Source organism: Nothobranchius furzeri, chromosome 12 (assembly GCF_043380555.1).
Source record: "Nothobranchius furzeri strain GRZ-AD chromosome 12, NfurGRZ-RIMD1, whole genome shotgun sequence".
NCBI lineage: Eukaryota > Metazoa > Chordata > Actinopteri > Cyprinodontiformes > Nothobranchiidae > Nothobranchius > Nothobranchius furzeri.
The window spans coordinates 52,449,184-52,510,131 of record NC_091752.1 but is presented as its reverse complement, the minus strand read 5'-3'; the positions used below and the strand labels follow the sequence as shown (position 1 = coordinate 52,510,131).

At 44.4% G+C, this 60,948-nt stretch overlaps 2 protein-coding genes across 3 annotated transcripts; one reads left to right on the top strand and one right to left on the bottom strand.

Moving 5' to 3' along the window:
• Positions 1–5,032: 5,032 nt before the first annotated feature.
• On the top strand, positions 5,033–14,003 carry gtpbp1 (GTP binding protein 1). 2 transcript variants are annotated; one of them, XM_015975376.3, is made up of 14 exons: positions 5,033–5,405; positions 6,272–6,383; positions 6,472–6,652; positions 6,733–6,916; positions 7,006–7,170; positions 11,048–11,171; positions 11,252–11,366; positions 11,439–11,583; positions 11,694–11,876; positions 11,962–12,097; positions 12,177–12,355; positions 13,156–13,314; positions 13,510–13,560; positions 13,691–14,003. In XM_015975376.3, the coding sequence occupies exons 1-14, from the start codon at positions 5,211–5,213 to the stop codon at positions 13,805–13,807; spliced, it is 2,046 nt and encodes a 681-aa protein (XP_015830862.3). In that variant the 5' UTR covers positions 5,033–5,210; the 3' UTR covers positions 13,808–14,003. The 2 variants fall into 2 exon arrangements, with proteins under 2 accessions (XP_015830862.3, XP_015830863.3); XM_015975377.3 differs by lacking the exon at positions 13,510–13,560.
• A 2,629-nt stretch (positions 14,004–16,632) lies between these two features.
• Positions 16,633–30,152, bottom strand: sgsm3 (small G protein signaling modulator 3). Its single transcript, XM_015975380.3, has 21 exons — positions 29,965–30,152; positions 24,041–24,106; positions 23,869–23,954; positions 23,120–23,183; positions 22,770–22,981; positions 22,142–22,249; positions 21,903–22,046; positions 21,601–21,796; positions 21,156–21,301; positions 20,792–21,025; positions 20,392–20,574; positions 20,153–20,308; positions 20,021–20,075; positions 19,887–19,936; positions 19,642–19,794; positions 19,482–19,552; positions 18,994–19,042; positions 18,760–18,845; positions 18,552–18,674; positions 17,224–17,284; positions 16,633–16,759 (listed from the first exon to the last, which is right to left on the bottom strand). The coding sequence occupies exons 2-21, from the start codon at positions 24,099–24,101 to the stop codon at positions 16,676–16,678; spliced, it is 2,322 nt and encodes a 773-aa protein (XP_015830866.1). The 5' UTR covers positions 24,102–24,106; positions 29,965–30,152; the 3' UTR covers positions 16,633–16,675.
• Between the last annotated feature and the right edge of the window lie 30,796 nt (positions 30,153–60,948).

Here is a 60,948-nt window from a genome sequence, read left to right as displayed (position 1 = left end):
GGTGGGCTACACTGCTGAGAGCCTATGAGTACAAGATCATACATGAACCAGGCCAAGTTCATGCAAATGCGGATGCCCTCAGTCGGCTGCCACTGCCACAGACTGAGGTAGGGGAGGATGACGTGGGTCAGGTGCTCATGCTGGACTTGATGGATGACCCACCGATCACAACAGCCCAGTTAAAGCAGTGGACAGCAAAAGATGAAACACTGTCACATGTACTGTTGTGGTGCTTGCAGGGCTGGCCCAAAGAAGTGGACTCTCAGTTCAAGCCCTACAGTCAGAGAAGATTGGAGCTGAGCGTGAGAGATGGGTGTGTGTTGTGGGGAGCCAGAGTGGTTGTTCCTAGGAGGGGAAGAGCCAACCATTTAAAACAACTGCACCGCACACACCCGGGAATTTCTAAGATGAAAGGTTTGGCACGAAAATACAGGTGCTGGCCAGTAAATTAGAATATCATCAAAAGGTTGAAAATATTTCAGTAATTCCATTCAAAACGTGAAACTTGTACATTATATTCATGCAATGCACACAGACCAATGTATTTCCAATGTTCATTACATTTAAATTTGATATTCATAAGTGACAACTAATGAAAACTCCAAATTTGGTATCTCAAAAAATTAGAATATTCTGAAAAGGCTGAATATAGAAGACACCTGCTGCCACTCTAATCAGCTGATTTACTCAAAACACCTGCAAAGGCCTTTAAAAGGTCCCTCAGTCTTGTTTTGAAGGCACCACAATCATGGGGAAGACTTCTGACTTAACAGCTGTCCAAAAGACAATCATTGACACCTTGCACAAGGAGGGCAAGACACAAAAGGTGATTGCTAAAGAAGCTGGCTGTTCGCAGAGCTCTGTGTCCAAGCACATTAACAGACAGGCGAAGGGACGGAAAAAATGTGGTAGAAAAAAGTGTACAAGCTCTAGGGATAACCGCACCCTGCAGAGAATTGTGACGACAAACCCATTCAAAAATGTGGGGGAGATCCACAAAGAGTGGACTGCAGCTGGAGTCAGCGCTGCAAGAACCACCACGAGGAGACTCATGAAAGACATGGGATTCAGGTGTCGCATTCCGTGTGTCAAGCCACTCTTGAACATGAAACAGCGCAAGAAGCGTCTCGCCTGGGCCAAGGACAAAAAGGACTGGACTGATGCTGAGTGGTCCAAAGTTATGTTTTCTGATGAAAGCAAGTTCTGCATTTCCTTTGGAAATCAAGGACCCAGAGTCTGGAGGAAGAGCGGAGAAGCACAGAATCCACGTTGCATGAGGTCCAGTGTAAAGTTTCCACCGTCAGTGATGGTGTGGGGTGCCATGTCATCTGCCGGTGTTGGCCCACTCTGTTTCCTGAGGTCCAGGGTCAATGCAGCCGTCTACCAGGAAGTTTTAGAGCACTTCATGCTTCCTGCTGCTGACCAACTTTATGGGGATGCAGACTTCACCTTTCAACAGGACTTGGCACCTGCACACAGTGCCAAAACCACCAGCACCTGGTTCAAGGACCATGGTATCCCTGTCCTTGATTGGCCAGCAAACTCGCCTGACCTTAACCCCATAGAAAATCTATGGGGTATTGTGAAGCGGAGGATGCAATACGCTAGACCCAACAATGCAGAGGAGCTGAAGACGACTATCAGAGCAACCTGGGCTCTCATAACACCTGAGCAGTGCCACAGACTGATCGAGTCCATGCCACGCCGCATTACTGCAGTTATTGAGGCAAAAGGAGCCCCGACTAAGTATTGAGTGCTATACATGCACATTCTTTTCATGTTCATTCTTTTCAGTTGGCCAACATTAGAGAAACAAACATTTTTTCATTGGCCTTTAGAATATTCTAATTTTCTGAGATACCAGATTTGATGTTTTCATTGGTTGTCACCTATAAATATCAAAATTAAACGTAATAAACATCGGAAATACATTGGTCTGTGTGCATTGCATGAATATAATGTACAAGTTTCACGTTTTGAATGGAATTACTGAAATATTTTCAACCTTTTGATGATATTCTAATTTACTGGCCAGCACCTGTACATGTGGTAGCCAGGAATGGATTTGGACATAGAGACTGAAGTACAATCCTGCCACACATGTCAGGAAACCAGGAAAACTCCAGCGGCAGCACCTCTCCATCCTTGGGAGTGGCCTGAGAAACCCTGGAGTAGACTGCATGTGGATTATGCCGGCCCGCACTTGGGGAAAATGTTTCTCGTGGTGGTGGACGCTCATTCAAAGTGGATTGAGGTGTATCCCTCCAACAGCTCCACCAGCCAAGTTACAATAGAGAAGCTTAGACAATGTTTCAGCACACACGGTGATAGGTAATTTTTCATTTATCCCATATTACCTTAAAAGACGACACAGACAGAGAGAGTAGATTGATTTGTAATGTCCATGAATCGTCATGCAAGAGCTGGGCGCAGAAACCCAGCCCCCACTCTGCTCCAGCCTCAGCTCCTTCAGCTCACCAGCTCTGCCTACCCGCATTCTCCACCAAAATGTTGGGTAATATTTAATCACCATAACCCTGGAACCTGAAATAAACACTCATGACAACAAGGAAGACATTTTACCCTGAGTCCCCAAAATAATGGAGAGTTAACGCAAAGGAAAATCTCCTCCGAGGCTAACCCCACGTAACTCCCATTATTTCTCAGTTTGCCAGGGGTTTTATTTAGCAAAGGATGGAGAAGGCGGGGCCTTCTCAGGTTACAGAGGTACAGAGGTTTCCTTGGAAATCTACAATCAACAACCTTGACTGCAAACGAGCTTCTCTGCTCCACCTTTCATGAACAGCCACAGTTGGCAAACACAAAGATTCATGAAGTGTTAATAACACAAATTGGGCATATTTTAGGCCTCAAAAAGATACAAATATAAAATACCCAACACACGGCTTGCGTCAGATGGTGGTTTCAGACATTGGCACATGCTTTACAAGCCAGGAGTTTAAAAGGTTCTTGGAACAAAATGGCATTCAACATGTTACTTCGGCACCTTTCCATCCTTCCTCTAATGACCTGGCAGAAAGAGCTGTGCAAATGTTTAAACAGGGCCTAGCAAAAGTACAGGGGGATACTTTGGAAACAAGACTGACCCGATTTCTGTTCAACTAAAGAATCACACTACAGAGTACCACTGGCTTGTCACCTGTGGAGATGCTAATGTCCAGGAAATTACGTTATACCTTGGACCTTTTACTGCCAGATGTTAAAGCAAAAGTATTAAAGAGACAAAGTAAACAGAAAGAACATCATGACATACGCTGTAAGTGGAGGAGCTTTTCTCCTGAGGACAAGGTGTACATCCGGAACTACAGCCATGGTCCGAAGTGGGTGCCTTCTGTCATTCTGCAGAACACGGGTCCTGTATCATATATTGCACAAACGGGTGATGGGCACATCATGAGACGCCACTTTCATCAGATCATACAAAGGCAAGCAGGGCAGATGGGGACCTCCAGGATGGACTTGGATGGGAACGCCTGCAGCCTTCAGGTTCCGGACCAGGTGGCACTACTGCCACCCCCAGGCTTGGGGTTTCCTTCTTCGGGAGGAGATGAGTTCCTGAAACCAGCTGATTCAGCTCCAGGCTATGCCCCTGCAGAGGCCAGTAGACAGAAGGGAGATCCACTGTCGGAGCTGCGCCGCTGGGAACGCAAGAAACAGACTCCTACTTATTTGAAAGACTTTGTGTGTGAGTAGGTCTTGTGAGTTCCCTCAAAAAGAGCAAGAATACGCTCTGGGTCTCACTGGAAGGCTTGTAGACCACCCACCTTCCATGGTAAAAAAAAAAACCTGTGTAGATAAGCTGAAGAATTGTTCATGATTTATGTGATATTTTGGTTATCAGCTAAGGTTAATAATAATAATAAAAATAAAATAAATAACATTGTATTGTGTTAACATGGTGGGATCTTAAGGGGGAGGGAGTGTAGTATATTGAGAGCATACCCCGTTCCGACGGGGGGGGGGGGGGGGGGGGGGGGGGGGGGTCTGTCACCCGGATGTGTTAGTTGGTTGCCGGGGTTCTCCAGAGCAACGGTGGTTTAGACATGTGAATGCTGATGAACGATGCATCAAAAAGTTCGAGAGTTCTCTTCAATCTTGTGTGGAGCTGCTTATTTGGAAGTCAAGTTATCACAGTGATGGAAGGGAAAAGATGTTCCATTAAAAAAACAGGAACAGCTCCCTTGTTTGACAGCCGTTGACCTGTTTCTGATGTTGCTCCATGGATGTCATCAGATGTCAAGTGCCAGCTAGCTACAAACAGGCGTGTGGCACTACCGTACATCTGTCCCTGCGAATAGCAGCAACCCACCTACCCTTCATCACTGCATCCATGGATGTAGTTTTAACTTTAGAAGTGTGTGTGTGTGGTGGTGGTGGTGGTGGGGGGGGGGGGGGGCACAACTGGCATGAGGACAGGTGGTGGGGGGGTTGGTGTATTTTCAGTAAATGTGCAAAAAATACCTAAAATGAATTTTTGGATGGTAAAAATTGCAGAGGACACGAATTGACTGTGGAAAAAGTGGAGGGGACATGACCCCGTACCCCTCAAAACTACTTCCGTGTCTGGATCAGCAGGGAAAGTTCAAAGACTGAATACAGAAGTGTACCTGTTGATGTGTGGCACTGTGGTACACAGCATATTACATTTTGTTATTTGTTTTATTTTTTTACCTAATGTTTTCATATTTAATAAATATGTTTTACTGACATTAGCCTATAAATTGATTAATCTTTAGGGTGAAAATTTATCTGACTGTATCCAGGCATCAGGCATGTAAAGGGTTAAGCAGTGTTACCATCTGATTACAACATGCTAACCTTAGCTTCGTTTTAATAATATGGACGTCCCACTCACTGCTATTGGTCCACTGCTAGCTCTATAAGCAAGACTATTTGTGCACAAGATGTTTAAAAACACACGCCCTCTCACACCTCTTTTGTTAATATTTATTAGGTTGTCGAAATTCTCTTATTGAAAAGCTTGAAACCAACACTTGACCGCCATGTTTTTGAGTGTTTTTAGATGAAATTGCACAGCTAACTAGGTTGTTCGTTGCTAGGCTAATGCCAGTTAACAGTAGTAAAGAGTGAGTTAGCGGTCAGAGTGTGTGTGCGTGCGTGTTTGGTTGTCAGCCGTCGTCGGAATAATTTGCACAGCCTGTAATTTAGTGCTACAAAGTTGTCATAGAATGGCATCTGCGTCGGCGGCGCATGAGCCAAACATAACCCCGGGCTCCCTAGCGTTGGCTGACGCTTTACTCCCCGCGAGCATCTTCGCTCCAGACCGGGGCGGATGCGGGGAAGAGGCCGGGGACGAGTGCCTCGAGGACGCGGACGTTATCAACGGCGAGCCCGAGGCTCGTGGGATTGACTGTAGCAGCAAGGTACGCAAGGCCCTGGATATTCGAGCACGTAATAAATGAATGAAAATATAAATGTGGCTCATGCATATTACGTCATTATTATCAAGCGTTGCACGGTGGGCTATAATGTAGCTATTAAGATGAATTTGAATACTTAATTTAAAAACGCAGCTAACTTATTTGGGGTTGACTTTAAATGAGCTAGCTTTAGCTCCAGCTGATGCATGCTGACATTCGTAACAACACCATATGTTACACTAGCGCTTTTATAGCATCTGACTAAAGTATAACTTAGTCACAGAACATGTAAACCTCTCAACAAAAGACACATGTAATTAAATATAGTAAAAGCTGAAATAAAAGCATTTGTCATGATGTAATAAGTGTCTGACTGCAAGAAGGAAATCAGTTATTTCCTGCAGTTGTCACATTACTCTTGACAAAGGTGGGCATTATATGTCCCACAAGATTGCACAGTGTTACATTAGGATACAGGGGTATGTTGACTTCTAACTAGTAATCATTAGGACTTATTTGGATGTAGTAATAATCATATAAATAAAACTGTCTCAGCAAACCCAGTTGTTTAATTTTAGCATTCATAATAATACTGACACTATAATTACTGATGGAGCATTGCTGTGATATATGATGACGTTTTTTTACTGTGTTCATTTGTAAGTTTTAGAGTGTTTCATGGGAAGATGGACAGGTGTTTTCGCGTGTGAAAAGCCTCTGAACTCACCATCCTCTCACGTTTTCCCTCGTCAGACACTTGTTATTACATCATGACAAATGCTTTTATTTCAGCTTTTACTATATTTAATGTCCTGAAAATACAACTTTCCTTTTCATATTTGGGATTTCTCTTTATCTGAACCCAACAGTTGGCACTTGTTAGCCCAAATGGGGAGCAGTATGACTCTTTACTGCGGCAGCTTCGTGACAGGATGGAAGAGGGCTGCGGAGAGACCATCTATGTGGTTGGGATGGGCTCTGGTGAGAAACTTAAATAACGAACACGTACGTGAAATCTCACACCACTTTGTGTGGTTCCTAAATAAGCAGTTTATCTCTTCCTGAGTAGATGGTGGTGACTGGGGTCTGGATGAGAAAGATATGGAGGCCTCAGTAGCAACAGTGCACTCTATGTGTGAGCAGCTGGACTCGGACCTCATTTCCTTGAGAGAACGCAGCGAGGCTGCCGGGACGGTGCGTGACTATCTGATTCGGAGGAGAGTGGGCGAGCTGGACTTCCTGGAGGTCAGGTATGTTATCAGGTGGTTGTAGACGGTAGTAAAGTAACTTAGTTATCATCTGGAACACTAAAGGTGTTTCTGTCCCTCAGGGTTGCTGTGGTGGGGAACGTGGATGCCGGGAAGAGTACCCTGCTGGGGGTGTTGACGCACGGTGAGCTGGACAACGGCAGGGGCTTCGCCCGTCAGAAACTCTTCAGACACAAGCATGAGATGGAAAGCGGCCGGACCAGCAGCGTGGGCAACGACATCCTGGGGTTCGATCAGGAGGGGCAGGTGAGGGCTAAAATATGGGGCCCATCAGCGAGATGATCGTGAGTTCATGTGGGCTCATGGCTACTGGTGCAATCTCTGTTTACGCCCAGGTTGTCAACAAACCTGACAGCCATGGAGGAAGTCTGGACTGGACCAAAATCTGTGAGAAGTCTTCCAAAGTCATTACCTTCATCGACTTGGCCGGCCACGAAAAATACCTGAAAACCACTGTGTTTGGCATGACGGGACACCTTCCAGACTTCTGCATGCTCATGGTCAGAAACTACAAGAGCCAAGGATGTGTGTCGGCGTGCTTATGTTGGGAATGTAAAACAGTACTTCACTTTAAATAAGTTTACACAGATTTATTTACTGCATCAGACTGGTGACTGTGTCTGAGCAGCTTCAGACCTGCAGCCTGACAGGCGACTAAAGAGCTGATAGGATGGGGGATGTCAGGCCAGAGCAGATCATAACCAAATGGTGTGTTTATGTGGTCATGCACTAAGACCACTGCAGTCTTAGTGCATGACCGCTAAGACATCCTACCACTAGAGTCCCTATAGACGTTGTAATAACTGCACCAGTCTTGGTCAGAGGAGCATTTTAGGACAGAAAACAAGCAGACAAGGCTTTAGCATCAACACAGGAGGTGATGAGGACTCATCTTGAAGTCTAATTTTACTTCTCAGCATTCTTTTTTCAGCTAATGTACATTTTAGATTTCCTATCTGCAAAATTATTTTTACACGGTTTCTAGCTTGGAAGTCTGCAACCTGCTAGCCTAGTGAACTAGACCAAATCCTTGCTCTGCAAAGTTTGGTCTAGGAACGCTCCATAGGAACCTCCTTAGCCCCTAGCAGCATTCTGGCTGGCCAATCCCAGCTCTCTATAGGGGGTTTCAAACCGACTGAGCTCTTATCAGCTTTGTGGGCCAATCAGGGCCCTCTTTTTGTCTGGGGCAGGATTATGCAACGGAGTGGAACAAGATGGCGACAGCTCGTTTGAAGCAGCTTTTACATCAATTTTGGACTATTAGGACATGGGTTTTATTAGAATCAGGAGAAGATAGATGTATTTAAGTCCTTTATTTAGAAAAAGGATGTATTTCCAAATTCAAGTTGTTCGTTGTCCAGTAGCATGCGGAGATCCTGCAGCTCTGGAGCTACAAGTGGGCATTTGGACATTCTACAATGGCTCCCAATAATTCTGCCTAAAAATTATTTAAACAAAAACAAAATAAGTTTTTATATGTAGATACAATATAATATGCAGGTTTAAGCAGCTTTGGAGATTTTTCAGAAAATAATTTTATTGAATTTGAACAGAATGGCACCAAAAGTTACCAGTGATATTTCATTCATTTCAAAAAGTCGCAAAATTCCATAGAAAAAAATTCATACTTTATTTTCTTAAATTTTTTTCTTCAAAAATTAAATAACTCACTATTTATAGAAGAGAAAAAATTGGACTTCGTCAGAATTTTCATGTCATTCTCAGGAATATGAGGGAAAATTTGATCTTTTTCAGTGTTCCCAATCCTCTTCTATAGTGTTTGTTTTATAATTGTGAGTTGTCTTTTATTCAAAAACTCCTGTAATGGTTTAAAAAAGTTGATTTAACTGCTTTTTGGATTGTAACTCTGTCAGGCCCCTGAATAAGCTGGACTAACTTATATCCACGGAAGATCGCTGCGTTCAGCTGGATCTTGGAGAGGGAATTGACTATTTCAAATTTTAACTGCTCTTCCTTGAACCGTCACCTTATCATGGTGGAGGAGTTTGAGTGCCCTAATGATCCTAGGAGCTATGTTGTCTGGGGCACTTTGTGCCCCTGGTAGGGTCTCCCATGACAAATTGATCTTAGGTGAAGGGAATCGTTTCAGAGGATCTTTCATGGATGTAAAAACAAAGAGTCGGAGTACCCGGCCCGGAGGGTTACCGGGGTCCCACCCTAGAGCCAGGCCTGGGGTTGGGGCCCGTGAGCGAGCGCCTGATGGCCGGGCTTTCACCCATGGGGCCCGACCGGGCCAAGCCCGAATCGGATACATGGGCTCATCCAACTGTGGACCCACCACCCGCAGGAGGAACATGAAGGGTCCAGTGCATTGTGGATCGGGTGGCAGACCGAGGCGGGAGCCTTGGCGGTCCGATCCCCGGACAAGGAAACTGGTTTTTGGGACATGGAACGTCACCTCGCTGGCGGGGAAGGAGCAGGAGCTTGTGACAGAGGTTGAGCGGTACCGGCTAGTTATAGTCGGACTCACCTCGACACATAGCGTTGGCTCTGGAACCCAAGTCCTTGAGAGGGGTTGGACACTCTCCTTTGCTGGAGTTGCTCTGGGTGAGAGGCGGAGGGCTGGGGTTGGCTTTTTGTTAGCCCCAAGACTCTCTGCCTGTGTGTTGGGGTTTACCCCGGGGGACGAGAGGGTAGCTTCCCTGCACCTTCGGGTCGGGGAACGGGTCCTGACTGTTGTTTGTGCTTATGGGCCAAATATCAGGTCAGAGTACCCACCCTTTTTGGAGTCCCTGGGACGAGTGACAGATAGTGATCCTGGACGCCTCCCTGGGGAGGTGTTTCAGGCATGTCCTGCCGGCAGGAGGCCCCCGGGTCGACCCAGGACACGTTGGAGAGTTTACATCTCCAATTTGGTCCGGGAACGCCTTGGGGTCCTGCCGGAGGAGCTGGTGGAGAAGGCCGGGGAGAGGACGGTCTGGAGCTCCCTAGTTGGGATGCTGCCCCTGCGACCCGGACCCGGATAAGCGGAGGAAGACGACGACGAAATTTTAACTGTTGTTACCAAAAAGGTAAAACAAGCTCTAGTAAAAGAAGGATCCCTGCAAAGATTCTTCTGAACAATCAGATGTTTAGCTCAGATTGTTGGGGAGCAAAACGAAAGCCCGGCTTTCCACTGGATGTGTAAGGACATTTAACATAATGGATTCAGTCTACCCGCGAGCGCCCTTCCCACCGGGAACATTTCAGATGTGAAACAGCGGGGGAAGCGTTCCACACCGCTGGTGCCGCGAGTTTGCTAAATCACTTTCGAATTGTAAATTCACGCGGAAGTTCTGCAAACGAGGAAAAAGACATCACCACGCATCCAAAAAGGTCTATGGTTTAATTCCTGTTCTGTTTACGTCAGCTACAGAGGTTTCACAGGGAATTATGTACTTTTTTTAATAGTTTAGTAACTGGAAATCTCCACGACTTTTACTTTGAAAGTTTCCAGATGTTTGGCACTGCTTTCGTATTTGACTTCCTGTCGGACTTGATCTGAACTGATGAGCTTGACATATTTTTGAAGAGCAGTGGAAAAACTAGACTCCCACTCCTTCTTTCCACTTCACGTGAAAACGTCGCAAAACGTTCTATGCAGCAATTAGCCGCCAAAATAGTGGACGCGTTCCTTTCCACCGGCAGCAAAGTTTAACGGCGTCCCAGAAGCGAGGGGACGCCATCATTACATGTCATGTCTGGTTTTTATGCCCTACGTTTCCAAAACACGTCAAACGCCATAGCTTAGATTGTGCCAGACAGGAAGTCGAGCACAAAAGCAGTGTAAAACACCCGTAAACTTTCAAAATAAAAGTCAGATGCGGGTAAGCGTACATCATTTCCTGTTAAAATCCCCGTAGTCGATGTAAACACAACAGAACAAGCAGTTGTCTTTCTCCTTGCTTATTAGTGTGTGTGGACATCTGAAATCCACGTGGTGTTGCAGTTCTCCTGTGATTTTGTGACATCACGGAATCGGCTGTGAGCTTTCGCTGCCGTTTTGTGTCAGCAGTGCTCCCGACTGGGAATGAGCTCGCAATGAAAACGCCGCTTTCATGGCTGGTGGAAAGAAGGAGTAAAGCATAAGCGACGGGTCCCTACGCTTCTGGGACGCTTCCCAGCCAGTAAAAATTATCCCATCCACTCTCTATATAATGGTGTTATAACGGCGGCTAATTGCTCCGTGCTACACCATGCGGATGCTAGGTGATGCTCACGCGTCTGGCGCAAAGGCCAGGATAGACATGCTTCTTTATAACTGAGAGACAGTTGGTCCTCTTGGTGGGTTTTATTACGTTTACAAGTGCAAAAGAAGCCCCAGACGCATCTAACAAGTCCAGTTATAATATGGTTACAAGTGTTTTCTTTTTGCAGGTTGGCAGTAATGCTGGGATTGTGGGGATGACCAAAGAGCATCTGGGCTTGGCTCTAGCTCTTAATGTGCCTGTTTTTGTTGTGGTAACCAAGATAGACATGTGTCCAGCCAATATTTTACAAGGTTTGTGGTCTGGAGCTTGCCTCCTGTATTATAGGTGACGATTCGTTTGCCGTTTTTGACGCTTGCCTTTCTTCTGACAGAGACTTTAAAGTTGCTCCAGAGGTTACTGAAGTCGCCAGGATGTAGAAAGATTCCCGTCCTGGTGCAGAGCAAAGATGATGTCATTGTGGCAGCATCAAACTTCAGCTCAGAGAGGTACTGGATCCTTCCAGAACACATGTGGAGTTAGAACCACCGTGTCTAAACCTGCGTATGGTTTTCCTCCAGGATGTGTCCCATCTTTCAGATCTCTAATGTGACGGGGGAAAACATGGACCTGCTGAAAATGTTTCTCAACCTGCTGTCCTCCAGGACGTCCTACAGGGATGATCAGCCCGCCGAGTTCCAGATAGACGATACCTACTCCGTTCCGGTACTCAAACCTCGCACAAGATCTGTTTGCATGCCGATTTAAATGAGTTTATTTTATTATGTTTTACCTTTAAAGTTACCAAACTGCTGCTGTGGTTCTGTTGGTCTCAGGGGGTGGGGACCGTAGTTTCAGGAACTACTTTACGAGGACTCATTCGTCTGAATGATACCATGCTCCTGGGTCCAGATCCTCTTGGTAGCTTCATCTCCATTGCTGTTAAATCCATCCACCGCAAAAGAATGCCTGTGAAGGAGGTTAGAGGAGGCCAGACTGCCTCGTTTGCTCTCAAAAAGGTAGGAGGAGGTTGTTTCACAGCTCCGTCTAGTGGAGAGAGTTGGGATGGCAACAAGGTCTTCATCTCCTGTGTTTATCCTAAAGATAAAGCGCTCATCTATAAGGAAAGGCATGGTCATGGTGTCGCCCAAGCTAAACCCTCAGGCCACTTGGGAGTTTGAGGCTGAAATCCTGGTCCTGCATCATCCCACTACGATATCGCCCAGATATCAGGCCATGGGTGGGTAACAGTGGCCAACACGACCATCCCATAATTAGACACCAGATTAATCCATTCACTCCTGTGTTTTCTATCTCAGTCCACTGTGGCAGTATAAGGCAGACGGCGACCATCCTGTCCATGAACAGAGACTGCTTACGGACAGGGGACAAGGCTACGGTCCACTTCCGCTTCATCAAAACCCCCGAGTATCTGCACTGTGACCAGAGGCTGGTGTTCAGGGAGGGCCGCACCAAAGCAGTAGGGACCATCACTAAGGTACCAGAGCTGATGACACGTTAAGACTGAAGATCATGTCACGTCCTTCTGCTCTGATTTAAGATGGGCGACACTTTAGTTTAGGCCCGTTTCCACTATCGGAACTTCGTGGTATGTGCGTGCCTCCATTTCTCTGGGCCGACCCAAAAGGACCATTTTGGTCATTTCCGGAACCAACGGAGTACCTGAGCTGGGGTAGGTACTTGGAATGGTCTTGCAGAGTTGCAAGGCAGGACTTGTGGGTAACTCACGCCAGCTCACCACACAACCAGCAGTTGTTCTATTGGAAGAGCTGCTTTTGAAGCAGAATGGAAGGAAAATAAAATAAGCAGCATTGATGCTGGTTTAAAATCATTGTTTCTAAACTACCAACTACTAAAAATGTGGTGAAATTCCCCCACAACGTCATAATTTTGGACACTGCGGTCTCACAGAGCACCGCAAAAAATGAAGCTTCTTCCGGTCGTCGAACGCAGCTTTTTACATCACGCAGCCAGTCGCCCGAATAGATAGTTAGGGCATACTTTGACAGAACAAAACTTTTAATGTAATTAATGTCCGTGGACGCCTTTTGGCGATGATCTGTGACGTCATCACGCATCACTGAAGCAGCCACGATATACTGATGTCCTAAAGTCCTGAAAGGGACGATTTTGGATGGCTGAGAATACCCAGCCATAGTTTTCCCCCATCCCAGAACGATCCCAGACCTCCTATAGTGGAAACACGGCTACTAAAATCAGGCTAACTTTTCTAACTCACACTGGTTCCTTGTGTTTTACGTCTCAACTTCTTTGCAGCTGCTACACTCCACCAACAACATGCCCTCAAACTCCAAACCTCCACAAATCAAAATGCAGTCCACAAAAAAGACGCCACTCCGAAAAGAGGACGGTACCACGGCAACCAGTGAGGACGCAACGATAGCACAGCCAGCCGGCCCAAACACGTCACAACCGGTGAGTGGGTGATGCTGGACGTGTCCGTGTGTTTCCTACCCAACAACATGGGTCAGATCTAACTCTTTAACCTCTTCCCCTTTTCTCTCCTCTTTAATTTCTTAACCATCAACTAACACCTTCTGGTTTGTTCAATCCCAACTCACACGTGTCGCTTCGCTCTTTGCACTCTTTGCTTGCGTTCGGCTTCCAAAGGGAGAGGGAGACGATGACCCTCAGATAAAGGAGGGCAACAAAGAGAACAAGGTAAAGTGTGGAGCCCAAAAGCGTCTTAATGGGATCCCTGCGTGTCACGTGAAAGTGGGAGGAGCTTGTGTTACAGCTCTGAAGTGACGTTTCAAGGTGCCTAACAGTTAATGTGGTCTGGTTTTTGCAGCCAAAGTCTGGAGGAGGTGGAAGGAGACGAGGGGGCCAGAGACACAAAGGAAAAGGTCAAAACAGCACAACCAACTCAATACCAGCTCCCTCCTCGGCAGGAACAGGAAACGGTTGAACCTCTCGTTCCATAAACCATGAAAAAGAAGATGTGATGGGAGCAGCAGTCTCTTTCCTCGCCTGTTAACCGTTTTTATTATAAACAGACACCGTTTCTGCATTCTCCTGTTAGCTGCATTTACTAGTTGGAGTAGTTTGGAAGTAGTGATGTTCTTGATGAGCCACTGAAGGATGGATACAAGCAGCTATGGTTTAAGTTTCCTCGTGCATTCCTTGCGTTTTTGCAGTGAGTGACAAGTTGTTCTATTTATCTTGCAGATGTAAATTAGCTGTTGTGTTAATTGGAAAGATGTACAAAATGTATGCAAATCAGAGATGAATGTTGCAGAGGGCATGCGATGACTCAAAATACAAAAACACGAGCATTATTTTACCCGTGGGTTATTTATTTGGTAGAATATTTACTCTTGGTTGGTTGTAACCATCCTAATCTCACCGAGGTCTTAGATTCAGTCACGCTTCCACCATCAGTCCAGCAGCGTTCAAACAAAAATGTCAAGCCGATAACAAATATGATGCATTATTTGTGACTCTAGTACCCCATTTGTTGCTGTTTAAGTCACATTTTAACACCGCTGCAGAAAGGACCGTTAATAAACACACTTCAACAGTTTGTGCTTTTTGCATTTGTGTTTAGGGACAGCAGTAGCTCAGGAGGTAGAGTGGGTTGTCCAGTAATCATACGGTTGCAGGTCCAATCCCGGCTCCGACCAGAGAATGTTGCTGTTGTGTTCTTGGGTAAGACATGTAACCCCCCTTGCCTGCTGGTGGTGGTCGGATGGACCGGTAGCTCCAATGTTCTGCAGCCTCGCCTGTCAGTGCACCCCAGGTCAGCTGTAGCCACATCGTAGCTCATCCCCACCAGCGTGTGAATGGGTCAATGACTGATTGTGTTGTAAAGCGCCTTGGGGGGTTGTAGAACTCTTTCTGCTATACAAATACAGGCCATGTTTTAAATTTAGAATTGATTTGTGCTCATCACATCAGATTACAGCTTTGTGTATTTTTCACTGATCTATGTCAGCCAATCACTGATGGCTTCTCAGGTAAAACTCAAAATTAGAATATGGGGCAAAAGTTAAATCGTGTCAATAATTCTACTTAAAAGGTGAAACAAAAATACAAGAGACTCATTACATGCAAAGTCATATATTTAAAGTATTCATTATAATTGTGATGATTATGGCTTACATCTTATAATAACCTCACATTCAAAATATCATAATGTGAAAAGGTTCAATTTTCTAGACTCAAAGTGTCACACTGATCAGCCAATGGATCCAAAACACCTGCAAACGATTCCTGAGCCTAGATCAAGGGTGTCAAACTCCGGTCCTCATGGCTGGTATCCTGCCTTTTTCCTGTTTCCCTGTTCCAACAGAGTTGAGTCACCTGTGCAGCAGCTCATCAAGCCCTCCAGAAGCCTGTTAATCACCAGCTGGTTGAAATCAGGCGTGTTGAAGCAGGGATAATGTGGGATAGCTCCCGAAGACCGGAATTTGGGGCAGCAGTAGCTCAACAGGTTGAGCGGGTTGTCTAGTAATCGGAAGGTTGCAGGTTCGATCCCGGCTCCGGACAGAGAATTCTGCTGTTGTGTCCTTGGGCAAGACACTTAACCCACCTTCCCTGCTGGTGGTGGTCGGAGGGACCAGCGGCGCCTGCGCTCGGCAGCCTCGCCTCTGTCAGTGCTATGCTGTAGCTACAGCTGCCCTGTAGCTCATCACTATCAGTGTGTGAATGGATGAATGATGCACTGTAGTGTAAAGCACTTTGGAGTCCTTACAAGTGTGGGTCATTTATCATCATTTGACACCTTTGCTTTAGATGGTCTCCCAGTCTAAATTAGATTATTGAAATAAATGGTCTTTTGCACCATAGTATCACTTTGTCAGTTTGACATCACATAGCCAGGTGACGCTGAGGCTCAAAGATAAGACCCCCGTCTCCCTACACTGTGATCCTCCACAGAATCACATGAACTGATCTCAGTAACTTGGTATCAAGTACAATATACATCATTATTGGGATCTCTAGTATGAAGTGATTTGTTCTTCAGTACCGAGTCCCGTCAACATCTTAAACCATGTTCAGATTTGCTCTACATTAGATTCCCTTGAGCTGAGGTGGATTATTTATGATTAGATGCTAAACTTTAGTGCAAAGGAAAACATTCAGTATTGAAGCTTGTTTTGAAAGGTTAGGAAATGCGTGTAGTAATAAATATTTAAATTCCTGTTTAACTTGTCAAATTAGAATCAAAAGAAGAAGACCATTCCATGTATGGATAGTTTTTTATGTAACATGTACTGGTCTAACACAAAAGCAACTCCTTTGTGTACATTTCATCTTACAGGTGTGTTTTCACTAGCACTAGTGCCGGTAGCAGGCATGCAGTTCTTCATCACGGTGAGTCAAGGCTTTAACCAGCGTGTGCAACATTAAATTAGATCTGACATAAAAGGTTTGATGGATTTCTGAGCGATGAGTAACGTTCTCAAAAATAGTTTCTCTTTACAGCATCAGGGTTAGAAATGTTCCATTAGAGTCATGAGCAGGTCGGGACAATATTAAAATCTCTGGTTTTTAGGGAGACGACCTCTGACTGCGCACAAGGCAGAAATACGTGGAAGTAGACGTACAGCCTGTTCTGTACAGCAGGAATGTTTCAGATGAGCACATCTGTAGTAGTGACATCTCATTTACAGGATAATATAAAATAAAGTATGCACCACACTGGACCCACTTTCTGTACCAACAGTCAGGATGGTTCCAGTCACAGCTTGGGTCAGTAGTGGCTGACGGAGGGGGGGATTAGTGTCCACGATGGGAGCTGTAAACAACAGCTAGAGACCATAAGAAACAAAGATCAGCCGTCGATGTCCCAGCTGAAGAGGTGGTGCTTCACCAACATGTCCTGCACGCCTTCCTTCAGGGGCTTCTGCTCCTTCTCCTGCAAAAGGTCACAACACATAAGAATACTGAAGAGATCAGGGAAAGCAATGAGAAGTGATAAAAAAAAACTACGAGAACAACAAAAGGAGCCAGGTCAGAGGTCATCTGGCACAAGCAACGCAGCGGAGTCGGAGTCATCACTGATGGCGTTACCATGACGATTTGAAGGGCCCACATCCACATCATGTTAAATAAGTATAAATAATGCATAAAGCTAACTACGATCTGACAGAGGTGTCGTACTCAGACCGACTGGTTCTCTAAACCAGCAGAAATGATGAGCTGGTTCTAAATAAAACAGACATGACATCATTCTAAAGGGTGATGCTGAACCAGCTCACACACAACTGCTGCTTTCAGAACAGCAGACGTCTAAAACAAATATTCCTCCCCTGATCTCCAACATCCTGTCTTCACTAAAACATAGAACTTGTTATTTGGGTCGAGGTTCTCCGTTCTTACCGCTTTCTTTTCAGGCAGCTCACAATCTTGAGACAGACTGAAGGCAAACTTTGACAGAACCCTGAGAACACAGGAGTCAAGTCTTTGTTCTTTACACACATTTTATACACATGGCAACATTATAAAATGAGAAGCTAGAAAACAGCATGGACTTATTGTCTAAGGTCAATTATATATTGGAAAGTAATTAATCAGTTCTTGATTTAATCATTTTAAATAACTGATTTCCAATTTGCAGAATAGAATTTAAAAAGTTTTCCTAGATTAAACAACTTTAGTTACTAAATCATAACGTTTAGCACCAGAATGTATTCACCTGAGCTCATTTAAAGGTGCATGCAGTACGGATGACATCTTGTGGTCAGATTTGGGTACTGCACCCCAGGTATCAAAACAAGAGAGTCTGGCCTCAGCCACTGCTGCTCTTTGTCATCCGGTGGCCCAATCTCAATAATAGCACTTCCACACTTGCGCCCTTCAAATGCACAATCCCGGCCAGGGGTGCGTATGCGTAGCGTAGGGAGTCCCGATTCTCAAGTGCTGAAGTTGACCACGCCCCTTTTGCACCCTTGATCTGCACTTTGCCCAAGTCTGCAACGATATACTTAAGCGAAGTGCATTACCCACAATCCATTGCTGTATATGTATTTTCTAATGAAAGTACTTTATTTTAGGATGATTAATTGATGCTCTGAATGTTTTAGACAGCAGCAATGAATGTAAATTTAGTTAAAATGGTTGTTTGAAAGTTGATGTTTTTTAAAGTAGCACAGCGACCAGCATCCCAGCATGGGTTGCGGTCGATGATGCAGTGCTCCCTGTCCCAATTCGGCTATTATTTGCACACTTGTGAACCACACACTCTAAGCCAACTGTGCACTTCCTCCAAGTGCACTTCACTGAAGACGGTAGGGCGCAGTGTGGGTATTGGGATTAGGATGGTGTAGAATAACAAACGTTGATGCAGTGTTTGCGTTTAAGACTTGGCAATCCCACGGGCTCAAATTTGATCCCTCTGGAACCAGGAAGTATGGAGACGGGACAGACTGACCACGCCCATGTTTGGCTTTATTTTTTTAAATGGATAAAACCTGGCCTTCACCCAGCCAGCTGAGAAGGAAATCTGTTCCCATGTAACCCTCCTTAAAACATTGAGACAGACTGTTGTGGGATTATTTCACTGTAGAATTTGTACTAATTGCACCTTTAATGTTATACAAGACACAACATGAAGGTGTATATTAGATGGTATCGACTATAGTCCCAACTATGCAGTCCAGACCAAGTATACTGGCATGTCTGACTATCTGTAAGGATTGGTCTCCTACCTGAGCTCACACTTGATCTGCACCCATCCAGGACTACGGAGGAAGGACCACGGGTGATACCATTTTTCTACAGCAGCCATGCTGGAGCACAGCACCTCCAACCACAGGTGCAGCACCTGCTCACTGACAAACAGACGTTACAAACCATTTTATTTAATGCTACAGAAATTATTATAACTATGTATATGTGTGTGTGTGTGTAACTCACTTCAGGCCAATGCACACAAGAGATCTGAACTTAACATCCATCTGAGCGTGTGCTGCATCATGACTCATGTTGACCGACTGCACTGCCTGGGTAGAACAGACAGAGGGCGCCAGTTCATCGTTTTGGTGCTACAGTTGATGTTTGTATACACCTTAGGCCTCGGTCATAACCCAGCGCAGGTCACATGCATTCTCACTGAAATGTTGAGCTTAACCTACTTCCAGGCTCACTCACTCTGTAAAGCAGCTCCTCTGGCGTCAGTACTTTTCCATCCTCGTCTAACCTGATTAAAAACACAGAGCGACACGTTCATTTCATTACTTTGAGAGTGAGAACAGACTTTTTGATCTTTGTTCAGACAAGAGTAACGGACAACCATTAAGCATTGGTCAGACACCCTTAGGGCTCTAGAATGAGTGTGTGGCTGATGGTTTTAGGCTTTATTAACAAGAGGGAGTTTAAATTCAGTCCCGGATCTTCCAGGAGGTCAGTGGAGACAGACGGGGTGATCTGAGAGTGAAGTTTGTGTTTAAGACGTCTACCTGGATGGTCTCCATTCAGAGAAATCAGGACTGATGAGCTAACAGCTAGTTTTGAACAGCCATGAACAATGGGTTTTGCTGCACCTTAAAAATGTCACAGCAAACCTTCACACCATCATCGATTTCACACAACACGGTAAATAGTTGTTTTGGTACCGGGGCTGTGGAAGTGGGATTTACCTGTAGGTTTTACACAGCACCAGTCTGGAGTAGACTGAGTTGAAGTCCCTCTCCACCTCCCTACTGGCTGCCTGAAAGGAAAACCAGGTGACGCAATTACACATTTCCATTTCTAGTTCAATAACAAACAATTAAAGGTCATAATTACAACTGAACCTACCTCTTCCACAAACAGCCACGGGTGACAAGGTCCTCCCAGTATAGACGGCTTCTTCAGTCCGTGCTGGAAGATAGCTTTCAGAGCCGGACATAAAGTCCCCCTGACCAGGTCAGTCACTGCCTCCGTCACAGAGTCATCACCTGCTAATGAGTACTGCAGACACACAAGAGTTCTTCATAAAACACACACACACACACACACAGATGTCTGAGAAGTAACCGTTTCTATGACGCATCTGCTCGTACCTCCTTGCTCCTTTCATCTAGAATCTCCACAAACTTTGCTGGGAACCAACCTAACGACAAAAGAGAAACAGATGTAGTTGAAGAGTCCAACGAAACCTGCAACAGATAATGTGAACACACACACAAAGACACACCTCTAAGGCCATTGAGCTCCCCAACCCAACAGTGTTCATCCTTTTGTGAGACAATCTGAAAGATTCAGAAGTTTAGGAGTCAGACATGCTCAGCTACCCATGAAAACAGTGTTGGAGTAAATAATAACTCACAGTGATGATGTCATTCTTTCTGAAACCCAATTCGTCATCGTCGTGACGCTCAAAGTCCAACAGAGCCTTGGCTCGTCTCCGTCGGTTACGAGAAACCACGAGGAAGTTTTCATGATCCCGCTGGTGGCTCTCCATGGAATAATCTGGCGTCAAGTCCTGAAAGACCAAGAGTGTCTGTAAACTCGAGAATGAAAATTAAACCAAACGAGGACTTAAAGGTGGTTTGTGTTTGGACCCACGGTGTTGGAATGATGAGCATCCAGACAGTGGAAGTGCTCGGCGGTACGAGCTATAGCCTCTCGCAGGGCCGCCACCAACTCCGTCTGCTTAATGTTTTTAGATTTCAGAGCCTCTGCTTCATCCTCCCCAAACAGCAGAGAAGTCAGAGTAGACTTCCTGCGCAGAGCCTGCCTCCTCACCACCTATACACACGCGGGCGCGCGCGCGCGCACACACACACACACACACACACACACACACACACACACACACACACACACACACACACACACACACACACACACACACACACACACACACACACACACACACACACACACACACACACAGGTTAGGCTTCTTTTACTCTAAAAAGAGCCCTTTTCCACATCAAAACAGCTGGGTGTTGTCTTGGTTCACCTTGTTGAGGTTGGTGCTGAGTGTAGCGTTGCTTCCATTGTTGAGCTGCGCCTGTTCATTAAGAATGTAAGCTAGGTGTTTGTGTCTGTGAGCTTCCAGGGTTTCCTGGGAAAGGCTTCCTGCCAGCCTCATGGCCTCGCCCAGAACTGCCGGCCCGTCCCTCAGCTGGCTTGGCAAGTCCGACAGAGTGTTAAAGATGGATGCAGAGTTCTCTGAAGATACAAGCTCCTCCTCCTGGAGTCAGAAACAAACAGCTTTTTGTCAATTACTCTAAATCACTTGCATTCTGATTTTAGCAAAACCAGAATGCATTTCCTTCCTGTGACTGCATCGGACCCACTGGATGGTGCTGAAGTGAGACTACCTTAATCTTGAACATGCCCAGTGTGATCTGAAAGAGCATCACCGAGCCTTGATAAAAGAGCAGATCCCAGATCCGCAGGAGCAGCCGGATGTCCACCACACTGGCAAAGGACGTCAGGAACCAGTGCAGCGTTATCAGAGACAGCTCTGCGTGTGAAAAGAGAAGCGTCTGTTATTGGACAGAAACAAGACCTGCTCAATTCACCAATCTGAGTAAACGTCTAGATGAGAACAGGAGAGAACAGTGGTCTCCAGCCCTGGTCACTGAAGGACCCATACACCATGTTTTAGGTGTTTCCCTGCTTCGACACACCTGATTTGTTGGCTGAATCACCTGCTTAGCAGCCCATCAGGCTCTGCAGAAGCCTGGAGCAGGGAAACATCTAAAACATGCTGGACAGGAGCCCTCAAGGACCAGGCCTCCCCACCCTTTCCCTAGCGTTTACCGATGTCGTGATCCTGGAGAAGGCGGTCCAGGGCTGGCAGGTACTGAACAATAAGCTGCCGAAGAACCCTCTGGTCTGTTTGGACCCCCAGCAGCGTGGAGGAGAAGTAGGATGGAGGAAGGAGGTCTTCGATCAGAGCACACATCATCCACAGAGCATCCTCCTCTTCCAGAAAGAGCAGCAGGCAGGAAATAACCTACATGACACAATTAAGGAGTGCAGATGAAATAATTAAGTAGAATTATTAAAGAAGCAGATCGTGCAGACGTTATTCTGACATGAGACGGTCTGTGTGTGCTCACCATGCCGGTGCCCTGGCAGTACCCGATATCTGGGTAGAGCCAGGCCAGGCCTCTCAGTACCCGTCTCAGCCTCGGCACCCCGACGCTGGTCAGACTACAGAAGCACGCGTTGGTTGGCATGGTCCGCAACAGGTCCTTCTCTATCTGATGGAAAACATCAAGCTTACAGACTGGAGCTAAAACACTCACACAACCATCTTTAAATAAGTTTAGAACTACAACAAAAGCAGTGATGTCACCTGTTTAGAGGTAGATGTGTCATCATTAGAGCTGTTCTTGACTATTTCTTTGTAGGAGATCTCTGAGGTCCTCTTCTTCTGCAGAGCTCCAGACAGACGCATCCACAACTACAGAAGAAATGATGGTGGAACTCGTCAAAGCGTGCCGTGTGCAGTATGGAGCTACAGCCGGACCCTTAGTTTAAGCTCACTCAACAGCCATGGCTGACAACACCACTAAAGGGGAAAGCTACGCCATCGTTGTTCGGTGACCACAGCACTAATCTGCTAGGGCAGGGGTCAGGTTAGGTCATGACATAACGCATTAGCCTAATAAACCCCAGCGCTCTGCTGGATTGGAGCAGCTGGAAACACTCATCTAGAAATATTCCTTTAGAAACATGCTTCACAATGACTGTTCATTAGAACTTGTTCAGAAAAAGTGAAAATTAGAAGCTGCTGCGGCCAATCAGACGAGAGAAAACCAAAGAGCAGGAACGTTGAATAGAAACAGAATCTGCAGGATTTCCCGCTGTATCTGTGATAAATGAAAATGTCAAACATCCCAGACTGACGAAGAGGCTTTTCCTCTAAGCTCAGGCTGAACTTTAGTCCACCGTGTGCTCCGCAGACGCTGAGACCCACCTACCTGTGGCCTCATGCTGTGAGGAATGCCACCGAGCACCAGCGAGCGCAGACGATCGGAGCGTGGAAGAACAGGATCGATCAGATCCCAGGTCAGGTCGCCCACCGTGTGGTTGTGGGTGAACTCCAGGTGGGCCTGCCAGCGCAGTCGCTGCTGAGGGTCTTCATGCTGAGGGGAGCCATCCGTACCCAACCAGGACTTGGGCTTGTCACAGTCTGAGAAAGAAACGTCACATGAGCCGATTTTGTGTTCATTAAGCTAAGATACAAAGATTCAGTTGTTTGTAAATCAGGTTTAGGAATTTTAATAGTGTTTAAAAAAGGAAATGTAGAAAAAAACTGAGAACTAAATACCTTCAGAGTCTATTCTGAAGCCAAACTCATCGTACTGGAGTTCAGGCTGACCTGCAGAGTCTTTCTGTGGAGACACATGACCCCAGTGAGAGCTCATCTCCCCGTGGAAAACAAACCGTTGTTTCTGCTCTTATCTAACCAGTAAATAAATGCCAGACCTTAAGTAAAAGCAGGCTGCACGCCTTCTTTAAAAAGATGTGTTGCTTTAGAATCTCTTAATAGTCAGATTTATTATTGGTTTTTAAAAATGGAACAACGCAAGAGTCCAACTGACCAAAGCCAAAGTGGTTCGTTTATCTCCAAGGAGCTTGTTCTGAGCTCGATTATTTTAGACTAAATGGGACGATAACGTACTAAAACAACTAAAACACATTAAAGCAGAAATCAAAACTTCAATATTAAATAAATATGAAGATTACAGGTGAAAGAAATGTTTATGAAAGGTGAAAACGTTGAACACGAATCGTGTTTAGATTTGAAAACATGCATACGGTATTTGACAGTTTTGTTGTTTATCAATTTCATTTTTCCTTTTGCATGAAATAATTTTTAAAAAAAGACCTGAAAGTTGTAAACAAAACCATAAAAATCCTCGAGTCTGTTTTCCATGAGAATAAAAATGTAAGTTTCTGTCCTTAATACCCATAAACAGATGGTGATCTTTTATTTTAAGCGTTACTGCTTCCTGGCTTTTGGGGAATATGCACACTGGATTTATTTTTAACTACTATTCCAAGTCCCGTGCTTACTTGATGATATTTGGCCAAAATATCCTGCGGCCACATGCTAGGGGTGAGAGCAGAAAAGGGTCCACCCGGGGCGGGTGTGTAGGTGCCTAAAGCAGAAACACGGACGTCAGAAACGGGACAAACAGCGACAGCCTGGCACAACGTATAAAAAAAAGTTGTTGTAAATACTTACCGGACATTCTGACGGTGTGTTTAAGCCTGTGTGAGCGACCCAGAAACACATCAGCTGGCATCCACTCTGTAGGACAACATCAGAGTTATCTCTGATAATAAAAGACCGCTTAAGATGTTTGTGGGCTCTGAGCAGTGAGCACGAGTCCTCATTTCTATCTAAGGGAATCACATTAACTAGAAATAAAACAAGTTTGACTTAATTATCTGTGAGGCAGTCGTTTCAGGGCAAGTCACATGACCAGAGCTCCTGTCATAGGCTGGTATTCTGTCCTCCCTACCCCATGGATTTTAACATAACCCCACTTTAAATGATCTACTCTGACCATTGTTTACATTCTATATTTATCTGCTGAGGGAGAAAGAGAAATGGTGAAACAAGTGAGACCATCCTGCAACCCAACACCAGTTCGAGGCACAACAGCTTCTTTTATTCTACAAACAAGACCAATCCCACATCCGTTCTCAAAAAGAGCTAACTGCTTGTTTTATGAATGAAAATCCACAGGGCAGCCGCAGGAAACACCGTCTGGAACATTAGTAGACAAACTACACACCGTCACACACAAGTAAACACAGCGGTAGCCCGAGAGGAGTCTCCAGCATGGAAACACCCTGCCAAAATGATTCATTCTAGCAGCAGGCTCGTGGCGTTTGACGGAGGATTTAGGACTTAAGCGAGATGAAAAATCAATTTGAGATTGGGACGATGGCCAAGTGCTCTCTGCTGCAACTCAGGGGAGTGTTGGGATTGTTGAGATACCCCACTACAAAAACATTTACCATTTAATCACAAGCCAGAAAGTAAATAAACAAACTACTCTGGGAAATGCTTGCACATGATGATTAAACTACGCAATTCAGACCAAACATAAGCACTGTGTGGTTATAGTTCACACACACACACACACACACACACACACACACACACACACACACACACACACACACACACACACACACACACACACACACACACACACACACACACACACACACACACACCAGTGGTGGCTCATCCATAGGGGGCGCTAGGGCACCACCTCACCAGTCTCACAGGAAGAAGAAGAAAATAGGAATCACAAAATATAAAAAAAACATGAAAATTAAACTAAACAATCTCTACATCATACAGACTATAAGTGCTGTGTATAATCTGCATTTAAGTGTAGTTTAAAAATGTTATTTACATTTTAACAATACCGAATCATCTTGTGACGTATTTCCTGTTACTTTTGGGCACAGCAATCTCTACCATAGACCTACGCTAACTGGTGCATGCGCGCTGGATTCCCCCTCCTAAAGCAAGTAGTAGGAGAGCCTTTGGGTGCAGGGTATAATGCCTGCAAAGACATGCACAGAAGACCGGCAGGGCAGAGTCTCAGATCAGGTCTGGACAGAACCGGAAATTCTGCACAGTTCACCATCACTGGTTGTTGTAGAGCAGCTGAGTACACCTCGTGGAGTTTTGTTATTATGAAGGAAAATGGTGGAATGTGGCATCAGAGACTTATAAACAATCACCTGCATGTTCAAAAGTGGATTATTTTCACTATACCATGGATTATTACAACCCTAAACCGGCAAAGGTAGGACCAAGTTGATTCTTTAACTTCATGAAATTAGCTTTGTTTGTTTTTATGCTGAATTTGCATATATTGGTGAATATTAAGCACGTTTTTGGAACAATTTTGCTGTTACCGTCTGTCGGCGTGATGAATTAGAATACTGCTTTGGTGTTCCCTGCTGGTGATATGTGGATGGCCCATCAGATTCGTTCCAACCACATATTTCAGATGTAATTATTAGAATTATGAGCGATGAGGCTATTTTTTAATAAATTCATAATGTGGACACCTTTCTAATCCATGTTTCTCCTGAAAACCTTTTGTTTTTGACTAGCAATATGATGAAATGTTTACGTTTTTGTCAAGTTTTATTTAAACACATTAAAGACTGATGTTTAGTGAGTATTTTTATATAATTTCTTTCTGCCTGCATGAACTATTCTGCTGTTGGTTTAAAAAACCGGGAATGTGACTCGAAACTACAAATATTTTAAAGATTTATATATATATTATTTTTCTAATAAACCGTAATGTATTTATCTGCCCACAAACCATCTATTTGTAAGGAAGCAAATGGATAAGAAACATGGTACTAGTACATTATTTAAAAACCTTGTTATTCATACGCACCTTCCAGGTCACACAATTCTCGGCTGGCATGCTCTTTTCAGCACACCTGGTACACTGAGACAGTATCGTGAGTTAAAGCATGCCCTTACGGTGGGAGGCAGTTAGCAAAAAAGCTAGATCCTGTTTTAGTTCTGAGGTTTACCTTGATTTATTATCTCTGAATGAAATGATGGAGGTTACTGCTGAGCGAACACAGATTAGATCTTTGCTGTTAGTTTAATTTAAGTTAAGCAAAGATTAAATTGTTGGAAAAACTAGGGATGCCCTGGCATCAGTATCGGTATTGGCCGATGTTAGTCATTTTTTAACATATTGGTATCGGTCTGATAAGTAAAACTGGGCCAATATTAAAGGAGTGAAACACTGAAAAACATATTTTAAATTGAATTTCTGATAATAGTCACTGAGCTTTTCACGCAGGCTGAACATGAAAATAGTCTTCTACATTAGCTTCTGATAGAAAATAGACAATGAAATTCTAGGATTTGAAAAGCCTGACAGATCTACATCACACCGTCACTTTAACATTCACGGACTCAGCGGAGGCTGACAGCTGTGCTTTGTCAGAAAGTAGTCCCGAGTCTAAAATGGCACCAGAGATTCCGTTATGTTACTAATCATTTTCACTTGCAGTCAGTCTGATTATTTAGGTCACCAAGCAGAAATGAGATCACTACAGAATTATTTTAAGGACTATTTTACTCACAATGCTAGATGGATCCATTCACTTACCGTGTTTTATGCTAAGCTAAAGCTAAAGGAGTACAGCCAGCTCAGAAGGACGACTGGGCTGGTGAGAAATTTGTCCCCACTTATCCAAATCTGGGAAATATGTCAACAGACAAAATTTAATTTATGGGTGGAGTATCCCTTTAAAACTTACTATCCTTCTACATGCCAACATTATTACAATATTCAGTCTGTTCAATATGTCTGTGTCCTAGGACTGGGCAATAAATTAAAAAATTACCGTTATCAAAATTTCTGACTAACCGATATCACTTATTCCATGTCAACACATTTGATTAAAAAACAAAAAGAAATGTGTAGGTTTGCGACATTCAAGTCCCTTTAAGAAGTCGTACCACCTCAGGTTACATGACAAAATAACTCAATGTAATACAATTGACAGCGCCGTCTAGTGGACAACTTCTGTTTCTGCACATACATGTAGTTATCGTGTATTTATCGTTAAAGAGGTGAAATCCTAAATATATCACGATGTTGATTTTAGGCCTCATCACCTGCCCTACTGTGTCCCTTATGCTGCATATTTCTGGAAACCCAATCTTTTTTTTTTTTACTTAGCGCTTGAAGGTCACAACAATAGCTTACTGTCTATGTGTATCTACCTGTACTTTCATCAGTTTTCTTCTGCCCTGCTGTAGAAAGTGAATTTCCCCACCGTGGGATCAATAAATTATATTCTAAATCCTAGCTTGTTGAGCTCAACTCTGATGTGGCTTTCTGCTAGTTCCTGAAACAAGCCCATCGAACCCTAGCCCTCTTCAGTCTGATGGAACGAGATCTTGCAATAACACTGGATGTGTCTTGGCATCGTTTTCCAACTAAATTCACTCTTAACAGATTGCAAATATCTTCAGGCGTTTAGTTTTGTGAAATATATTGTAACATTATTTCACCCAAAAACATTCTAGCAAAAGGTGGCTGAAAGAGTGGTTGAAAGAGTCACTTAGGGGACAGTTTACAGAATGTCACGTCATGTCCAAGAACATTTCTGTCCAGATCATTCCAAGCCTCATTAGTGCTGGCAATGTGCATTCATTAAATAAAAAGAATTGTTGCTATGAATGATTTGGCACTTAACACGTTTTAAATTTGTTGTTTTTTAAATTTCAAATCGGTCACCCTAAATTTTAAATGCAGGCTAAATGTGAAAATTGTCTTCTACCCCTATTTCCTGCATTAGCCACCATTAGAAAATAGAAGGGAAATGCTCTGACTAGAAAAGCCACTCAGATCTTAGGCCCTGTCCACACGTAGCCGGGGATCTGCCAAAACGTAGATATTTTTCTACGTTTTGGCCTGTCATCCACACGAAAACGTAGTTTTTTCCACACGAAAACAAATCTTTTTAAAAACTCCGGCCAAAGTGAAGATGCGTTTTCTCCGTTTTGGGTGTCTGTGTGTGGACAGACAAAACTGGAGTTTTAAGGTCCGCAACGTTACTTTCCGCGACAAAGAAATGCTGACATCATGTGTGCGACCTGTGTTTACACTAGCCGACAGCATGGATGCCCTCAGAGCTGCGCTCACTTTATCAATTGTCCAAGCGCTTTTTGCTTGTTTGTTTTTGCAAGCGGAATTACTGCTCCTTGCGGAAGACCACAGACGAAGGATGAGGTTAAGAACGGGGGAAGTACTGCCGCCTACAGGTCTGGCATGTCCTTAACAACATATTTATCCGGGTACGTGTGGACAGAGTTTGTTTTTAAACGAGGTGGTGTGGATGCAAGTTTTTGGAGGGGCGGATATTCGTTTTTAAAAACCCGGCTACGTGTGGACTAGGCCTCAGTCACACTGAAATTTAGCATTCATGGACTGATTTAGAAGCTAACCATTAGCTTTAGCAACTCCCCACACAGCAAAGCTCCTTTAGGTTTGTGCTGACTGTAGAGATAAAACAGTCAGTGGTAGAGTCGTGTTGCTGCTAGCCAGTCTGAGGTGAGATGTCCAAATATCATGAATACTGATGAGTAAGACTCCAAATCCTGCTGTGTTCGGTTTCCCTCTTCTCTGACTAACTGCCACTTTCTGAAACAGGAGCGCCAGAGCACGATATTAAAGTCTGTTCAGGGATGTCATCCAGTCCGAATGTTACATTTCCTTTAGGGATGTTTTTACATCGCATGGTTGCTTATAACTTGGAAAAACAGTAACGATCAATCTTGAAATAATTGTGTTTTCCCCTTTTTCACTGCCAGTGTCCACTCTTACACGAAACTGATATGTTGGTCACATCTACTCGCACTAGCATATATTATTATACAAGGAGCTGTAGAGGATCTGAAATGTTCATGTTCAGTTGAAAAAGACGTCATTATTTCACAAAGTTCTTGAGATACTGTCGGTAAACAGAACTACTTCTTCTCAACTTGAAAGGTGTGCCCATGTTTGCTCTGAGTGATCAACACCCTGCTGCTGTACTACCAGCAGAGTTAACATCCGGGTACTTTGAGAGACACCACCACCGTTTCCATACACCACCTCCAGCTGTTCTCCACAGCAACCAAAACAGTGGCGAGTCATTTCTCTCACTCAGCGCCACGTGTCCCTGAGAATAATCATTTCCAGTAAATCAGGGAAACATAAATCTAATCACATCCTTGCATTAAACAGACATACAAGATAACGGCATCAAGGTCCATCATGAAGATGTCCAGATGTTTCCCACTGAACAACCAGAGTCAAACGTCACGGGGAGTACCTGGGGCGGTCATTTTTTGGCAGACATGAACTGATAACACTACAGTTTGACAGCTAATAAATGAACGCACCTTACGTCAGCCCGCTTGCTGACGTCAGGTGCAGCTTGATGCTGTTGTTTTTCAGTCTAAAGCTGACATATGTCAACTTCATTTATGATAAGACTCAAATGGCACAAGCCGCCTCCCGTTTCAATCCTTGTTTTAGAGACAAGCGGTTGTGTTTACTCTCACTTTTAAGCTATGTGCTACTATTTGCCGTTAGCTACAACATCACTTACCGTAGCGTTATCCCGGTGGAAGCACAAGGACACGGTTTACGGTAGAAGTGCCTTTTGTCGTCGAAAATGGAAATGACCATGTCCTGAGATAACTCGCCTCGTAGAGATGATTTGGTTACGTTGTGCACCTGCTACAGGACTCGGGAGCCGTGTAGCTCCATGGTATCCTTACGCCCCTACCGTTTTCCTTTTCCTCCCTGAAAACGTAGTTCCAGATCCCGGAACTAGCTTCACTTGAGAAGTATTCTTCCGCCATGAATGAGAGTGACGCACGCGCTGGTTTTTCCGTTCGTGTCCAGCTGTGTGTGGCAAGCCGTTGTAACATATAACGATACCCCTTTTAGGAGTACCTTTGTCAGAGTTTTATTTCACATATCCAGAATGTTTATGTTAGACGTGAGTAGTGCCTCTGGAGAAAAAAGCCAAAATGCAGAGATGCGTGGGGAAAATACAACATTAATTCTAGTTGTGATAATGAAGTATTAAATGATTAATGTGTTTTGTCCCAAATGCCTCATTGAGAATAACTGAAAGTTAAATAGTCAGGAATCAGTGCAGAGTTTACGCATTCAGGTAAAAGGCTATGCAATCGTGAGTCAGTAAGGATGATGGTTTTCATTTGAATCATATTTATTTGAGTCAAAGACAGATGGTCTTCTTAATGCATTTAAATAATTTTGGACATTTATATTATATTATTTTATATGATATGATGTTATATTATATTATATTATATTATATTATATTATATTACTGTCTCTGTGTATACTTCCATGTGCATTCAACAACCCTGTTCCATAACTACCTAATCTTCATTAGTAGAACCTGAAGCAGCAGTAAATATTCATCTTATAATTTCTAAAGACATTCACACCTGACAAAACGTGGCTCTTATAAAATGCAACATGAGGAACAGACTTATTTTCTTAATCACGTGAACACACAGGTAGCACAGTTTCCTACCACTTCAAAATTCTAATCACCTTGAACCTTAATCACACATCCTCCACTGTAGCAGCAGCAGCATCCTCTCGCCTCCTGCTGATTTGTGCTGGTTTCCATCTGGCCTGTTTACATTTAGTAAAATTTGTGCTGTCCCTATAATACACACGTACATACACACACATGCATGCGTGCACACACACACACACACACACACACACACACACACACACACACACACACACACACACACACACACACACACACACACTTTCTCCTCCCTCTCTCTCTCTGCCCGTCTCTAACTCAGACTCCCTTCCCTTCTGCTGATGACTGCTGACACATTAGTCCACTTCCAGAGCCTGAACGCTCGGCCTGCTGCACCGTGCCAGAGTGACTCACATCATTAAAAATGCTGAAGCCATCAACCTTGCCTGCAGCCTGCTCACTGCCAGGATAGTTCTTTCACCTGACATGTAACAGCCAGTGGCAGATTTAACTATTTGGGGGCCCAAGGCGAACACAGACTTGGGGCCCCCTTACACTAAATTTTCGACAATCTTATCTTTAACTGGATTTGTGAAACTCTCTCCTCTTCTTACATGAGTTATTTTCACTTTTTATTAGTCATCCTCTTTTCTCCTGTCATTCTCTCCCTTTGAGTGTTTTCTTCTTCCTGTCAGTGCTCCTGTGCTTTTGCCTTTCTTTCTTTTTCTTCTATTTTCATTTTGGTCTATGTTTTCCTCCCTTTAAACATTTTCCATTGTCTTTCCTTTTCTGCTTCCTTTTGATGTTTACATAGAAAAACGACGTCACTTTCGGAAGTGAAGATAAAAGCTTTTATAAAGCAAGCTGCTTCTTTCTCTTATTGGAGCCACTAAGATAACTCCATTTCATGCTTGATGTTTTGATTACCGCTTCGAGTTTGTTACGAACGCTCCCGCCTCTCTTCTTCTTTTTCTGCTTTCCCCTCTTCTTCTTATTTGTGGTCTTATGGCACTTGGCAAACAGCAATTTGGTGCATTACTGCCACCAACTAGATTGGAGTGGAATGACTACCAATCACTTCCTGTTCGTGCATCGATGTCTTAAAGGAATAGTCCATTGTGGCGTCAACAGAGGGGTGCCAGCAGTCAGGGCTAGGGGGCCCCCCAACATAAGGGGGCCCCAGGTAGCCGCCGAACTTGGTAAAACCACCACTGGTAACAGCAGTGTTACACACACACACACACCACATATTTATATTCTCCTTTATATGGCTGTCTTTGTCATTATTTATAGCGCCATGAGCAGTGTCAAGCAAGCCCCGCATCTTGTACTGCGGTTACCATGACGTCAGGCAGAGGAGGATGAGATTGCGAGAGAGGATGGGAGAATACATTTGGGAGAATGGGAGGGAGGCAACACAGCCATGGGGGAGTATAAAAATATAGGAGCATGAGAAAGAAATTTAGCTAACAAGATGACTGTGTGTCTGCAGATTTGTGTTCCAAAACAGGCACAACAAAGAAGGAGGCTGAGATGAAGAGATAATATTTGAAGTAAAAAAAAGAAAATCCAACTCGTACTTGTGAGGGACTGTTTGAGTCAGCTTAAAAGCACAAAACCCAGTTTCCAGATCCAGATGAATCATCATGTTGCAATCAGATTAAAGGGGGAAAAAAGCAAGGACCACTTGTTCACACTGGATCAATTTGCTGCAGTCCTGCAGTTGCATTTGCAGACAGTAGATGGCAGTCTTGCATAGCATCAGACAGGTTCATGACAATGAATTTGGCCCGTATTTGACGATTTGAAGAGATTAGTCAGTGTGCATAATTTTTTATAATCGCCACGAAAGTGTCAGTTTATACACTTAATATGTGCATTCTAAAAATTAATTTGCATGAAGCTTAAGCTTGTTTGACACTATAATGCCACAGCATGGAGGAATCTGCATGCATTTGCTGTTATCGTGGGAATAGTGCATGACTTTATGTAACATTAGATGATGTGAACCCTGATTTTTACATATTTTAGTTCATATATGTAAATAAGGCCAAGGTAGACCCAGACCAGACTAGGCCAGTTATGGTCTCCAGGGACGGATCAAAGACCTGTCACACAGCTGTTCCCTCAGTCTCTCATGGCTTCAGCATTGATGAGGAGGATTGTAGTTAAAGGGTAAGTAGTTCTGTAGATAAACATTGCAGATGGACGTGATTTCTCCTGGGCGCCGTAATGGAGGCTGTACTTACGAGTCACACTCTTAAATCTATAGAGTCAGGCGTACCACTGAGGAAACAGATGGAATACGTGTTTAATATCCATTTTCTTCCATTTGGAAAAAACACATGTATGAAAAACAGTGAAAGCATAAAAAATAAAACATTTTTGGGCTTTTGTGAAAACAGTGAGGGACAAAAACAGGGTCATGGTGTCAGTAATTTCCTCAAACATCTTACCTCTTTGTAACATTTCTTTTTCAAAGCACATTTTTCATCTGTAGAGTTCAGGTTGTTCAGGAAAAAGAAGCCAGAGAGCTGCAACAATAACACATGCACACACCCAGGCAGTGAGTGGATGTGACGTGATGGTTAGAAGGTGAGTTTGATGTTGGAGGGAAAGGTTGAAAGGGACGGCGGACGCTGGAAGGTAGCAGAGAGGAGAATATGACTTTTATTTTTTTTGTGTGAGACATAAAACCAACAGAATAAAGAGCAAGCTGAGAGCATCCAAAGCATAATGTTATGAACATCTTATATTTTCTATGTAACATTTTGAAAAACCTCAGTTGGGAGAAATAGAGCTTAGTTCTGATTAGATTGACAAGCTAACGGATAGCCAAGTTTGAATTGCAGTCATTTAAAAGTATTAAATGTGTCAAACACTAAAACATCACATGAATGCTAATTTCACATAATCTGGTATTTTAAAAATAATCCTGGTCATTTAATAGGTTTAACAGCATCCATTTTGGTTATGGAAACACACTCGACTGAAAAATTACATTTTTTTTTTTACCAAACTAAAGGTTTAAAATTTAAATTAGACTGATTTGGACTATTTTAAATCTTTTTTCATAAATAGCCATGATAGTCATGCAATTCTAAAAGAATGTTCTGATTTCCTACTAGAGGGCAGTGTTGAATTGCTCATTTTAGGGCAGGCAGTAGCTAGGACTACTAAACCTAATGCAGACTCCTACCAATATTTACTGTTCAGAACAAACACAATTTGAGCTTTTCACAGCTGACCTACCACTGGTGATGAATAAATAGCTAAATTCTTTACATTGTCATCAGTTTTGCAGTAAACGTTTTTTCCTGCTGAAGTGTTCCTGTGTGTCATCCAGAAGAACCCAACACAGGATGTGCTACAGCTACAGCTGCTATTACTTGCACCAGTACATAACCACAGACGTCTTTGTAAATAATTTTTTTTTTCACAAAAAAGTAATAGTAATTATAAAAAAAAACATCATAAATTGCTGTGATATTTTAGCGATAGCCATTTTAAGATGGAGTCATCCCCCTTGGACTTGGCGACGCTTTGGAACACTGGAACATTGGAACACGCCTTGGCGGTTCCTGATGACGTATCTCCTAGGCAACCGGGGCGGGGCCAAGACATCAAGGCGAGGTTCCTTGGCATTGAAAAACACCCGTAGATCCACTCCCATGTACTTTAGACCTGATTTTTATGGTTAAATTTTACGAAACCGCCAATATTTTTCAACAATTGGGCATCATCTAATTCATTTAATTCATTTTCAATTTCACTGGCTATTTCCAGAGATTACTCGTTGTCATTGAGAGCTGCAGCAGATGCTCACGATCCTAATATCAGAGACAGAAGCCTTTAAAATGCTAACATTACTGCACAATCCCAATAAAACCTTTGCATTTATGCTGATACAATATGGGACAGTTCAGCCAGGGGTTAGAACATCTTCATTTGATTGTTATAACTAAAGAAGTGGTGAATGGCACCCTGTAAATTAACAGTTTCATTAGTGAAGTGCTTACAAAGTGAAAGATGCTTAAGCCAACAACAGTAAACATACAGCATGGCTTCTGCAGAGAATTTTAGTAGTGCCCTCCCCATGTGACTTATTATAGCGATGTTCTTTTTTTAGAGCAATTGTGTCATCGATTCGGTGCTGTTTGCTGAGGTCAGGCAGTCAGGGGGGCAGCCATTATTAGACTTTGTGATAGACAGAGATGGAGAGATGATGCAGCAACACAACCCCCCCCCCCCTCCTCTCACCTTTACTCTGCACCACGTGACCTTGATATGACGCTCACCAACCCGTTAATCTGGTGTGTGTTGGTGTGTCTGTGAGCTTGTGTTCAGATTATGTTGCATTATTTCTTCTGATTTCAGTCAAAGATTCATTTTCATAAACTGTAGACCTTCACTGCAGAAAACCAACCGCTGTGTGTGTGTGTGTGTGTGTGTGTGTGTGTGTGTGTGTGTGTGTGTGTGTAAAAGGGTAATTTTCTAAGTTTCAGACTTTAATGGCGCCCAGTGTACCCTCCACTTTTGTCCCTCTATTAATCTGTGTCTGAGACAGAAAAATGTTGGAGTGAAAATGGATCAGGACTTTTGTCTTCACATTCATTTGTGCACAGACACACCTGGGAGGTTCCTATCTAAGACTAAGTGCTCGTTAAAAGGATATAAGAGCCGTGTATCCATGAGCCGACTTATATCACAGCTATAATGACAGTTGGCGCACAAACTCCACCGCGTTGAAAGCACTGGCTGTAACCATGTGATCAGTTTATAAAGAGAGCCTTGTTTCAAAGCTAACGAGTAAAAAGCATGATCGTAATGAGAATGTGTAGGAGAAGCACCATCAGTCACTGAAGTGTGAGCCAGTAAATGTCCCTTTGTCTAACAGGTGTCAAAATACCATCAACAGTTAACTACAGGGGAGCTTAGATGTTTATGAACCGCGGTTGTGTGGGTTCTATGTGAAATAGGTCTTCATGAAACCTTTTGAATAGAGATGCTTTCGCAAGCTGACCATACTGTAATGGTCAACTTGTTCACTGTCTTTTATTAGAACTTTATTAACATTTATTACAACTGATAATGATCACTGGACTCAAAAACAAACTCGTAAACAAGAACAGAGGGGGAGGGGAACTGCTTCCACAGCTGCAGAGAGGGAAAAGAAAGGACAAAAGAAACAAAAACCACAGTAGGCGATCAACCATCATGTGCATGTTCAGAGTTGCAAGTGGCAGCCACAGACCCGATGAGTGTGTGTTGTGAACACCTGTGTGCATGTGTGTGTTTTCGCCCCGAGGTTTTAATTCTGGGTGTCGAGGGTTCCAGCACACACACACACACACCCAACACAGTGTTCACAGCCACACAACTTTATTAACCTGATCAGGAAAGATGGTAGTTGTCACGCTCCTCAGCTAACTCTGAGCTACACATGCTCCTCACATCTGCTCCTTCTCTCCTTTTCCTTCTGCGGCGCCGGCCCTTACAATCATCCTCTGGCTGATTGTCAATTGGCACCTGTTGTGTATCGTCGGGTTGCCAAAGGCCCCTCCCCTCCTGCGCTCTGCCACACCCTTCCACTGCTTGTTCCAAGCCAGGAATGTCTCCAGAAAGTCCGGTCTGGCCGACTCCCACTTTTCCGGAACCAGGGGAGTATTCACTGCTGACCAGCTGGGCCCTCAGCACGGATCCGGTCCAGATCACCTCTCTCCTGGTTTCTGCCACGCCTCTTGCCTTCCGACCAGTGACCTCGTAACTCAGGTTCCATAGTCAGTCTTCATCATGGGGCAACCTCGCCGTCCATGCTCCATCTTGCGGCACTTCCAGCATTGGGGTGGAGCTGGTTTTGTGCCAGAAGCCATCGTCCCTTCCGGTCTCTCTCGAGCGCTGGGAGGTTGCAGTTGCTGTGGCGCTGGGGCCGTCCGTCCTGGCACTTTCTCCTGTCCTCGGGCCCATTAGGCGGTCCTCAGCAGGGTCACCGCAGCCATCATATCCATGGGTCGGTGACACTGGATCTACTCCCTGGTCCTGCTCAGCATCGCCTCGATGAACCGTTCCAGGACCAGCATGTCCAGTATGTTCTGCTCCCCATCCTACTGCTCCAGTTGGAGCCATCAACACGCTGCATTCCGGAGCCACTGCGTGAAGGCAAACGGTCGGTCTCCCGTTCCCAACCTGGCCTCTCTGAATCTGCATCAGTAGTCCTCCGCCGTGCATCCAGTCCGGTCCAGTATGACACCCTTGACGTCCCTGTAGCTGCGGGATGTGGCAGGTGGGCTCCTGTCAGCAGGGGGTGTCGGCGAAGACTCCACTCCTCCACCGACCAGCGGTCTGCGACAGCCTAGAAGGTCTCCATGAATGCTTCCTGGTCATCTTCTGGGGTCATCTGGTGCAAGATGGTGGGCGGGCCTCCTGTTGTGGCGGTCGCGGCTACCCCTCCAGTCGGACACACCAACAGCCGCAGGATAGCCGTATGCTGCCCCGCCTGTCGGTGCAGTCCCTCCATCTCTCGCTCTGCCGACTTGTGGTTGAGTCCCACCATCTTCGTCACCACCTGACCCAGCACCGCGACCAGCGGGTGCGCCGTGTCGTGTCCTGGCTGCTGCATGGTCGGGGTCAGTTGTCACCAATTGCTGGGGTTGTGGGCGTGACCCCACGTTGGGGGCCAAATGTAGCAATCTCAGCTACATGTTTTGTTCTTGGTTAGGGTTAGTGAAGGGGAGGGGGTTCGGCGTGTGTGCTACCAGCTGGTGTTGTACCATTTTCTGCGGCCATCAGATTCTGTGACTCTAGGGGGGAGCCTGGAGAAAGAGCGTTGGCACTGTGAAATGTTCAGTTTGCTTGAAGAGACTTTTAAGATTATATACTGAACCTTTAACAGAAAGCTGATTTTATTTAGTTATATCCTGATTTCCTTGAGGTAAAATAGGCAACAAAAATGTATATTTTGTTTACCAGAAATATCTAAGACACTTAATCCACCTCGCCTCCTGGTGGTGGTCGGAGGGACCGGTTCTGCCTGTGTAAGTGTAGTGAACCTGATTAGGCTCTGACAATTATGTAGAGTAATGGTTTATGCTCTTTTATGAAAGAGGAACCATTCTACATATTAATTTGATAGAAGACTCAAAGGTTGTTTTCATCGATAAACTGTCGATAATATCCGTGGGTCTGTGTTTCAGTTCAATGAAGAGACAAGTTTGAAAGTTAAAAGATTAATTCTTCAAATTAAACTAATGATTTTGAAATGACAAGCATAGGAACAACAATCAACATTGGCAACTTTGTTGAACAATCTTTAACAGTTGATATTGTAAACTTGCTCAACTAGACCTTGTGTTGGATGTGCTGAAGATTGAGAGTGATGTGATTATGGATGCGTGTGTGCAAAATGTAGCGAAAATTGAGAATAAGGTGAGATGAATGCGTGTGTGCGTCTGATTTTGCTTCAGGAAGAAACAGGTGTCTAAGTGAAAAGTGATGGTTTGAATAAACTTAGGTTTTGTTGGATAAGATGCATCAAACGCTATCTTTTGTGGACTGCCTCACCATACGTGGACCCTCGTTCAGATCCGGAACGTCAAAGGACGATGTTTCATCCAGGTCACCTCGGCTGGCAGAGAAGACGAAGGTGTCCACCGATCCGGTCCAGAGATGCCCTCGGTACACGTGATGATGAAGCGTTTGCAGATGCGCTTTCTTAAGTTTAATTTACTCAGAAAATCAAAGACTCTGGACGAGTCTGCGTTAGCGGTTGCAATTCAGCTATTCCTGTCTGGCTTGGCAGGAACAGCGTGAGAGAGGGGGGGACAGGAGCCGCAGGCTCCCTTCCCCGGGTGCGTGTTCAACACGTCCGAACTCTCTCGTTGACAAACTCGAACTGAATCAGAAGACTGAAACTTACCAAACCCAGTTCTCTTCTCAAAGCAAACGTGTGCGTCAGAGCAAATGTGTTTTGGAGTTTACTGTGAGAGTTTGTGTGTGTGTGAATGTTTGAGTGAGTGTTTGAGTGTGTCAAGGTCATTACCAAACATCCTCAAAACATTATTTAATTAAGCATTGATTCATTAGTTGTTATGATTACCCAAAGCATAATAATCATTCATTTGATTAAAACACATTTATAATGAGCAAAGTGATAATACTGATCATTTAACAACTTAAAATAAAGGAAAGGAAGTTTAAGACTTTATGTTATGACTAGCTTTTCCATGAGAACACATCTTCTGGCACTGCAGGTGTTCAGATGTTATGGTTTCTCCCAGACTCGCTGGCGTTCAGGTCTTAATCTGTGGGTGAAAGTTCTCAGCGACCCAGCTCTTGACCCAGTTGGGCCAAGTATAACCTTTGGCACAGAAAACCCATATTTCCTCACGTTACATAAGGCAAACTCACCTCTGTCAGTGTGCCCCAGCCGCTGTGGTTACAATGTAGTTCATCACCAGGGTGTGAATGTGTATGTGAATGCGCCTTGGGGGGTCCCAAGGCGGTTTGAGGCGAGACAACACGACAGTGTGCAGTTTCACAATCTGAATGTGTGTGTGTGTTTGTGTGAGACAGTCGGTGCTTCTCAAAGTTGGGAATGAATCTTTAACAGCAGCATTTCAAGGACGTCACCCTCTCATCCTTTCCTGAAGCACTGATTTAAAGGGCCCTTCAAACATCTGAGTCTTTTGTTTGGTGAAGCTTCAAGGATGCTTCTGTTTGCTTTGTGTTCTCAAAGCACCCACAATCCTTTGCGTAAGTCCCGAGTTAATCACAGTGGATGCAGTATGCATTTAAATGTAAATAAGTTTGTTCTTGCCATAAAGTCTTTAACAAAGAACTACGTAAGCTTTAACACTAACTGTCTTTGCAGCCGTGACACACAAATCCTTGTCTTTTTAGACATTTGAGCATGTTTTATTGCCTGCATGTATAGATTCATGGATCTATTTGAATTTCTACCCTGCTGCCGTGGACGTCTGTATTATTCCACCATTACAATCATTTCCGTAAGCTCTCCAAACCCTTAAATAGGCTACTAAAGCTTGTTGCAAGCTGCTTCCATGCAATCACCCCTCTCCCTCCTCTACATTCCTCTCTTGTCAGCCCCTTTTTAAACAGACTGCAAACCCAGTGCAATCTAATAAAAAACCAATAAACACACAGAGGAACACACACTCGTGCGGGTAAGTTTGATGCCTTTCTCTGTGTTACTGCAGCTTCAAAGATGCTCCAACGATCAACTGATTGCATTTAAAGAACGGCATCTTTAGAGACTCACCAGCTGTTCCTAAAGATCTGCCTGTCCTCAAACTGTAGCTGTTCTGATGGTGATGTTACAGCTGCCACATCAGTCTCACCAACCACCTCATCCCTTCTGCTGTAATAGAGTTAAAAGAGCAGCTCTGTTTTACGTTGAGAAATGACAGAAATGTTGTATTTTTGGTTGAATCTTGCACTTTTCACGACGTCATGTAGGAGATGACTTTCTTTTATCAACCCCCACGACTGTAAAGTTTTCAGCATTCATTCGTCTTTATCTAATTTCTCTTTGGGGCTAATAAAAGACTGTCATTGTCTGCTTACACCCCTGCATACACTTCTCTTTATCACATTTAAATGGTGATGTCACACTCAAGAGGTGTGCATTACAAATACAAATAATAACAGTGAGCAAATACACATTATATTATGAAAATAGGCTAAATATTTTCTTCTAAAGCTTCTAGATAGGGTTAGGGTCAGAGTGTGATGGGGATTAACCACACCTGTCCAGCTATGTGGAATAGCTATTGCAGGGCTCTTGAAAGAAGTTGGAACCAAAAGCAGGATAGATTGGCAATCCAATTATTACTTCCTGATAGTTTCATTAAAATCTGCTCTGTGGATCACAAAATGTTTTGTTGTTAGATAAACACACATCTCAGAGTGTTAATAGCAAAGTATTTACTAAACTGCCTGATGTGGAGCACTTTAATTATGTGTTGTGAATGAATATCAGCCAGTGCCACATCAGCGTTAGCGCTACTTCTTTTAAATGTTTTCCATTTCTAATATCAGTTGGCTGAGACGGCCATCTGGAACTGGTTAAATACTACTACTACTACTACTACTACTACTACTACTACTACTACTACTACTACTACTACTACTACTAATAATAATAATAATATATGGCGCTTTTTAGGACACTCAAAGACACTTTCTCACATTCACACACTGCAAGTGATGGTAAGCCACAGCCACCCTGGGGCGGTCTGACAGAGGCGAGGCTGCCATTTGGTGCCGTCGGCCCCTCTGACCAGAAACAACACAGGCAAGTTAGGTGAAGTGTCTTGCCCAAGCCCCCATAATTCGGATCTGAAAATGAAGCCAATACGGAAGTGAGAAATATTGCAGTTCCACCCTCATCCACTAGGGGCGGGTGTCAGAAACGAGCAAACCCTCATTGACTCCCATGTTGAAAAAAAGCAATTTCACAGCAGAAATAAACATGTTTACAGCCTGGTACCAAAACATGTTTTAGGTTTAATAGACCTAGTTTATACTCATGACAACTCTGAGGGAGGGATGGGGGGGGGGGGGGGGGGGGGGAATTTTTTTGGTCACTCTTCTGTTAAGTGTATTAAATGCCTAAAATTCTGAATAATTAATGAGCATCAGACCCACGTGACTGCAGACTAGCTCCGGGGAAAGGTCTCAGCCTGAGCCTCGGCCTCGCCTGAAAACTGTTCCGCGATTTCTAGTCTCTCAACTTAGACCATTAGTTGTAGCGTTTGTGCATTCTTTTTGGATATTATTTGTGCAATTGTTGGACAAAATGACTTGCTGTGGTATTAATTGCACTAATAGAGCGTCCAAGGAGTCTCCACTAGGGGCTGCATAACTTAATTTTTTTTAAGTCGACCGTCAAGTAATGAAAATTGAGTCGACTTCGACTAGTCGTTGATGAAAACTGACGATGGGTGACCAAGCGTTTTTTTCTGACACATGGAGGGGGGGGGGGGGGGGTGCTTCGCTGGAGTTTTTGACAATTAAAATTGCGCCTACATTTTCAAAGTTAAACACATTTCCTTTAACAACGGTAGTTTCTGCACCTTGCTTCAGCCCTCTCCCCCCTCCCTCTGTGCAGCGGCCGCAAACTCACTGATGCACCTGCAGCCTCTCAGAGTTTCTACTGCTCTAAACATTAAAATAATAATTTCATTTTCTGTTCCTCACTTCTGATTACCTTCATTGGTGTCTGTTTGTTGTGTTGAGGGTCTACCCTCATGAGAAAACTGCTACGCAGCATTTTCTCCAAAAACTGTGCCATCTGCACTCTGAAAAAGCAGATAATAAGTTCCAGCGCCAAGAGAGACTTCATTTCCCATGGGTCTTTGCACCCGGAAGCAGCGTGATGACCTCTGAACTCCTAGGGTCCCGCCCGCATGAGTGTGTTTAAGGGCTGAGGAGCAGAGAGGAAAGATCTTCTTTTGTCCAGCTTCAGCTGGTGTAAAGAGACACTCGTTGCCCACCGGACAGCGTGCGAGGCCTGGCTGCCGAAGTGGACAACGCCGAACTGCAGAGGAGAAGCGTAAAATCACATCCGATCAGCGAACTTCAAGGGACGCCTTTGCTTCGCTCAGAGAAGTTTTGCTCCTGCAAGTTTTTTTTTCTTTATCTTCCGACTTCTCTTAGTCCGAACAAGCAATAGACCGCGCATTGCTTCAAAGTAACATCGTGTTTCTCTCTCTCGTACCAAAATTAGCCATCGGATCATCTTGAAGTAAGGTTTTTCTTTCAATTAAATATCTGAGTTGTTTTGAGCTGTGGCCACAGCATTAACAAATGTTAAACTATCAGATATTCATGCTTTCGTTCTTTTTTAAACACAGAAACAGTTTTGTTTACCTGTTTTGTAGCTACAGTTTCGCCGACAGCTGCCGGCTTCTTCAGGCTGACGCTGATGGTGGCGCGTCACTTCCTTCTCCGTTTATCTGCGGGCAGCAGAGGACGTTGTCGCCCTCTACTGCCCGCTCTCCCCTCTCCGACGATGCAGTCCCATGCGTGGTCCAGCGTGTAAACTCCGTCGTCCCTGTTCATGGTCCCACATCCACGTCTCCTTATCTCGATTGCTTCCTTGATCCATCTTTTGTATTTTTGTTGTTCAGTGGTTATGATCCATGTGTTGTCCCAGTCCATTATATGGTTTTCTCTTATGCAATGATCTGTTACGGCTGACTTCTTTATTGTACTTTCTGCTTCTTCTTTTGCTGCTCTTGTGTGTTTTCGATTTGCCTCTTTCTCGCACTCCTTTCTGTGTTCTATTGTTCGTGTGTTGAGTTGGCGTCCGGTTTCTCCTATGTATGTTTTATTGCAGAATTTGCATGGGATTTCGTAAACGACTCCACATTTTTGTCCAGCTGATATTTTGTCTTTTGGGTGCACTAGTCTGTTTCTAACTGTTGTGTATGGTTTTGTTGGTGTGTTTATGTTGTGTTTTTTCATTGTTGCTCTTATTTTTTCCGTTATGCCTCTGATGTATGGTAGGGTTATCGCTGGTTTTGGTTCTTGTCTTTCTGGGTTTCTGGTTCTTTTTTTGGGTTGTTCTTTGCTTTCAGAGGGGAGAGCGGGCAGTAGAGGGCGACAACGTCCTCTGCTGCCCGCAGATAAACGGAGAAGGAAGTGACGCGCCACCATCAGCGTCAGCCTGAAGAAGCCGGCAGCCGTCGGCGAAACTGTAGCTACAAAACAGGTAAACAAAACTGTTTCTGTGTTTAAAAAAGAACGAAAGCATGGCATTAGAACCACGACACAGTAAGAACACACCTAAGATGCTCAAAGAGAAATACGGACAACAAGGATTGAAGGACTTCCGCCGTTTGGAGCGATTACACCAGAAACGCGCACGTCTAAGAAACCACCTTCGCTTCTGTTTAAGATGCCGGGACGAAAACATCACACCCACAAGCCTACAGCTGAAAACACCGATCCGGACCAAGACAGCACAAAATATAATAGAAAGAGCACAGAGAGCACTGCTCAAGGAGAGGATAAGGAACGTCATAACCAAACAGAAGCAAGTAGAAGATGAACTGGAAAGAGGACACCTGGACTTGAAAAGGAATTACAAACTTGATAAACAAATGGAGGAAGTAATTAAAGGACACATGATGGAAAAACAGGAAAAAGAGTTCACAAAAGTAAAAGAAAGACACATAAAGAAGTTAAACAAACTCATAAACAAGAAAAAGAGGGAGGAAATACAAGATAACTCCACACCAAACTCATGGGTATGTAACATCTCACAATACGAACTAACAGAAGCAGAAGAGAGCATATTAAAGAAAGGTTTAAACTTTGCAGTCACACCAAAAGAAATACCATATGATGAATTTATTGTAGCAACAGAACTAGCATGTCAACAGATCACAGATGAGGGAAAGAAAGCAGAACTCAGAAATAACGTAGTTGGGATATTAAAAAACAGCCAAATTCAACACAGCAATATTACAAAAGAAGAACAATCAGCCATGACAGCCTTATCCAAAAATGAACAGATAATTATTCTACCGGCAGACAAAGGAAGAACCACAGTGGTAATGGACAGAGAAAAATATAAACAACAGATTAACCAGATGCTAGAGGACAAAAATACATATGAAATACTTAAAAAAGATCCAACAGAAAACATTAAGAAAAACATGAAAAAATTACTGAAGCCACTGCACGAAAAAGGCAAAATAACAGAAAAAATGTATAAACACTGGATTCCCACGGCGAATATAACACCAAGAATATATGGAACGCCAAAAATACATAAACAAAACACCCCACTTAGACCAATAGTTGACAGCATAGGTACACCAACATACAACATGGCAAAAGATATCAGCAGAATCACCAGCCCGTTATTAGGAAATACAGACCAACACTGCAAAAATAGTATAGAACTGGCAAAAGAACTAAAGGAGATTACAATAGAAGACAACGACATACTCATCTCACATGACGTCACATCCCTGTTCACAAAAACACCAACCCAAAAAACCATAGACATAGTAGTTAACAGAATCAGACAAGACAAAACTTTACACAAAAGGACAAACCTCACAGCAGATGACATAGCACAATTGATAGGACTGGTAGCTAACTCCACTTACTTCACATACGATAACACAATATACAAACAACTGGAAGGCTTTGCCATGGGTAACCCGTTATCAGCCACCCTGTGCGAGTTTTTCATGGAAGACCTGGAACAAAAAGCCACCCCCCCCCCCCCCCAAACTGCAAAATAAAACTATGGAAACGCTACGTAGACGACATACTGGAAATCATACCAAAAGGACAAACAGAAACACTAACACAACATTTAAACAACATTGACGACACGGGCAACATAAAATTCACTTATGAGTTAGAAACAGAAGGCAGCATAGCATTTATGGACATGAAAATCACCAGGCAGACCGACGGGACCCTAAACATGAACACATACAGGAAACCAACACACACAGACCAGTATCTATTATGGACATCAGAACACCCTACCATACACAAAATGTCAGTAATCAGAACATTATATCACCGAACAAACATAATAACAGAAGAGAGAGACCGTAAACAAGAGGACAAACACATACAACACGCTTTAAAGACCTGCGCATACCCGACATGGGCAATAAACAAAGGAAAACGACAAACAGAAACAGAAAGCAAAGAACAACCCAAAAAAAGAACCAGAAACCCAGAGAGACAAGAACCAAAACCAGCGATAACCCTACCATACATCAGAGGCATAACGGAAAAAATAAGAGCATGTCATGATCCTGTTCCTGCCTAAGACCTGTTGCCACAGCAGCCACAGCCCGCACCTCATCAAGCTCCAGCCAAGCTGTTTCCCCAGCAACCACAGTCAACTCACCATCCACATCATCCTACCACCTGTCTCTCATTAGCTCCTCATCAGCTCATCACATACACCTGCTCCTCCTGCTATATAACTCCCAGCCTGCTCTCCAACCGGTGCCAGATTATTGAACACGTTTCTGTTAGTAAATTCTCCAGCCTTTCACCCACCTTGACTCCACGGATCCGAACCTTGCCTCGTCCTCTGACCTGCCTGCTCCTCGTGCCCTCCTGTGATTACTGCTTTGCTCCCGACCACGTCTTTGGATTTCCCCTATTGGAGTTACTGCCCCTCTGACCTCCTGGCCCAGACCCTGCTCAGTCCTCGACCACGTCTCCGGATTCCCCTGTCGGATATTCAACCTCTCGGATCTTCTGGTAACGACCGCCTGTCTTCTGACCTAGCCTCTGCCTCTCCAGTCATCGCCCCTTTTCCCTCTTTAATAAACATTCTAAAACGTGTCATTCTGTGTTGGGTGTTTTTACGGGTCTGCCAGCTTGAGTTCATTACAGAATAATCTAGCCAACATGGACCCAAACCCAACATCAGAGTGGCGTGTTGGTGTGGAAACCGCCATCCACCAGCTGGAAAATAAAACGGAGGAGATGCTTAACCTGCTACGAGCTAACGCACAGACTTCCGCTTCCTGCTCTACGTTGGTTCCCGACAGTCAGCCCCGGGTTTCCCCTATGCACGAGCCAAAGTTGGTTCCGCCTGAAGTCTTCCGGGGTGAGTCAAAAACCTGCCGCGCTTTTTTGACTCAGTGTGAGATACAGTTTGAACTGCAGCCATCCTCCTTTCCTACGGAGCGGTCCCGTGTGGCTTATGTCATATCACTATTATCAGGACAAGCACGTGTTTGGGGAACTGGAGAATGGGCAAGAGATGCTGAGATCTGTTACAATTATAAGGATTTTGCCCGTGAGCTAATTCGAATCTTTGATCCTTTGCTACCTGGCAGAGAAGCTACCCGCCAGTTAATGACTTTAAAACAAAACAACAGAAGAGCCACAGACTATATTATTGATTTTCATGCCATTGCTGCTGTTAGTGATTGGAATGAGCCTGCTTTAATGGATATGTTTTACCAAGGACTCTCTGATAGTATCAAGAACGAGATGGCCACTCGTGATTATCCCAGAACCCTGGTGGAGATGGAGGACCTCGTCACCAGAATCGACCTCAGGCTGATGGAGTACCGGAAAGATCGCAACAGGGCTCCACCCAACAGGGCTCCACCTACTACCTACCGCTTTACCCAACAACCTTCATCCACGGAAATGCCACGTGCTGTAAGTCTCCCTCCAGCCCCCAGGAATCAGAGTGAGGAGCCCATGCAGATTGGCAGATCACAGTTATCTCCAGAGGAAAGGGTCAGGCGCAGAAATAATAACCTCTGCTTCTATTGTGGCACGTCGGGTCATCAGGTTCGGAACTGTCCGTTAAAAGGTCAGGCCCAGTAGAAAACACGAGGTATCTGCTGGGTCGTATAAATCCTAAGCCCTCGTCCAGACCCCCAATTTCTGCGACTTTTTTCCATAAGAACCAGGAGAAAGAACTTCCAGTGTTTATCGATTCAGGAGCCGACACTGAGTTCATGGACTTTAATACTGCCAAATCCTTGGGGTTGGGACTCCACCCTGTATCCAGATCACAGGAGATCCAGGCCATCGATGGACATACTATGTACCATGCTACCCAGGAGACTGATCCGATTACCATGAAGACGGAAGGTAACCACACTGAAACCATAAAATTTCTTGTTATATCCTCTGAGATACCAGTCATTCTGGGCAATACCTGGTTACAGACACACAATCCCCAAATTGACTGGTGTAACGGTAAAATCCTTCATTGGTCCAATCATTGCCATAACCACTGTTTAACTCACGCTTCTCCCTCTACCCTACCTGCCCAGGAGTCCCAAGAGATGTACCCTGACCTTTCTAAGGTGCCCCAGGAGTATCACAACCTCAAAGAAGTATTTAACAAACATCGTGCTACTTCCCTTCCACCCCATCGACCTTACGATTGCTCCATTGATCTGCTACCTGGCACTTTTCCCCCCAGAGGCCGTTTGTTTTCCCTCAGTGTTCCCGAACAAGCTGCCATGACCACCTATATCAAAGAGTCTCTACAGGCGGGCTTGATACGACCATCCTCATCTCCTGCAGGGGCTGGCTTCTTCTTTGTTGGGAAAAAGGACGGGTCACTCCGACCATGTATTGATTATAGAGGCCTCAATGATATCACCATTAAAAATCGCTATCCCCTACCACTTATAAACACCACCTTTGATTCTTTGCAAGGAGCCAAGATTTTTACGAAACTAGATTTACGCAACGCTTATCATCTTATCCGCATACGAGAAGGTGATGAATGGAAAACAGCCTTCAACACACCCACAGGGCATTACGAGTATCTGGTTATGCCATTTGGATTAACTAATGCTCCAGCCGTTTTTCAGGCACTTATCAACGAAGTTCTCAGAGACATGGTGGGACACTTTGTATTTGTCTACCTTGATGACGTGTTGAATTTTTCTCCTGATCTAGAGACTCACCAAGAACATGTGCATGCCGTGTTACTCCGTCTCCTTCAGAACAACCTATTTGTCAAGGCTGAAAAATGTGAGTTCCATCGTTCCTCTATCTCCTTCCTTGGTTTTTCCATATCTCCCAATCAGATGGCCATGGACCCTGCCAAGACCTCAGCTGTCGTCAACTGGCCCGTACCCACAACCCGGAAACAACTTCAGCGATTCCTGGGCTTTGCCAACTTCTATCGGAGATTCATTAAGGATTACAGTACGATCGCCGCACCCCTTCATGCTCTCACCTCCAATAAGGTCAGTTTCCTACGGAATAACTCAGCTCAAACTGCTTTTCAAACTCTCAAAGATTTGTTTACATCGGCTCCCGTCCTGCAGTCTCCGGATACCTCAAGGCAGTTTATTGTGGAGGTTGATGCCTCCGCCTTTGGCATTGGTGCAGTACTCAGTCAGAGGTCACAGGATGATAAGATCCACCCCTGTGCAGACTTTTCCAAAACACTCTCATCCACAGAAAGGAACTATGACGTCGGGGACCGGGAGCTGCTGGCTATCAAGCTGGCTCTTGAGGAATGGCGTCACTGGCTAGAGGGGGCTATCATTCCATTCATTGTCTGGACTGATCATAAGAATCTGGAATACATCAAGACGGCTAAACGACTCAACTCTCGCCAAGCCAGGTGGGCCATATTCTTTAGCAGATTTAATTTCACCTTGTCTTATCGCCCAGGTGACAAGAACACCAAGCCCGACGCACTATCCAGATCCATGGAACCCGTGAACCCTGACCCCGTCCAGGACCATGACTCTCTCATCCTTCCAAGAAGAGTCTTACTGGGGGTTTCCAAACTGGACCTGGAGAACCAAATCCGGCAGTCCTATCAGCAACACCCTGTTCCTCCCTCATGTCCACCTGATCGCCTGTTCGTTCCTGATGATCTTCGCTCCCAGGTACTCACATTTTGCCATAGTTCATGTCTGTACTGTCACCCAGGCTTCTCCAAGACCCTCGCCCTCATACGCCATTACTTCTGGTGGGCTACCCTGCAAAAGGACGTTAAGGAATTTGTTTCAGCCTGTCCAGCCTGCGCCAAAGCCAAGTCTTCCCGTAGACCTCCAGCAGGACTGTTACGTCCCCTGCCCATTCCACATCGTCCATGGTCCCACCTGAGCATGGACTTCATCACTGGTCTTCCCTCCTCAGATGGGCATAAGGTAATCCTTACCATTGTTGACCGTTTCTCTAAGATGTCTCATCTGGTGCCTCTTAAAAAGCTCCCTTCTGCTAAGGACATGGCTGACATCATGGCGAGGGAGGTTTTCCGCCTTCATGGGATACCTGTGGACATCGTTTCGGACCGGGGACCTCAGTTTGTCTCGGGCTTTTGGAAGGAGTTCTGCGCACGGCTGGGCATCCAAGTAAGCCTCTCTTCCGGCTTTCATCCCCAGACAGACGGGCAATCGGAGAGGGTCAATCAGGAGGTGGAGACCAGGCTCCGGCTGCTCTGCGAGGATGATTCCACCTCTTGGTCACGTAACCTGCCTTGGGTGGAGCATGCCCTCAACTCCCTTCCGTCGAGCTCCACAGGTGTGTCACCATTCTATGCTGTTTATGGCTTCCAACCCCCTATCTTCTCCCTTCAGGACCATGAGTCCAGGGTTCCTTCTGCCCAGGCAGCTACTCTCAGGTGCCATCGTGCATGGCGGTTGGCTCGTAGGAACCTCGTCCGGTCCTCTGCTGTATACTCCCGCACTGCCAATCGTCGCCGCCTGCCCGCCCCGACCTACAGCCTTGGACAACGGGTCTGGTTGTCCACGAAGGACGTACCCCTGCGGGTGGATTGCTGCAAGCTGGCGCCTCGCTTCATCGGGCCCTTCCCTGTGTCTAAGGTCATCAATCCTGCAGCAGTACGCCTCCGTCTCCCCAGGCCGCTTCGCATCCATCCCACCTTCCACGTCTCCAGGATCAAGCCTGTTGTCTCCTCTGTACTTGTGCCCGCCTCCGGGCCCCCTCCGCCCGCCCGGCTGGTGGGGGGTGGGCCGGTTTGGGATGTCAGGCGGCTCCTACGATCCAGGCGCTGGGGTCGGGGACTTCAGTACCTGGTGGATTGGGAGGGGTTTGACCCTGAGGAACGTTCCTGGGTTCCCGCCAGGGACATCCTCGATGGGTCCCTCGTCCGCGACTTCCACCGGACCCATCCTGACCAGCCTGGTGGACCGGCTGGTGCCAGTCCTTGAGGGGGGGGTACTGTCATGATCCTGTTCCTGCCTAAGACCTGTTGCCACAGAAGCCACAGCCCGCACCTCATCAAGCTCCAGCCAAGCTGTTTCCCCAGCAACCACAGTCAACTCACCATCCACATCATCCTACCATCTGTCTCTCATTAGCTCCTCATCAGCTCATCACATACACCTGCTCCTACTGCTATATAACTCCCAGCCTGCTCTCCAACCGGTGCCAGATTATTGAACACGTTTCTGTTAGTAAATTCTCCAGCCTTTCACCCACCTTGACTCCACGGATCCGAACCTTGCCTCGTCCTCTGACCTGCCTGCTCCTCGTGCCCTCCTGTGATTACCGCTTTGCTCCCGACCACGTCTTTGGATTTCCCCTATTGGAGTTACTGCCCCTCTGACCTCCTGGCCCAGACCCTGCTCAGTCCTCGACCACGTCTCCGGATTCCCCTGTCGGATATTCAACCTCTCGGATCTTCTGGTAACGACCGCCTGTCTTCTGACCTAGCCTCTGCCTCTCCAGTCATCGCCCCTTTTCCCTCTTTAATAAACATTCTAAAACGTGTCATTCTGTGTTGGGTGTTTTTACGGGTCTGCCAGCTTGAGTTCATTACAGAGCAACAATGAAAAAACACAACATAAACACACCAACAAAGCCATACACAACAGTTAGAAACAGACTAGTACACCCAAAAGACAAAATATCAGCTGGACTTAAATGTGGAGTCGTTTACGAAATCCCATGCAAACTCTGCAATAAAACATACATAGGAGAAACCGGACGCCAACTCAACACACGAACAATAGAACACAGAAAGGAGTGCGAGAAAGAGGCAAGTCGAAAACACACAAGAGCAGCAAAAGAAGAAGCAGAAAGTACAATAAAGAAGTCAGCCGTATCAGATCATTGCATAAGAGAAAACCAGTGTTGGGAGTAACGCCGTTTAAGTATAACGGCGTTTCTAACGGCGTTCTTTTATAGGTAACGGAATAATCTAATTAATTACTTTTCCCGCCGTTGCAACGCCGTTGCAACGCTGTTACCGTTACTGGGGACGGAACGTTGTGCGTTACTATGTGCTTGTCGAACGTTGAGCAGCAGTGTGAGGCTTTCCGACCGCCACACTTCAGCTGCAGCCAGGGAGAGAGGTGTCGGTAACGCACTTACAAACACGGTGATGATTGGCCGGGTGGGCGGAGACCCTCACGGTCTCAGTTGCTGCATTCTGTAGACACAACGGGAATAACTCTGTTTAAAATAACCGCGTTAATAAAAAATATGTCTTTCTGTAACAAGCAAACTAATTAATAACGTCTTCTTTTATCAAAATGTCGTTCCTGTTACTGGTAAGGAAATGCGTGCGTTAAGCGGCGCGGTGTGTTGAAGCTGTCGTCAGCTGATCAGGAGCTAAAGAGGTAGATGTTTAAAAGCATCACGGCCCGTGAAGAACGAGGAAGACGTGATGAATAGTCTACGGCTGCAGACCCCCCGCAGATTTGTTGCTGCAGCAGCGAATCTGCAGGTCTGCAGCCGTGCCCTTAGCATGACAGCGGGACGTCCCGAAGATCCGCTCACATGTTCATTGCTCAGACGTCCTGATCTTCTGCCTTCCTAGATCATCCAGCTGTAACCTGTTTCTGATCATGTCTTTAGTCCCGCTGTAACACTGATGCATCAGTCTCAGACGGCATGGAGCTCAGGTGTTATTAGAACTACCTGTGTGTGTTTACCACCCAGCTTCAGCTCTTCTGTGTTTGGATCTGACCCATGTTAGTACATTTAAGTCCTCCATCAGGCTTATGCCTCTTCTAGTGTAATTTTAAAGGATATTTATTTATTTATTTATTTAACAGTTACTAGATTACCCGCAACAGAAATGCTATAAGACACAATTATGTGAAGATGGAAAAATTAGAATGCTGTGCAAAATTACATTTATTTCTGTAATTTAACTAGACTGAGAGACAATTTAAAGGCTCGGGAACCTTTACAGGTGTTTCTATTTGCAATTTTAAATTTTAGCTGATTGGCTGTTTGTTAAATATCACACAGTGACCTTTTAATAGTCTAGATTAGTGTAATGTTCCTATTCGTAGTTCCTCCTGTTAAGTGCTTATTTGTTTAAATTATTCAGGTTTATATAAAACATTTGGACATACATTTTATTATGTTCAGTCATTAGTCATTTATATTTTACTATTGTAGTAATTCTTTCATTCTTTAATGAAAAAAGTAACTAAGTAGTTACTTTTGTTGGTAATTAGTTACTTTTATGATCTTGTAACTCAGTTAGTAACTGAGTTACTTTTTTTGACAAAGTAATCAGTAACTATAACTAATGACTTTTTTAAAGTAACGTTCCCAACACTGGAGAAAACCATATAATGGACTGGGACAGCACACGGATCATAACCACTGAACAACAAAAATACAAAAGATGGATCAAGGAAGCAATCGAGATAAGGAGACGTGGATGTGGGACCATGAACAGGGACGACGGAGTTTACACACTGGACCACGCATGGGACTGCATCGTCGGAGAGGGGAGAGCGGGCAGTAGAGGGTGACAACGTCCTCTGCTGCCCGCAGATAAACGGAGAAGGAAGTGACGCGCCACCATCAGCGTCAGCCTGAAGAAGCCGGCAGCCGTCGGCGAAACTGTAGCTACAAAAAGGGTAAACAAAACTGTTTCTGTGTTTAAAAAAGAACGAAAGCATGGAATTAGAACCACGACACAGTAAGAACACACCTAAGATTATCAGATATTCATTTATGATTAATCTTTTGTGTTGTCTCTTGATTTCTGTGAAGCAGGTCTAAACTTTTGAAGTGTTTAAGTTCAGTTTCACTGTGATTTTAAGTCACTAACTGTTTGGGAAGTTTGAAGAAACTTTACACACACTGGGTTTCACCCACACCCCCTCCCAAACATTGGCTCTCAGCATGGGAGCAGAAGTCTCACACACACACACACACACACACACACACACACACACACACACACACACACACACACACACACACACACACACACACACACACACACACACACTCTCAGCCAGACAAAGGGAGTCAGCCATCTTGGGTTTTCAGAACCCCTCCATTTTGATTACCCCATATCAGATCATTATTTCACATTATTATTTCATTGTTTCATTACCTGTTATTCATTTGATAAAATAAGTTGGTTAATGTTGATTAATTTATGCTTCAGAAGGAGCTGAAGTGATAATTCAGTTAATAAATGTTATTCAATTAAGTTTTGTCTTCAAGTGGATTTGTTTGTGTAATATAAAATTCAACAGCAGCTCGTTAGGATTCACGGAACGTTTAGCCGAGACTGATAAGAGTTTGGATTCAATTTTTCCCCGGTTAGAAGGGGATGGTGCCCCGTAGATATCTCCGGATATCCTAATTAATTAATAAATCAGTAAATATTTCCATATTTACAAACTTATTGAAGAATCCAAAAAGTAAGTAAAAGCTTACAAATTATTCGTTGACGTATAACCCCAACAGTTGCAACCGCCAAGTACAAAACTAACTTGTTTTTATTTGACTATTTTTCTGTCCTGTCTGTTTATTATCTTCCTGCATCTCCTCTCAATCCTAAAGAAAAACTGCTACCTGGCTTCATATATATTCACCTCATGAGTTACCTTTGAACTGCAGTTCTAAAAGATCTACCGACTGCAAAAACAGAGGAGTGCGCGCCGGCCACATCAGTGAGGTGCGTCACCGGAGGACAAAACAGGTGATGCGCTCCGCTTCACAGCAGCGAAATGCATCAGGCACAAATAAAAGACAGAAAACATAAAAGGAAATGAGCCGACATGAGCGATCGCGAGTTAAATTTGTTTTTGAGGTGGCGACACCTAATTTGATGTTAGTGTGACCGTGCTCAGGACGCAGATGTCTGGAGTGCGTCAACGATCAGAGCTTTGCATGCGCAAGCTGGTTAAGGTTAGGATGGGGGTGATGGGAAGGTTAAATTGCAAGAGGGTAAAGGTCACAATTCGGTCAAATGTCCGTTTTACGGCGGGCACCAGATACCGACTGTACAGCGCATTTAACATAACGCTGCATTTTTGAAAATGGGTTGAAATATGACATGTTGGTGGAGCTTGGTTCCGATCGGTTCCGACAATCGGTATGGACTCCCTCCCTTCAGTGGCAGCTCAGCGCATCTCTGATCGCAGCGGCGCTTGTCTGCTGCGCTGGCTGCCCGGCTTGTGGAGCTCTTGGGAGACCTCTGTGTTCTACCCGGTTTTACCCAGCGTTCAGCCCGGTGTATCTCTGACTCAGAAGCTTCGGTGTTGTGCACAGTTAACTCCGGTTGTAGCTAGGTAGCTACCTCCGTTAGCTTAGCTCCCACCTCTGCGTTAGCTTGTAGCTACATCGCTTCAGTTTGACGGGTGTTGTAATTTGATCCCAGCCTTACAGCCCCACCCTCAACTCCACCTCTTTTCCCTTTTTTGGAATTGTCTGAGCTTGACGGAACCTGTGACACGGTCAAAATGGCGGTGGTGGCCACCTCCCATTTTGGCTTAAAAACTTATTATTGGACCCTATGAGAAACACATTGTCCAGTATGTATGTTGATGGTCTTGCCCAAGGACACAACAGCAGAATTCCCCTGACGGGTACTGGAATCGAACCCATGACCTGCTGATCATTAGGCAACCCGCTACCTCCTACTGCTGCCCCAAAAGCTTGACTCCAAAAGCCAATCAGTTGTAGATGAACATGCAATGCAATGCTTTCCCATATCTTCATTAAAATGTGTGTGTGTGTGTGTGTGTGTGTGTGTGTGTGTGTGTGTGTGTGTGTGTGTGTGTGTGTGTGTGTGTGTGTGTTATTCCATCCACACTTCCTGTCAGGGAAAACGCTTCTGAAAGAGGCGTCGCCGGCGGACAGAGAGAGCAGCACTGAGGCAGTGATGGGCGGCAACCCCTTCAACCCCCCCACGTGCGCTGTCTGAAATGCTCAGTCTAAAAACGAGTTGTTAACAGGCATGTGCACACTCGCGCGTGCATGCAAGCACACACACTGTAGACCTACCGCTCAGGAGAAAAGCAGACACAGATTCTGCAGCATTCTGGAGGATTTCCTGTTAACCACGATCATTAGATGAAAAGGGGAGGAGGGCGTTTTTTCTAGGGGGCGAGCGGCTCAGAGCGCCAACGTGTCATATCGGCAGGTGAGTGGCTGTGCCAGGTGGAGGGCCGGCTGCCTCACCTGGAGACCAGTGCAGTGCAGACAAACAATATAAATAAAAAAAAACATTCCAAGAATATTACCAGAAAAATAACAACAAAACCAAAAGAGTACAAAAAAGCATAAAATTAACTAGATTTGTAATATTGTTTCAATTTACCTTTAAAACCCCAGACAGTAGATGACTGTCCTATCACGGTCCTATTTTTACATTAATACATTATTAGCTCACCATTGTTTGTTTGTTTTAGAGCAGCTGAGTATGCCCCAGAAATCCCCGCATCGTTATGCCACAACGGCACATTCATTGAACACACTGTGGTGGCAGTATTATGCTGATTTGCCAGCATGGTGTGTCTTCTAAAAAAGGCTTCTAATATCGGGTAAAGCAGTTTAGAGGCTAACGTTGCGCTAACAATGCTAACGTTGAGCTAGAAGCAAACAGTCAGCTCTAAAAATAACTTGAGCTTCCTTTTTAATCACCAACAATTTGAAGTTACAGTGAAATATGTGTGAAGTGAAAAATGAGTCAAATGTGGCATTTTACTTCCATTAGTGAGTCATTCAGAACTATAACAGCAAGCTAACAGGAAGACAACCAACTGCACTTCCTCTAATGCTAGAAACATTTTACCGTAATAAGTGTAGTGAGTGCTCCCCACCATAAAACACCCAAGAGTGCTAACACCAGCAATGACAATGCATTTATCTACTTATGAACTTACGGTGTATGACTCGTCTTTGCTTGTCATCTAGAATCTTCTGGAGCTGATCCGTAGCTAGCAAAAAAACATGAAGCCCACAAAAAACGGCATGAGAAAATATTTTGCTTCGCTTGGACTGCAGTAACCATATATGGCTACAGGAGGTCATTACAAATTGCACCTTTAGCAACAAAAATAAATGGTGGTTTCACACTTCTGCACAGCAATACACATTTGTTTTTGTTGTATATTTAAGAGTAAAAAAAATGACATGAAATATTTTGGTGCCATAAACATTAATGTCTTTATTTTTAATTATTGGACCTCATCATCTATTTCTTTTTACAGATAAAAGAATGTTTGCTAATTGAATATTCTAAATGTTCAAACCACTATCACTGAAGTCACGACCACCATCATGTGAGCCGCTTGATGGCATTTACTAACTGGTGTAATTATGTCTCAGCCTGCCTTCTATTGACAATGTAGGCTGTATTTGGGTATTTCTATATCTTAGGTTTTTCCATCCTGGTTCTGATGCACATATTGAGATTTGTCAGACTTGACTCTTGTCTAGCCATACTGGGTGAACCTTTCCCTCTGTGCAGCTCCTGATTTTGGTTCTTTGCTGAAAGAAATGAGATGTGACATGATCTTCTGTAGCTGCAGTCTGTCAGTCTCCAGGTTAGGCATGTTGTGCCAAGGTATTCCTCTAATGGCAATGTGCCTGAATTATTTCATCTTCTATTTTTACAAATACATTTATTATTTGTTTAGTTTAATTTGTGATGAAAAAAAAATCCAAGCAATCAATCATGGGTTTCATCCTGAGGAAATTTGGCCTGGGCTTTCATATTTATGCAGATGATTGCCAGGTATACCTGCCTTTGAACAAACCAGGCTCCATCTCTCTTCTGGACCAATGTGTGGCTGAAGTGAGGGTTTGGCTTGCTAATAATTTCCTTAGGCTGAATGATTCTAAGTCAGAGGCACTCCTCATGACCACTAACAAAACCACACACGTGTCTTCTGATTTGGACACTCTCCCATATGACCTCAAACAGTGTGTTACCAACCTGGGGGTGAAACTGGATACACACTTTTCCATGGGCCCTCAGATTAACGCAGTGGTCAGATCGTGTTTTTATCAGCTGCGCAGACTAGTCCGCTTAAAACCGATCCTGAAACGAGCACACCTGGAATCTGTAATTCATGCTTTTATCATCTCCCGACTGGATTACGCAAATTCCATTTTAATTGGCTTACCTGCCTCCACTCTTAACAGGCTTCAGGTCGTACAGAACGCGGCAGCCAGGTTTTTAACAAACACCCCTAGAAGAGACCATATCACACCTGTACTGGCGCGGCTCCACTGGCTACCCGTAAACTTCAGAGTCAAGTTTAAAATCCTGATTTTTGTTTTAAGGCCCTGAACGGTCTGGCTCCGGATTGCGTGTCTGATCTTGTGACTCGTTATGTGCCAAACCGAGCGTTGAGATCTGCGGATTGCCTGCTGCTTCGCGTTCCAACAATGAAATGCAAAATGCGGGGGCAGCGTGCTTTTGTCTATGCTGCTCCGACACTCTGGAATGCTCTTCCTCTTTCAGTGAGGCTGGCACCATCCCTCCTCCGGTTCAAGTCGCGACTTAAGGCTCACTTTTATGACCAGGCATTTTTAAATCTCTGACTTTTATTGTTTTACTATGTGTCTTTTTATTGACTGTGATTATCTGCCTTGTTGTGCATTTTATTGTTGACCATGTATTGTTTTATATTGTGTTTTTACTTTTTATTCTGTACAGTACTTTGGTCGGCTGCCATGCCGTTTTTAAATGTGCTTTATAAATAAAGTTGGTATGGTATGGTATCCATTTTCCGCTGCCTATCCAAGACTGGGTTGTGGAGGTAAGAAATCCAGTTGGATACCAGGTTATTCCTGTGCATCCAAAGGAAAATTCTTGCAGACAAACAGCATCTCCATGCCTGGTTCCCAATGGTCAATGGTATTAGCTTGTAGTCACTGAGCACATCCACTTAGCCTAACGCCCTGAATCACACATATGTTCTAATTCAGTTTAAATGAAGAGTAATTGTGTGAGTTTCGACTATGTCACAAAATTAGTTAGCTTGTAAAAATTTGTAATTAAAAGACGACAAATCGGGACTCACCAACGTAGCTGCCATTCACCGCATGACCAGATTTATGGTGGTTTTCTCCATGTTTAATGCTCCTTCTGTTGTCCTAGAAGGATGTGAAGCTCGCTAAACTCAGCCGTTTTATTTCTTCTTCTATTGTTTGATGATTTTGTGAAACAAACTGTTGGTGTCCAATGCGTGATTTCACTCAAAACCTAAAATAACTTTTGCCGCCTGTCTAAAACTGGGCTTTCTTGGCATCAAAATGTTTCTTTAAAATTCACGGACCTCATTTGTGAATCCATGGTGCATATCAAACAGGATCAGAAAATAACTTTTATTGCTCCATAGTTTCCCATTCGTTTCTATTACTGGGCTCCCCATAAACCACAATATCCACCCTATTCCTCACCCTGTTGCTGGAACCCATTTAGCTAGGGTGTGATGTCAATATTGGACCCAAGTTCTTGCTGCAGTAACACACCCTTGCATATCTATTCAGGAGTTGAATTTTTAGAAGCACATCAAAGAGGTTCTGATATTGACTTCTCCCATAGAATCTCCAGATCTCAGTTATATTGAGCATTTGTGAGAAAATCTTAGCTGGAAAGTGAAAATTTTGCCCTCTGACATCTCACTATGCTGAATTTTAATGATTTACTACCAACGTCAAAGCACTTGATGCCAAAAAACCTCCAGAAGTCTTGTGGAGTTCATGTCTCTGCAGGTCAGATCTGTTGGGTGGCATAAAGGAGACGTCCCCAACATCAATGGTAGCTGAAGAGGGAACGTGTCCGTGGGCGAGTGGGAACAAAGCAGATTTGCTGCCTGGAGGAGAACATTTTCTTGATTGGCCCTTGATGAACTCATTAGGAGTCTGTTTCTCTACAGAACAGAGGAAGCAGCCGACATCTCACATTCACGAGTTATGGAAATTAAACACACTCAGTATGAAGCACAACAACATCATTAAAAAATACACAGACTTTAATAACATGCAACTAAGATTCACCTAAAAACTCTGGGTGCCGTTTGGATGAAAATGCTGCCTGAAATGTTATCGCAGAGACTTCATTAAAACATGTTTGGAGCAAATACATCCCAGCGGGTGTCCGAGGCAAACGAGGAACTCGCCTGAATTTTCTACCATCGTCAGCGGCTAAAATAAAATTTTACCGTGAAGGATTAAAAGACTAAACTCAGAGAGCCAACATCCAAATGAACATCCACTGACTGAAACAAGTAAACACATATTTGTGCTTGAGGGTGTATTCATTGGTGTATGCATACATTCACACGAAACACTTTAAACATGGCGCTCACCGCTTTTATGAACCGTCTTTTTAAAAGACAGTGTTATCAAAAGCACAGTTAAACTAAATAACTTTTCATTCTGAGTAGAAACAAAAAGAGAAGCATCTTTTCAAGAATGTTTTCAGGATTTAGCCCAGCTGCATCGTTAGCTCAAACAAATATTAATCTGTGTGTCCTTTAGTGTGTTTGTCTATAAGAAATGTGGCCGGCTGGAACAAATATTCTTATTTTTTAGACAAAAACCCCTCATTAAACTTTTTGGACCATTATTTCAGGGAAAATGTCTCAAACTGTAATGACCAGAACTTGAGGACCCGTGAAGACACCAAAAACAGTAAGATGATTTAACAGTCTTTATTAGCCTGAAGCTAAGAGGAGGTGTTACCGGAGTAAAACTCAGGTAAAGGCAGAGTCGAAGGCAGGCGTGGGGCGGAACCAGGTAGAGACGAAGCAGGTACAAGGAGCAGGCGAGAGACGTGGTCGGAGACAGGCGAGGGTTGTGGAGGCAGGCAGAGTTCTTGGCGAGGGTCAGCTGTGGAAACGAGGTTGGGAGGCTATGATCAGGCAGGATGAAAAAGGCTGGAAGATTTACTAGCACAAGCTTTCTCTAATTTCCCTCTGGGATTAATAAAGTATCTTTGATTTGATTTGATTGATTGTTCGATAATCTGACAGAGTGCTGTTGGTTGACTGTGAAATATGTAGCTGGTGAGGCAGGTGTGTGGCATGAGCTTGATGAGGGGACCAAGTGTGATGCATGAAGGCTGATGAGATGAATGATGGTGCATGGAGGTCACGGCATGGCAGGATCATGACACAAACTTGTTATTAGTGCCTTTCTTTAAAGGTGTGGTTGACTGAAAAACTATTCTTTTAATAATTATTTATGATTATAATCGGTCACTTTGAGATTTTCACTCAGGCTGAACATGAAAACAGTTGTCTACACCAGGGGTCACCAGCCTTCGTGAAGCTGAGAGCTACTTCATCAGTACTGATCCACACA

Bases quoted from the DNA above. Each gene is read 5' to 3' on its own strand.
- gtpbp1 (XM_015975376.3), top strand. From the start codon at position 5,211: ATGGCATCTGCGTCGGCGGCGCATGAGCCAAACATAACCCCGGGCTCC. The intron at 12,356-13,155 runs GTACCAGAGCTG...ACTTCTTTGCAG, and splicing joins CAGTAGGGACCATCACTAAG to CTGCTACACTCCACCAACAA. The intron at 13,561-13,690 runs GTAAAGTGTGGA...TGGTTTTTGCAG, and splicing joins AGGGCAACAAAGAGAACAAG to CCAAAGTCTGGAGGAGGTGG.
- sgsm3 (XM_015975380.3), bottom strand. From the start codon at position 24,101: ATGCCAGCTGATGTGTTTCTGGGTCGCTCACACAGGCTTAAACACACC. The intron at 23,184-23,868 runs GTAAGCACGGGA...GTGTCTCCACAG, and splicing joins TTTTGGCCAAATATCATCAA to AAAGACTCTGCAGGTCAGCC. The intron at 20,575-20,791 runs GTGAACCAAGAC...GCGTGTGTATAG, and splicing joins TCAGCACCAACCTCAACAAG to GTGGTGAGGAGGCAGGCTCT.